Source organism: Dipodomys merriami, unplaced genomic scaffold (genome assembly GCF_024711535.1).
Source record: "Dipodomys merriami isolate MVZ:Mamm:240054 unplaced genomic scaffold, mDipMer1.0.p SCAF_75, whole genome shotgun sequence".
NCBI lineage: Eukaryota > Metazoa > Chordata > Mammalia > Rodentia > Heteromyidae > Dipodomys > Dipodomys merriami.
This window is the reverse complement of record NW_027206346.1, coordinates 717,399-783,738: the sequence shown is the minus strand read 5'-3', so window position 1 is coordinate 783,738 and position 66,340 is coordinate 717,399.

The window sequence follows — 66,340 nt, the reverse complement described above, 5'->3', positions numbered from 1 at the left end:
ATTGTTAGGCTGAGGGTGAGGTTGAGGGTGAGTGTTAGGTTTAGGGATATTGTTAGGTTTATGGTTAGGGTTTTGGTTGCGGTGAGGGTGAGGATGTAGGTTAGGGTTAGGGTTAGGATGAGGTTTAGGTTTAAGGTTAGGGTTAGAATTAGGGTTAGGGTGAGAATGAGGTTTAGTGTTAGAGTTAATGTTAGTGTTAGGGTTAGGGTTAGGGTGAGGGTTTGGTTTAGGCTTAGACTTAGGCTTCGGTCGTGCATGAGGGTGAGGTTTAGGGTTAGGGTTAGGGTGATGGTTCGGGTTAGGGTTAGTGTTATTGTTAGGGTTAGTTTTAGAGTTAGGGTGAGTGTGAGGTTGCGGTTGAGGGTTAGGGTTAGGGTTAGGGTTTGGGTGAGGGTGAAGTTTAGGTTTAGATTTAGGGTTAGTGTTAGTGTGAGGGTTAGTGTTAGGGTTAGTTTTTGTGTTAGGTTGAGGGTAAGTGTTAGGGTGAGGGTTTGGTTTAGGGTGAGGGTTATGGTTATGGTGAGGGTTAGGATTAGTGTTAGGGTTATTGTTAGGATTCGGTTTAAGTTTATGGCTACGGTTAGGGTGAGGGTGAGTGTTAGGGTTAGGGTTAGGTTGAGGTTTAGGGAGAGGGTGAGGTTTAGGGCTAGATTTAGGGTTAGGGTGAGGGTTAGGTTGAGGGTTTGGGTTAGGGTTAGTGTTAGGTTTAGGGTTAGGGTGAGAGTTAGGGGGAGGTTTTGGGTTAGGGTGAGGGTGAGGGTGAGTGTGTTTTAGGGTTAGTTTTCGGGTTAGTCTTAGTTTAGGCTGAGGGTGAGGTTCAGGGTGAGCGTTAGGGTGAGTGTTAGGTTTAGGGTTTGGGGAGGTTTAGGATGAGGGTTAGTGTTAGGATTTGGGTTAAGGTGAGGGCTAGGGTGAAGGTGAGGTTTAGGGTTAGCTTTAGGGTGAGGGTTAGGTTTAGGTTTAGGGTGAGAGTTAGGTTTCGGGATAAGTTTAGGGTTAGGTTTAGGGTTAGGGTAAGGTTGATGGTGAGGGTGAGGGTTAGGGTTAGGTTTAGAGTGAGGGTTAGGATGAGGGTTAGGGTTAGGATTAGGGTTAGGGTCAGGGATAGGGTGATGGTGAGGGTTAAGGTAAGTGTTAGGCTAAGGCTTAGGGTTAGGCCGAGCATGAGGTTTAGGGTGAGGTTTAGGGTTATCGTGATGGTTAGGTTTATGGTTAGGGTGAGGGTTAGGATGACGTTTAGGGTTAGGGGGAGGTTTAGGTTGAGGATGATAGTAAGGGTAGAGGTGAGGTTTATGCTGAGCAGATTGTTAAGTGTGAGGGTTAGATTTAGGGTAAGGGTAAGGGTTAGGGTTAGTGTTAGGGTGAGGGTTAGATTGAGGATTAGGTTTAGGGTTAGTATGAGGTTTAGGTTGAGGATAATTGTTAGGTTGAGGGTTAGGGTTACGTTGAGGGTTATGGTTAAGGTGAGGGTTAGCATTAATCTTAGGGTTATTGTTAGAGTTAGGGTTAGGTTTAGGGTTAGGGATAAGGTGAGGGTGAGTTTTAGGGTTAGAGTTACAGTTTTTGTTAGGTTTATAATTAGGGTGAGGGTTAGGGTTATGGTAAGTGTTAGGGTGGGGGTGATGGTAAGGGTAAACGTGAGGGTTAGGCTGAGGGTGAGGGTTACATTGGGGTGAGAGTTAGTGTTAGGGTGAGGGTTAGGGTAAGGGTGTGGATGAGGTTTAGATTGAGGATTAGTGTTAGGGTTTGTGTGAGGTTTAGGGTGAGGATGAGGGTTAGGGTTAGGGTGAGGGCTAGGGTGAGGGTGAGGTTTAGGCTTAGGTTTAGGGTGAGGTATATGGTTAGGGTTAGGGTTAGATTGAGGGTTAGGAGGAAGGTTAGGGTTAGTGTTAGGCTGAGGTAAGTGTTAGGCTGAGGGTTAAGTTTAGTGCGAGGGTTATGGTTAGGCAGAGGGTTAGGGTTAGTGTTAGGGTTATTGTTAGGGTTAGGGTTAGGGTTACGGTTTCGGTGAGGGTGAGGTTGAGGTTTAGCGTTAGGGTAAGGATGAGGTTTAGGTTTAGGGTTAGGGTTAAAGTTAGGGTTAGTGTGAGAGTCAGGTTTACGGTTAGAATTAGGGTTCCCGTTAGTTTTAGGTTTAGGTTTAGGGTTAGGGTGAGGTTCAGGTTTAGGGTTTGGGTGAGGGTGAAGTTTAAAGTGAGGGGTAGGTTTAGGGTTAGGGTAATGGTTAGGGTTAGGGTGAGGGTTATGTTTAGGTTTAGGGTGAGGGTGATGGTGAGGTTTAGGTTTAGGGTTACAGTTAGGGTGAGGGTTAGGGTTAGGTTTAGGGTGAGAGTTAGGTTTAGGATTAGGGTGAGGGTGAGGTTGAAAATGATTGTTAGGGTAAGGGATAGTATGAGGAAAAGTATTAGGGTGAGCATTAGGGTGAGGTTGAGGGTTAGGGTTAGCATTACGTTTAGGGTGAGGGTTAGGGTTAGGGTAACGGTTATGGTTAGGGTTAGGGTAAGTGTTAGGTTTAGGCTTAGAGTTAGGTTTAGGGATAGGGTTAGGGTGTGGATGATTCTTAGGGATAGGGTTAGGGTGAGGGTTAGGTTTATTGTTTGCGTAAGGGTTAGGGTTAGGGTGAGGGTTAGGTTTAGAGTTATTTTAAGGATGAAGGTGAGTGTTAGAGTGAGGGTGAGGTTGAGCGTGAGGTTTAGGGTGAGGGTGAGGGTGAGCGTGAGGGTTCGGGTGAGTTTGAGGTTTCGTATGTGGGTTAGGGTTAGGTTTAGGGTGAGGGTAAGCTTGAAGGTGAGGTTTAGCATGAGTGTGTGGGTTAGGATTAGGGTTAGGGTAAGGGTTAGTTTTAGGGTGAGGGTTAGGGTGATGGGTATGGTTAGGGTGAGGGAGAGGGTTAGGGTTAGGGTGTAGGTTAGGGTTAGTTTGAGGGTTAGGGTGAAGGTGAGTTTCAGTTTGAGGGTTAGGGTGAGGGTGATGGTGAGGGTTAGGGTTAGGATTCAGGTTAGGGTTAGGGTGAGGGTTAGGGTTAGGGTTAGGGTTAGGGTGAGAGTGAGGGTGAGGGTGAGGTTTAGGGTTAGGGTTAGATTTAGGATTAGGGTTAGGTTTAGGGTAAGGGTTAGTGTTAGGGGGATGGTTAGGTTCAGGGTTAGGGTGAGGGTTAGCTTTAGGATTAGGGTGAGGGTGAGGGTTTGCTTGAGTGGTAGGGTTAGGTATATGGTAAGGGTTAGGGTTAGGGTTAGGGTTAGGGTTAGGGATAGGGTGAGGGTGAGGGTGACGGTTAGGTTTATGGTTTAGTTTAGTGTGAGGGTTAGGTTTAAGGTTAGGGTGAGTGTTAGGTTTAGGTTGAGGGTTAATTTTAGGTTTAGGGTTAGGGTGAGGGTGATGCTGAGGGATAGGATTAGGTTTAGTGAGAGCATAAGGTTTAGGTTGAGGATTAGGGTGAGGGTTAGGGTTAGTATAAGGTTTAGGGTGAGTGTTTGGGTTACAGTTAGGGTTAGGGTAATGCTTATGGTTAGGGTAAGGGTTAAGGTTAGGGCTAGGCTTAGGCTTAGGGTTAGGTTTAGGGTGAGGGTTAGGCTTAGGTTTAGGTTTAGGGTGAGGATTCCGGTTAGGTTTAGGGTTAGGGTAAGGGTTACGTTCAGCGTGAGGGTTAGGGTTACGGTGATTTTTAGGGTGACATTGAGGGTTAGGGTGACGGTAAGATTGAGCTTGAGGGTTAGGGTGAGGGTGAGGGTGAGTGGGAAGGTGTCAGTGAGGGTTAGGTTTAGCGTTAGGTTTAGTTTGAGGGTAAGAATTAGGGTTAGTAATAGGATTAGTGTAAGGGTTAGGCTGAGTGTGAGGGAGAGCGTGAGGTTGAGGGTGAGGGTTTCTGTTAGGTAAGGGTTAGGGTAAGGTTTAGGGTGAGAATTAGGGTGAGGGTGAGGGTTAGGGTTAGGTTGAGGGTTAGGATTAGGTTTAGGGTTAGGGTGAGGGTTAGGGTGAGAGATAGGGTTAAGGTTAGGATGAGGGTTAGTCTTAGTGTGAGGGTTACAGTTAGGGTTAGGGTTAGCGTGATTATAAGGGATAGGGTGAGGGTTAGGTTGAAACTGAGGGTTACGGTTAGCGTAAGGGTTAGGGTGAAGACTAGGGTGGGGGTTAGGGTGAGGGTTAGGGTTTGGGTTAGGGTTGGGTGAGGGTTAGGGTGAGCGTAAGGGTTAGGGTGAGGGTTAGGTTGAGGGTGAAGGATAGGGTTATTGAGAGAGTAAGGGTTAGGTTTCGGGTGAGAGTGAGGGTGAGGGTAAGGATAAGGGTAAGGCTTAGGGTCAGGGTTAGGTTTAGGGTGAGGGTTAGGGTTAGCATTAGGGTTAGGTTTAGGGCTAGGTTGAGTGTTAGGGTTAGGGTTAGGGTGCAGGTTAGGTTAAGGACTAGAGTGAGGGTGAGGGTCAGGGTTAGGGTTAGGATTAGGTTTAGGGTTAGGGTGAGGCTGAGGGTGAGTCTGAGGGTGAGGGTGTAGGTTAAGGTTAGGGTTAGTTTAAGGGTGAGGGTTTGGGGTAGGGTTAGGGTTAGGGTGAGTGGAAGGGGTAGGGTGAGGGTTAGGGTTAGTTTGAGGGTTAGGGTTATGGTGAGGGTAACGGTTAGGATGAGGCTTAGGTTAAGAATGAGCATTTGTGTTAGCATCAGGGTTGGGTTGAGGGTGAGGGTTAGGGTTAACCTGAGGGGTAGTTTTTGGGTTAGGGTGAGGGTTAGGGTTAGGGTTAGGGTGAGGTTAAGGTTTAGCGTGATGATGAGGGTGAGGGTTAGGGTTCAGGTGAGTGTGAGTGTGAGGATTAGGTTTAGGATTAGGGATAGGGTTAGGGTTAGGCTGAGGTTGAGGGTATGAGTGAGGGTGAGGGCTAGTGTTAGGTGTAGAGGTAGGTTTAGGGTTAGGTTTAGGGTTAGTATTAGGTTTAGGGTTTGGATTAGGCTGAGGGTGAGTGTGAGGTTGAGGGTGAAGTTGAGGTTTAGGGTTAGGGTTAGGGTTAGGTTCAGCGCTTGTATGAGGGTGAGTGTTAGGGGTAGCGTTAGGTTTAGGGTGAGGCTTAGGGTGAGGGTTGAGTGTTAGTTTTGGGGTTAGGGTGAGGGTGAGTGTTAGGGTTAGGGTGGGGGTTAGAGTTACAGTGAGCATGAGGGTGTGGGTGAAGTTTAGGATTAGGGTTAGGGTTAGGGATAGGATGAGGGTGAGGGTGAGGGTTAGGGTGTTTTTGAGGGTTTTGGAAAGGGTTATGTTTAGTGTTAGGGTGAGGGTTAGGGTCAGGGTTAGGGTTAGGATGATATTTAGGGTAAGAGGTAGGGTTAGGTTTAGGCTGAATGATAGGATTAGGGTGAGGGTTAGGGTAAGTGTAAGGATTAGGTTTAGGGTGAGGTTAAGGATTAGGGTGAGGGTGAGGGTTAGGTTAGGGTTAGGGTGAGGGTTATGTTGAGGATGAGGGTTCGTGTGAGGTTGAGGGTTAGGGTGTGGGTTAGGGTTCGGTTTAGGGTGAGGTTTAGGTTGGCGGTGAGGGATAGTGTGAGGGTGAGGCTTAGGGTGAGGGTTCTGGTTAGGGTGAGGGAGCGGGTTAGGGTTTGTGTGAGGGTTACATTTAGGGTCAGAGTTAGGTTTAGTATGAGGATAAAGTTAGGGTGAGGGTTAGGGTGAGGGTTAGGGTTAGGGTTAAGTTTAGGTTTAGGGTTAGGGTTAGGTTTAGGGTAAGTATTAGGATTAGGGTGAGGGTTAGGTTTAGGGTTAGCATTAAGGATAGGGTCAGGGTTAGGTTTAGGGTGAGGGTCAGGTTTAGGTTTTTGTTGAGTGTGAGGTTTAGCATGAGGGGTAGGTATAGCGTTAGGGAAATGGTTAGGGTTAGGGTGAGGGTTAGGATGAGTTTGAGGGTTAATGTTAGGGTTAGGTTTAGGTGGAGTGTGAGGGTTAGGGTGAGGGTTAAGGTTAGGGTTAGGGATAGGGTTAGGATTAGGGATAGTGTGAGGGTGAGGGTATGAGTCACTGTTAGGTTTAGATTTAGGGTGAGGGTGAGGGTGAGGGTTAGAATTAGGATTAGGGTTAGGGTTAGAGTTAGGTGAGATTGAGGGTGAGGGTTAGGGTTTGGGTTAGTATTAGGGTGAGGCTGAGTGTGAAGGTTAGGGTTAGGGTTATGGTTAGGTTTAGGATGAGGGTGTGGGTGAGGCTTAGGATTAGGGGTGGGGTGAGGTTTAGGTTTAGGGTGAAGTCTACAGTGAGGGTGAGTTTTAGGGTGAGTGTGAGGGTGAGGTTGAGGGTTTAAGTTAGGTAAGGGTTAGGGTTAGGGTTAGGGTGAGGATTAGGTGAGGGTGAGGTTTAGGTTGAGGGTTAGGGTTAGGGTGTGGTTTTGGGTGAGGCTGAAGGTTAGGGTGAGGGTTAGGGTTACGGTGAGGGTTAGGGTTAAGTTTATGTTGAGGCTGAGGGTTAGGTATAGTGTAAGGGTTAGGGTTACGGTGAGGGTTAGGATTAGGGTTAGGTTTAGGATGAGGTTTAGGGTTAGGTTGAGGATGAGGTTTAGGGATAGGGTTAGGGTTAGTATAAGGGTTAGAGTTAGGGTGAAGGTTAGGGTTAGGGTTAGGATTAGGGTTAGGGTGAGGGTGAGGGTTAGGGTTAGGGTTAGGGTGAGGGTGAGCATTATGGTTAGGTTTAGGATGAGATTTAGGTTTAGTTTGAGAGCTACTGTGAGGGTTAGGGTTATGGTGAGTGTGAGGGTGAGGGTGATTGTTTCAGTGAGGTAAGGGTTAGGGTTAGGGTAAGGGTGAGGATTAGGGTGAGGGTGAGGTTTAGGTTGAGGGTTAGGTTTAGGGTGAGGGTTAGGGTGAGGCTGAGGGTTAGGGTGAGGTTGAGGGTTCGGGTTAAGATTCGGGTTCGGTTGAGGGTGAAGTTTAGCGTCTGAGTTAGGGTTAGCTTTAAGCTGAGGTTTAGGTTGATGTTGAGTGTTAGTGTGAGGGTTTGGATTAGGGTTAGGTTGAGGGTTAGGTTTAGGGTGAGGTTTAGGGTGTGGGATAGGGTTAGTGTTAGTTAGAGGGTTAGGGTTAGGGTGAGGGTTAGGGTTAGTTTGAGGGTTAGGCTGAAGGTGAGTATGAGGTTGAGGGTTAGGTGAGGGTGATGGTGAAGGTGAGGGTTAGGGTTAGGATTCGGGTTAGGGTTAGGGTGAGGGTTAGGTTTAGGGTTAGGGTTAGGGTGAGGGAGAGGGTGAGGGTTAGGGTTAGGTTTAGGATTAGGCTTAGATTTAGGGTAAGGGTTAAGGATTGGGTGAGGGTTAGGTGTAGGGTTAGGGTGAGGGTTAGTTTTAGGTTTAGGGTTAGGGTGAGAGTGATGCTGAGGGATAGAGTTAGGTTTAGTGTGAGGAGAAGGTTTAGGGTGAGGATTAGGGTGAGGGTAAGGGTTAGGGTTAGCATAAGGTTTAGGGTGAGGGTTAGGGAAAGGGTGAGGGTTAAGGTAATGGTTAGGGTTAGGTTTAGTATTAGGTTTAGGGATAGGGTTAGGTTGAGGTTTAGGCTTAGGATTAGCGTTCGGGTGAGGTTCAGGGTTAGGGTTAGGGTAAGGGTTAGGGTTAGTGTGAGGGTTAGGGTTAGGTTGATGTTTAGGGAGACGGTGAGGGTTAGGGTGAAAGTTAGGCTGAACGTGAGGGTGAGGGTGAGTGGGAGGGTGACGGTGAGGGTTAGGGTTAGGGTAAGTTTTAGGGTGAGAGTAAGAGTTAGGGTTAGGATTAGGGTTAGGGTAAGGTTTAGTCTGAGGGTCAGAGTGAGGGTGAGGTTGAGGGTGAGGTTTTCGTTTAGGTTAGGGTTAGAGTGAGGATTACGGTGAGGGTGAGGTTTAGGGTTAGGTTGAGTGTTAGGGTTAGGGTTAGGGTGAGGGTGAGGGTTAGGGTGAGAGGTAGGGTCAGGATTAGGATGAGGGTTAGGCTTAGTGTGAGGGTTACGGTTAGGGTTATGGTTAGTGTGACCATAAGTTTTAGGGTGAGGTTTAGTTTGAGACTGAGGTTTAGGGTTAGCGTTAGGATTAATGTGAAGGTTAGGGTGGGGGTTAGGTTGAGGGTTAGGGTTCGGGTTGGGGTTGGGTGAGGGTTAGGTTGAGGGTAAGGGTTAGGGTGAGTTTAAGATTGAGCTTAAGGGATAGGGTTATGGTGAGGATAAGGGTGAGGTTTAGGGTGAGAGTGAGGGTGAGGATAAGAGTAAGGTTTAGGTTCAGGATTAGGTTGAGGTTGAGGGTTAGGGTTAGCATTAGGGTTAGGGTTAGGGTTAGGTTGCGTGTTAGGGTTAGGGTTAGAGTTGGGGTGAGGGTCAGGGTTAGGGTTAGGATTAGGTTTAGTGTTAGGGTAAGGGTTAGGGTTAGGGTGGGGTAGGAGTTAAAGTGAGGGTGAGGTTGAGGGTGAAAGTTAGGATTAGGGTTAGGGATAGGATCAGAGTGAGGGTGAGGGTTAGGGTGTTTTTGAGGGTTAGGGATAGGGTTAGCGTTAGTGTAGGGTGAAGGGTAGGCTAGGGTTAGGGTTAGGATGAGGGTTAGGGTAAGGGATAGGGTTAGGTTTAGGCTGTATGTTAGGATTAGGGTGAGGGTTAGGGTAAGGGTAAGGTTTAGGGTTAGGGTGAGGTTAAGGATGAGGGTGAGGGTGAGTGTTAGGGTTAGGGTTAGGGTGAGGGTTAGGTTGAGGCTTAGGTTCATGGTTAGGGTTAGTGTGATGGTTAGGGTCAGGGTTATGGTTCGCTTTATGGCAATGGTTAGGGTGACGGTGAGGGTTAGGGTAAGGGTAAGGTTTAGGGTTAGGGTGAGGTTAAGGATTAGGGTGAGTGTGAGTGTTAGGTTTAGGGCGAGGGTTAGGATAAGGGTTAGGGTGAGGGTTAGGGTTAGGGTGAGGGTTAGGGTGAGGGGTAGCGTTAAGTTTAGGGAGAAAGATAGGGTTTGTGTGAGGTTTAGGGTTAGGGTTAAGTTTAGTTTGAGGATAAAAGTTAGGGTGAGGGTTAGGGTTAGGGTGAGGGTTAGGGTTAGGGTGATGTTTAGGGTGAGGGTGAGTGTGAGAGTGAGGGTTCGGGTGATGGTGTGGGATAGGGTGTTGGTGAGGGTTAGTGTGAGAGTGAGGGTTTGGGTGAGGTTTCGGGTTAGGGTGTTGGTGAGGTTTTGGGTTAGGGTGAGGTTTAGGGTTAGGGTGAGGTTTAGTGTGAGGGTGAGGGTTAGGGATAGGGTGAGGGTTAGGATTAGGGTTAAGGTGAGGGTGAGTTTTAGGTTTAGCATTAGGTTTAGGGTTAGGGTTAGGGTGAGGGTGAGGGTGAGGGTTAGGGTTAGGATTACGTTTAGGGTTAGGTTGAGGCTGAGGGTGAGGATGAGTTTGAGGGTGAGTTTTAGGTTTAGGGTTAGGTTTAGGGTGATGGCTAGCGTGAGGGTGAGGGTTAGGGTGAAGATTAGGGTGAGGTTGAGGTTTTCGGTTAGGAAAGTGTTAAGGTAAGGTTTAGGGTGAGGATTAGGCTGAGGGTGAGGTTGAAGGTGAGGGTTAGGGTTAGGGTTAGGCTGAGGGTTAGGGTTAGGGTGATGTTTAGGGTGAGGTTGAGGGTGAGGGTGAGGGTTAGGGTATAGGTTAGGGTTAGGATGAGAGTGTGGAAAAGGGTTAGGTTTAGTTTCAGGGTGAGGGTTAGGATTAGGGTTAGGGTTATGGTGAGAGTTTGGGTTAGTGTGAGGGTTAGGGTTAGTTTGAGGAAAAGCGTTAGGGTGAGGATTAGGATGAGAGTAACAGATAGGGTTAGGTTTAGCATTAGGGTTAGGGTGAGGTTTAGGGTTAGGGTTCTGTTTAGGTTTAGGTTGAGGGTGAGGGTTAGAGTTAGGGTTAGGGTGAGGGTTATGTTTGGGGTGAGTGTTAGGGTTACAGTTAGGTGAGGGTGAGGGTTCATGTGAGGGTTAGGGTGTTGGTGACGATTAGTGTTAGGGTGAGGTTAAAGGTGACGGTGAGGCTTAGGGTGAGGGTTATGGTTAGAGTTAGTGTGAGTATTAGGTTTAGGGTTATGGTTAAGGTTATGGTGAGGGTTAGGGTTAGAGTTAGGGTTATGGTGCGGGTGAGGGTTAGGGTTAGGGTTAGGGTGAGGCTGAGGGTTAGGTTTAGGGTTTGGATGAGGTTTAGGGTTAGGGTGAGAGTTAGGGATAGTGTTAGGTTTAGGGTTAAGGTTCGGGTTGGAGTTAGGGTGAGTATGAGGGCGAGGGTTAGGGTTGGGATTAGGGTTAGGGTTAGTGTTAGGCAGAGGGTGAGGGTGAGGGTGAGGGTTAGGTTTAGGGTTAGGGTTAGGGTGAGGGGTAGGGTTAGGGTTAGGGAGAGGTTTAGGGTTAGGGTTAGGGTTTTGGGTTAATTTGAGGGTTAGGGTGAAGGTGAGTTTGAGTTTGAGGGTTAGGGTGAGTGTGATGGTGACGGTGAGCGTTAGGGTTAGGATTCTGGTTAGGATTAGGGTGAGCGTGAGGTTTGGGGTTAGGGTTAGGTTGAGGGTGAGGGTGAGGGTTAGGGTTAGGGTTAGGATTAGGGTTAGGTTTAGGGTAAGGGTTAGTGTTAGGGTGAGGGTTAGGGTTAGGGTTAGGGTTAGGTTGTGGTTGAGGGTGAGGGTTAGGGTTAGGGTAGGGTTAGGTTTAGGCTGAGGGTGAGGGTGAGGTCGATGGTTAGTGTTAGGGTTAGGGTAAGGGTTAGGGCTAGGGTGAGGGTGATGGTTAGTGTGAGGGTGAGGGTGAGGGTTTCATTTATATCAGGTTTAGGGTGAGGAGTAGGGTGAGGGTGAGGGTTTCGTTTACATCAGCGTCAGGGTTAAGCTGAGGTTAGGGTTAGGGTGAGGGTTAGGGTTAGGGTTAGGCTGTGGGTTAAGTTTAGGGTGATGATTAGGGTGAGGGTGAGGGTTAGGGTGAGAGTTAGGGTGAGGTTTAGGGTTAGTGGTAGGATTAGGGTTAGGGTGAGGGTGAAGTTTAAGGTTAGAGTTAGGGTTATGGGGAGCGTTAAAATGAGGGTGAGGGTTAGCGTTAGTGTTAGGGTTAAGGTTAAGATGAGGGTTAGTTTGAGTTTTAGGGTTAGGGTTAGGATTAGGGTTAGGATGAGCTTTAGACTAAGGGTTAGGGTTAGGGTTAGTGTGAGGGTTAGGGTTAGTTAGGGTTACGGTTGGGTTTGGTTAGGGTGAAGGTTAGTTTTAGGTTTAGTGTTAGGATAAAGTTTAGGCAGAGGATTAGGGTTAGGGTTAGTGTGAGGGTTAGGTTTAGGGTTAGGGTTAGGGTGTGGACTATGGTGAGGGAGAGGGTTAAGGTGAGGTTGATGGTGAGGGTTAGGGTTCGAGTGAGGGTTAGTGTGAGGGTGAGGGGGAAGGGGAGAGTTTGGTTTAAGGTTAGAGTTAGGTTGAGGGTGAGGGTTAGGATTAGGGTTAGCAGTAGGTTTAGGCTGAGTGTGAGGGTGAGGTTGAGGGTGAGGTTTAGGGTTAGGATGAGGTTTAGGGTTAGGGTTAGGTTTAGGGTGAGGCTTAGGTTAGTGTATTGTTCATTCTCCGTGTGTTACAAGACATTCTTTCGTGGCTTTTATTGTTAAATTCTAATTTTATTCCCTTGTGGTCTGAGAGAATGCAAAGTATAAGTTCAATATTTTTGAATTTGGAAAAGTTCGCTTTGTGGCCTAAAATGTGGTCTATTTTGGAAAATGTTCCATGTGCTGCTGAGAAAAACATGTATTCTGATGCTATTGAGTGAAATATTGGGTAGATGTCTGTTAAATCTAGTTGATCTATGCAGTTGTTTAGATCTGTGGTTTCTCTGCGGAGGGTTAGAGTTAGTGTTAGGATGAGCGTTCGGCTGAGGTTTAGGGTTAGGGTTAGTGTGATGATTAGGGTTAGAGTTAGGGTTAGGGTTTGGTTAGGGTGAAGGTTAGTTTCAGGTTTAGGGTAGGATAAGGTTTAGGCTGAGGGTTAGGGTTAGGGTTAGTGTGAGGGTTATGTTTAGGGTTAGGGATCGAGTGTGGGATAGTGTGAGGGTGAGGGTTAGGGTGAGGGTGAGGGTGAGGGTTTAGTTTATGTAACATTAACCAATGTTAGGTTAGGGTGAGGATTAGGGTGAGGTTGAGGGTTAAGGTGAGGGTTAGGGTGAGGGTGAGAATAAGGGTAAGGGTGATGGTAAGGGTGAGAGTGAGGGTTAGGATTAGAGTTAGGGTTAGGATGAGGGTGAGGGTGAGGATGAGGGTTAGTGTTAGGGTGAGGGTTAGAGTTGGGCTGAGGGTTAGGGTTAGGGTTAGGCTGAGGGTGAGGGTGAAGGTTAGGGTTAGGTTTATGCTGAGGGTGAGAGTGACGTTGAGGGTTATGGTTATGATAAGGGTGATGAAGAGGGTTAGGGTGAGGGTAGGGTTAGTGTGAGTGTGAGGGTGAGTGTTTCATTTACGTCAGGGTTAGGGTTAAGTTGAGATGAGGGTTAGGTTGAGGGTTAGGGTTAGGGTTAGGGTGAGGTTTAGGGTTAGGGTAATGTTTAGGTTGACGGTGAGTTTTAGGGTGAGGGTGAGCGTTAGGGTAAGGGTGAGGTTGAGGGTTAGGAATGGGAATAGGGTTAGTGTTAGGGTTACGCTGAAGGTGAGGGTGAGGGTGAGGTTTTGGGTTAGGGTTAGGGTTAGGGTGAGGGTTACGGTTACTGTGAGGTTTATGTTTGTAGTTAGGGTGAGGAGAAGTGTTAGAGTGAGGTTTAGGGTGAGGGTTAGGATTAGGGTTAGGATTAGGGTGAAGGCTAGGGTGAGGGTGAGGGTTAGTGTGAGTGTTAGGGTGAGGGTTTCCTTCAGCCAAGGTTTAGTGTTATGTTTAGGATTAGGGTGAGAGTGAGGGTACGTTTGAGGCTTAGGGTTAGGATGAGGGTTAGCGTAAGGGTTAGGGTGAGGTTTAGGGTTTGGATGATGTTTAGGGTTCAGGAGAGAGTAAGGGTTTGAGTGATGGTGATAGTTAGGGTGTGGGTGAGGATTAGTGTTAGGTTGAGGGTTAGCGTTAGGTTTAGGGTTAGTGTGAGGGTGAGGGTTATGGCTAGGTTTATGGTTAGGATGTCTGTTAGGTATAGGTTTAGGGTTAGTGTGAGGGTTAGAGTGAAGGGTAGTGTTAGTGTGAGGGTTAAGGTGAGGGTTAGGGTTAGGGTGAGGGTGTGTGTGAGGGTTAGGGTTAGGTGTAGGGTTAGGGGAGTTTAAGGGTGATACTTAGGTTTACCAATAGGTTAGGGTTTGGGTTAGGGTGAGTGTTAGGGTGTGAGTGAGGGTTCCGGTGAGGGTCAGGGTTAGGGTGTGGGTGAGGGTTAGGTTTAGGGTGAGGATTAGGTTTAGAATTAGGTTTATGGTGAGCGTAAGGTTTAGGGTGAGGTTTAGGGTTAGGATTAGCATTAGGGTTAAGGTGAGAGTTAGGGTGAGGGTTTGGGTTAGGGTGAGGGTGAAGGTTGGAGTTAGGGTCATGTTTAGGTTTAGGGTGTCGGTTAGGAATAAGTTTGTGGTTAATGTGAGGGTTAGGTTTACATTTAGGGTTCGAGTTAGGGTGAGTGTGAGGGTACGTGTTAGGGTTATGATTAGGGTTAGCGCTAGTGTTAGGCTGAGGGTTAGGTTTAGGGTTAGGATGAGGGTTAGGGTGAGGATTATGGTTAATTTTAGTGTTAGGGTTTGGGTTAGGATGAGGGTAAAGTTTAGGGTGAGGGATAGGGTGAGGCTGAAGGTTAGGGTTAGGGTGAGGTTTTGGTTGAGGGTTGGGATTAGGCATAAGGTTAGGGTAAGGCTGAGGGGGAAGGGGAGTTTGAGGGTGAGGGTTGGGGTTTAGGTTAGTGATAGGGTGAGGATTTGGGTTATGGTTAGATTTAGGGTGAGGGTTATGCTGAGGGTAGTGTTAGGGTTAGGTTGAGGGTTAGCTTTAGTGTGAGTTTTAGGGTTAGGGTTAGGGTGAGGGTTAGATTTAGTGTGTTGGTTAGGTTTAGGGTTAGGGTGAGGGTAAGGGTTAGGGTGAGGGTTAGGGTGAGGGTGAGGTTTAGGGTTAGCATTAGGTTTAAGGTTAGAGTTAGGATGAGTGTTAGGGTTAGGGAGAGTGTGAGGGTGAGGGTTAGGGTTAGAGTTACAGTTAGGGTGAGGGTGAGCGTGAGTGTTAGGGTTAGGGTTAGTGTTATTTTTAGGGATAGGGTTAGGTTTAGTTTTAGGTTGAGAGTAAGGGTGAGGTTTAGCATGAGGGTTAGGGTTAGGCTTACGGTTATGGTGAGGGTGAGGGTGAGAGTTAGGTTTAGGTTTAGGGTTAGGGTTAGGGTTAGGATGAGGTTTAGGCTGAGGGTTAGAGTTACGGTTAGTGTGAGGGGTAGGGTTAGGGTTACGGTTAGGGTGAGGGCAAGGGTTAGGGTGAGGGTTAGGGTGAGTTTGACGATTAGGGTTAGGGTGAGGGTTAGGGTGAGTTTTAGGGTTAATGTTAGGTTTCGGGTTAGGGTGAGTGTAATGGTTATAGTGAGAGTTATTGTGAGGGTGAGGGTTTGGTTTAGGGTGAGGGTTAGTGTGAGGGTTTGAGTTAGGGTTAGCATTAGGGTTAGGTTGAGGGTGAGGTTTAGGGTGAGGTTTAGGGTTAGGGTTAGTTATAGGGTGAGCATTAGGCTTAGTGTGAGGGTGAGGGTCTGGGTTAAGGTTAGGGTTAGATTTAGGGTGAGGGTGAGGGTGAGGGTTAGAATTAGGATTAGGGTTAAGGTTAGAGTTAGCTGAGATTGAGGGTGAGGGTTAGGGATTGGGTGAGGGTGATCATGAGGGTTAGGGTTAGGGTTAGGATTAGGGTTATGGTTATGGTTAGGGTTAGGGTGAGGGTGAGTGTTAGGGTGAGTGTCAGTGTGAGGTTGAGGTTTTCGGTTAGGTAATGGTTAGGGTTAGGTTTAGGGTGAGGATTAAGATCAGGGTGAGGTTAAGGTTGAGGGTTAGGGTTAGGGTGAGGGTTAGGGTGAGGCTGAGGGTTAGGGTGCGGCTGAGGGTTAGGGTGAGGGTTAGTGTTACGGTGAGGGTTAGGGTTAGGGTTAGGTTGAGCGTGAGGGTTACGTAAAGGGTAAGGGTTAGGGTTACGGTGAGGGTTAAGGTTAGGGTTAGGGTTAGGGTGAGGGTGAGGGTTAGGTTTAGGGTTTGGGTTAGGTTTAGGTTTAGGGTTAGGGTTAGTGTAAGGGTTAGCGTTAGGGTGAAGGTTAGGATTACCATTAGGGTGAGGTTTAGGGTGAGGGTTAGAGTTAGGGTTAGGGTGAGGGTGAGGTTTAGGTTTAGGGTGAGTTTTAAGTTTAGGGTGAGGGCTACAGTGAGGGTGAGGGTTAGGTGAGTGTGAGGGTGAGGGTGAGGGTTTTGGTTAGGTAAGGTTAAGGGTTAAGGTTTGGGTGAGGATTTGGGTGCGGGCGAGGTTTAGGTTGAGGTTAGGGTTAGGGTGAGAGTTAGGGTGAGGCTGAGGGTTAGGGTGAGGTTGAGGGTGAGGGTGAGGGATCGGGTGACGGGGAAGGTTAGATTGTGGATTAGGTTTCGGTTTAGGGTGAGGGTTAGAGTGAGGTTCAGGATTAGGGTGAGGGTGAGGGTTAGCATTAGGGTTAGGGTGAGGGTTAGGTTTAGGGTGAGGTTTAGGGTGTGGGGTAGCTTAGGTTAAAGGTGAGTTTGAAGTTGAGGTGAGGGTGAGGGTGAAGGTTACGGTGAGTTTAGAGTTAGGATTCGGGTTAGGTTTAGGGTAAGGTTTAGGGTTAGGGTTTGGGTTAGGGTGAGGGTAGGGTGAGGGTGAGGGTTAGGGTTAGGGTTAAGTTTATGATTAGGGTTAGATTTAGGGTAAGGGTTAGGGTTCGGGTGAGGGTTAGGTTTAGGGTTAGGGTGAGGGTTAGGGTTTGGGTTAAGTTTAGGGTCAGGGTTAGGATAAGGGTTAGGGTGAGGGTGAGGGTTAGGGTGAGGGTAGGGTTAGGGATAGGTTAGGGGTTAGGGTAAGGGTGAGGGTTAGTTTTAGGTTTAGGGTTAGGGTGAGGGTGATGCTGAGGGATAGGGTTAGGGTTAGTTTGAGGATTAGGATTAGGGTGAGGATTAGATTGAAGGTGAGGGTTAGGGTTAGCATAAAGTTTAGGATGAAGGATAGGGTTAGGGTTAAGGTTAGGGTAAGGGTTAGGGTTAGGGTAAGGATTAGGGTTAGGCTTAGTGTTCGGGTTAGTTTTAGGGTTAGGGTGAGGGTTAGGCTTAGGGTTAGGGTTAGGGTGAGGCTTAGGTTTAGGGTGATGTTTAGGGTGACAGTGATGGTTAGGGTGAGGGTGAGGGTGAGTGTGAGGGTTAGGGTGATGGTGAGGGTGAGTGGGAGCTTGACAGTGAGGGTTAGGGCTAGAGTTAGGTTTAGGGAGAGGGTAAGAGTTAGGGTTAGGATTGGGGTTAGTGTAAGGGTTAGGCTGAGGCTGATGGTGAGTGTGTGGTTGAGGGTGAGGGTTTCTGTTAGGTAAGTTTAGGCTTAGGTTTAGGGTGAGGGTTAAGGTGAGAGGTTGGTTTAGGGTTAGGATGAGGGTTTGGCTTAGTGTGAGGGTTACAGTTACGGTTAGGGTTAGTGTGAGGATAAGGGTTAGAGAGAGGGTTAGGTTGAGACTGAGGGTTTGGGTTAGCGTAAGGGTTAGGGTGAAGGTTGTGGTGGGGGTTAGGGTGAGGGTTAGGGTTCGGGTCAGGGTAGGGTGAGGGTTCGGATTATTGTTAGGTTCAGGTTGCGGGTGAGGGTGAGGTTGAGGGTGAGAGTTATGGTTAGGGTAGTGTTAGGTTTAGTCTGAGTTTGAGGGTGTGGGTGAGGTTGATGGTTAGTGTTAGGGTGAGGGTGAGGGCTAGGGTGAGGGTGATGGTTAGTGTGAGGGTGAGGGTGAGGGTTTCATTTAAGTCTGGGTTAGGGTGAGGATTAGGGTGAGGTTGAGGGTGTGGGTTTCGTTTACATCAGGGTTAGGGTTAAGCTGAGGTTAGGGTTCGGGTGAGGGTTAGGGTTAGGGTTAGGCTGTGGGTTAAGGTTAGGGTGATGTTTAGGGTGAGGGTGAGGGTTAGGGTGAGAGTTAGGGTGAGGTTTAGGGTTAGAGTTAGGGTTATGGGGAGGGTTAAATTGAGGGTCAGTGTTATGGTTAGTGTTCGGGTTAGGGTTAGGATGAGGGTTAGGTTGAGTTTTAGGGTTAGGGTTAGGGTTAGGGTTAGGATGAGCTTTAGGCTGAGGGTTAGGGTTAGGGTTAGTGTGAGGGGTAGGGTTAGGTTAGGGTTAGGGTTAGGGTTTGGTTAGGGTGAAGGTTAGTTTTAGGTTTAGGGTTAGGATAAGGTTTAGGCAGAGGGATAGGGTTAGGGTTAGTGTGAGGGTTAGGTTTACGGTTAGGGTTAGGGTGTGGACTATGGTGAGGGAGAGAGTTAGGGTGTGGGTTAGGGTAGGGTTAGGTTTAGGGTCAGGGGTAGGGTGAGGGTTAGGATTATGGTTAGCAGTAGGTTTAGGCTGAGTGTGAGGGTGAGGTTGAGTGTGAGGTTTAGGGTTAGGATGAGGTTTAGGGTTAGGGTTAGCTTTAGGGTGAGTCTTAGGGTTAGATTAAGAGTTAGGATGAGCGTTAGGCTGAGGGTTAGGGTTAGGGTTAGTGTGAGGATTAGGGTTAGGGTTAGGGTTTGGTTAGGGTGAAGGTTAATTTTAGGTTTAGGGTTAGGATAAGGTTTAGGCTTAGGTTTAGGGTTAGGGTTAGTGTGAGGGTTGGCTTTAGGGTTAGGGTTAGAGTGTGGGCTACGGTGAGGGTTATGGATAGGTTGAGGGTGAGGGTGAGGGTTTAGTTTATGTAAGGGTTAATGTTAGGTTAGGGTGAGGATTAGGGTGAGGTTGAGGGTTAAGGTGAGGGTTAGGGTTAGGGTTAGGGTGAGGGTAAGGGTGAGGGTGAGGGTTAGGATTAGAGTTAGGGTTAGGATGAGGGTGAGGGTGAGGATGAGGGTTAGTGTTAGGGTGAGGGTTAGAATTCGGCTGAGGGTTAGCATTAGAGTTAGGGTTGGGGTTAGGGTGAGGGTGAGGGTGAGGGTGAGGGTTAGGGTTAGGTTTAGGTTTACGCTGAGGGTGAGGGTGAGGGTGACTTTGAGTGTTAGGGTTATATTAAGGGTGATGGGGAGGGTTAGGGTGAGGGTAGGGTTAGTGTGAGGGTGAGGGTGAGTGTTTCATTTACGTCACAGTTAGGGTTAATCTGAAATGAGGGTTAGGGTGAGGGTCATGGTTAGGTTTAGGGTGAGGGTTAGGGTTAGGGTGATGTTCAGGTTGAGGGTGAGTTTTAGGGTGAGGGTGAGCATTAGGGTAAGGGTGAGGGTGAGAGTTAGGAATGGGAATAGGGTTAGTGTTAGGGTTATGCTGAAGGTGAGGGTGAGGGTGAGGGTGAGGTTGAGGGTTTGGGTTAGGGTTAGGGTGAGGGTTACGGTTACTGTGTGGGTTATGGTTATGGTTAGGGTTAGGGTTAAGGTGAGGGGACGTGTTAGAGTGAGGTTTAGAGTGAGGGTGAGGATTAGGGTTATGGTTAGGATTACGGTGAGAGCTAGGGTGAGGGTGAGGGCTAGTGTGAGGGTTAGGGTGAGGGTTTCCTTTAGCCAAGGTTTAGTGTTATGTTTAGGATTAGGGTGAGAGTGAGGGTTCGGTTGAGGCTTAAGGGTAGGATGAGGGTTAGTGCAAGGGTTAGGGTGAGGTTTAGGGTTTGGATGATCTTTAGGGTTTGGGCAAGGGTAAGGGTTCCAGTGAGTGTGAGAGTTAGGGTGTGGGTGAGGATTAGTGTTAGGTTGAGTGTTCGCCTTAGGTTTAGGGTTAGTGTGAGGGTTCGGCTTAGGGCTAGGGTTATGGTTACGTTGACTGTTAGGATTAGGGTTAGGGTTAGTGTGAGGGTTAGAGTGAAGGGTAGGGTTAGGGTTAGGGTGAGGGTGTGTGTGAGTGTTAGGGTTAGGTGTAGGGTTAGGGTGAGTTTAAGGGTGATGCTTTGGTTTACCAATAGGGTTAGGGTTAAGTTTAGGGTGAGTGTTAGGGTGTGAGTGAGGGTTCCGGTGAGGGTCAGGGTTAGGGTGTGGGTGAGGGTTAGGTTTAGGGTGAGGATTAGGTTTAGAGTTAGGTTTACGGTGAGGGAATGGTTTAGGGTGAGGTTTAGTGTGAGGGTTAGGGTTAGGGTTAGCTTTAGGTTCAAGGTGAGGGTTAGGGTGAGGATTAGGGTTAGGGTGAGGGTGAAGGTTAGGGTTAGGGTGATGTTTAGGGTTAGGGTGTGGGTTAGGGTTAGGTTTGTGGTTAATGTGAGGGTTAGGTTTATATTTAGGGTTCGAGTTAGGGTGAGTGTGAGGGTGAGTGTTAGGATTAGGATTAGGGTTAGGGTTAGTGTTAATCTGAGGATTAGATTTAGGGTTAGGATTAGGGTTAGGGTGAGGATTATGGTTAGGTTTGGGGTTAGGGTTTGGGTTAGGTTGAGGGTAAAGGTTAGGGGGAGGGATAGGGTGAGGCTGAAGGTTAGCGTTCGGGTGAGGGTTAGGTTGGGGGTTGGGATTAGGCTTATGGTTAGGGTAAGTCTGAGGGGGAAGGGGAGGTTGAGGGTGAGGGTTAGGCTGAGTGGTAGGGTTAGGTTTAGGTTGAGGGTTAGGTTTAGTGTGAGGTTTAGTGTTAGGGTGAGGTTTAGGTTTAGTGTGTTGGTTAGGGTTAGGGTTAGGGTAAGGGTAAGGGTTAGGGTGATGTTTAGGGTGAGGGTGAGGTTTAGGGTTAGCATTAGGTTTAAGTTTAGGTTTAGGCTGAGGGTTAGGGTTAGGGAGAGGGTGAGGGTGAAGGTTAGGTTTAGGATGAGGGTTAGGGTTAGTGTGAGGGTGAGCGTTTGGTTTAGGGTGAGGGTTAGGGTTAGGGTAAGGGTTATGGTGAGGGTTAGGGTTAGGGTTTGATTGAGGGTCAGGGTGAGGGATAGGGTTAGTTTGAGGGTTAGCGTTACGGTGAGGTTTTCGGTTAGGGTTAGGGTGAGAGTTAGGGTTAGGGTGATGTTTATTGTGAGTGTGAGTGTTAGGGTGAGGGTGAGTGTTTGGGTGAGGGTGATGGTTCAGGTGAGGGTGAGGATTAGGGTGTGTTTGAGGATTAGAGTTAGGATGAGATTCAGGGTGAGGTGTAGGGATAGTGTTAGGGTGATGGTTAGGGTTAGTGTGAAGGTTAGGGTTAGAGTTAGGGTTAGGGTTAGTGTGAGGATAAGAGTTAGGGTGTGTGTTAGTGTGAGGGTGAGTGTTAGGTTTAGCATTAGGTTTATGATGAGGGTGAGGATGAGATTTAGGGTTAGGGTGAGGGTTAGGATTAGTGTTAGTGTGAGGGTTAGGGTTAGGGTAATGTTTAGGTTGAGGTTGAGGGTTAGTTTGAGGGTGAGGGTGAGGGTTAGGGTGAGGTGCAGGTGCGGGTGAGGTTGAGGGTGAGGGTGAGGGTTAGAATGAGGGTGAGGGTGAGGGTCAGTGTTAAGATTAGGTTAGGGTGGGTTTTAGGGTTAGGGTTAGGTTTAGGGTTATTGTTATGTTTAGGGTTAGGGTTAGGTGAGGTTGAGTGTGAGGGTTAGCGTTAGGGTTAGGGTTAGGGTTAGTGTGAGGGTGGGGTTGAGGGTTAGGTTTAGCATTAGGGTTAGGGTTAGGGTAAGGCTGAGGTGGAAGGGGAGGTTGAGGTTGAGGTTTAGGGTTAGAGTTAGGGTTATGGTGAGCGATAGGGTTAGTATAAGAGTTAGGCTGAGGGTAAGGTTTAGGGTTAGTGTGAGTGTTAGGTTTAGGGTTAGGGTTTGGTTTAGGTTGGGAGTAAAGGTTAGGGTGAGGGTTAGGGTGAGGGTGAGTTTTAGGGTTATGGTGAGGTTTCAGGTGAGGGTTAGGGTTAGGGTAATTGTTAGTGTTAGCGTGAGGGTTAGGGCGAAGGTTATGGTTAGGTTTAGGGTTAGGGTGAGGGCTACGGTGAGGGTATTTTTGGTTAGGAAAGGTTTAGGGTTAGGTTTAGGGTGAGGATTAGGGTGAGGGTGAGTTTTAAGGTGAGGGTTACAGTTATGGTGAGGGTTAGCGTTAGGTTTACGGTGAGGGTTAGGGTTATGGTGATGTTTAGGGTGAGGTTGAAAGTGAGAGTGAGGGTTCGGGTGAGGGTCAGGGTTAGGGTGAGGGTTAGGGTTAGGGTTAGGGTTACAGTGAGGGTGAGGGTAAGGGTTAGTATGACAGTTAGGTTGAGGGTGAGGGTTACGGTTAGGTTTAGGGTTATGGTGAGTGTTAGGGTGAGGGTTAGGGTTAGGGTTAGGGAGAAGTTTAGGGTTAGGGTTAGGGTTTGGGTTAGGTTGAGGGTTAGTGTGAGTGGAAGTTGTAGTGTGAGGGTTAGGGAGACGGTGAGGGATAGGGTTATGGTGAGGGTTAGGGATAGGCTGAGCCTTAGGTTGAGAGTGAGTATTTGTTTTAGCATCAGCATTGGTTTGAGGGTGAGGGTTTGGTTTAGGCTGATGGGTAGTTTTAGGGTTAGAGTGAGGGTTAGGGTTAGCGTTAGGGTGAGGTTAACGGTTTGGGTGTGGGTGAGGGTGAGAGTGATGGTTAGGGTTAGGGTTAGTGTGAGTGTGAGTGTGAGTGTGAGGGTTAGTTTTAGGATTAGGGTTAGGGTTAGTCTGAGGTTGAGGGTATGAGTGAGGCTCAACCTAGCCCTCACGGTAGGGTTAGGGTGAGGGTTAGGGTGAGGGGTATATTTAGGGTTATAGTTAGTGTTAGGGTTAGGTTTAGTGTGAGGTTTAGGGTTAGGGTTTGGATAATGGTAAGTGTTAGAGTTACTGTTAGGGTGAGAATGAGGGTTAGGGTGATGTTTAAGGTGAAGGTGAAAGTTAGGGAGAGTGAGAGGTTTTGGGTGAGGTTGAGGGTTAGGGTGTGGGTGAGGGTGAGTTTTAGGGTGAGGGTAAAGTTAGGGTGAAGTTTAGGGTGAGGGTGAGGTTTAGGGTAGGAGTTAGGGTTCAGGGAAGGGGAATTGTTAGGGTGTAGATGAGGGTTATGGTAAGGGTGAGGCTTAGGGTGACTGTGAGGGTTAGGGTTCAGGGAAGGATTAGGGTTAGGGTGAGGGTTCTGGTTCGGATTAGGGTTTGGATTAGGGTGAGTGTTAGGGTGAGAGGCAGGGTTAAGTTTAGGATGAGGGTTAGGCTTAGGGTGAGGGTTACGATTAGGTTTAGGGTTAGGGTTAGTGTGAGGTTAAGTGTTAGGGTGAGGGTTTGGATGATACTAAGGGTTAGAGTTAGCCTTAGGGATAGGGTGAAGCTTAGGGTGGGGGTTAAGGTGAGGGTTAGGGTTAGGGTTAGGGTTGGGTGAGGGTTAGGATGAGCGTAAGTGTTAGGTTGAGGGTTAGGTTGAGGTTGAGGGATAGGGTTATATTGAGGGTAAAGGTTAGGTTGAAGGTTAGGGTGAGGTTGAGGGTTAGGGTTAGCACTAGTTGTTAGGGTGAGGGTGAGGGTTAGAGTGAGGGTGAGGGGTAGGCTGAGGGGTAATGTTAGGGTTAGGGTGAGGGTGAGGGTTAGAGTTAGTGTTAGGGTGAGGGTAAGGTTTAGGGTAAGGGTTAGGGTCAGGGTTAGGCTTAGGGTGCAGGTTAGCGTTATGTTTAGAGTGAGGGTGAGCGTCAGGGTTAGGTTTAGGATTAGGTTTAGGGTTAGGGTGAGGCTGAGGGTGAGGGTGAGGGTGAGGGTGATTGTGAAGGTTAGTGTTAAGTTTAACGTTAGGATTAGGGTGAGGTCTAGGGTGAGGGTGAGGGCTAGCGTGAGGCTTAGGATGAAGGTCAGGTTTTTGGTTAGGAAAGGGTTAGGATTAGGTTTAGGTTGAGGATTACGGTGAGGGTGAGGTTTAAGGTGAAGGTTAGGGTTAGGGTGAGGGTTAGGGATAGGGTTAGGTTGAGGGTTAGGGTTATGCTGATGTTTAGGGTGAGGGTGAGTGGGAGAGTGAGGGTTCGGGTGAGGGTGTGGGTTAGGGTGTTGGTGAGGGTTAGGGTGAAACTGAGGGTTCAGGTGAGGGTGAGGGTTAGGGTGTTGGTCAGGTTTCAGATTAGGGTGAGGTTTAGGGTTAGGGTGAGGGTTAGCTTGAGGGTGAGGGTTAGGGTTAGGGTTAGGATTATGTTGAGGGTTAGGGTTAGGGTTAGAGTGAGGGTTAGAGTGAGGGTTATGGTTAGGATTAGGGTGAGGGTTAGGTGTAGTGTGAGGTTTAGGGTTAGGGTTCCTGTAAGGATAAGGGTTAGGTTGAGGATTAGGGTGAGAGTGAGGGTTTGGGTTAGATTAAGGGTTAGGGTGATGGTTAGGGTTAGGGTTAGCGTTAGGGTAAGGTTTAGGGTTAGGGTAAGGGTTAGGGTTCGGCTTAGTGTTAGGGTGACGTTTAGGCTTAGGGTTAGAGTTAGGGTGAGGGTTAGGGTTAAGTTTAGGGTTAGGGTAAGGGTTAGGTTTAGCGTGAGGGTTAGGGTTAGGGTGATGTTTAGTGTGAAGTTGAGGGTTAGGGTGAGGGTGAGGTTTAGCATGAGGGTTAGGGTGAGGGTGAGTGGGAGGGTTACGGCGAGGGTTAGGTTTAGGGTTAGGGTTAGGGTGAGTGTGAGGGTTAAAGTTAGGGTTAAGTTGAGGGTTAGGGTTGGGGTGAGGGTTAGGGTTAGGGTTAGGGTGAGGGTGAGGGTTCGTGTGAGTGTGAGTGTTAGGTTGTGTGTGACAGTTAGGGTTAGGGTGAGGGTTAAGGTGATGGTGAGGGTTAGGGTTAGCGTTAGGGTTAAGGTGAGAGTTAGAGTGAGTTTTAGCGTTAGGGTGAGCGTGAGGGTTAGGGTTAGGGTTACGTTGATGTTTAGGGTGAGGGTTAGGTTTACGGTTAGGTTTCGAGTTCTGGTGAGTGTAAGGGTGAACGTTAGGGTTAGGATTAGTGTTAGGTTTAGTGTTACGCTGAGGGTGAGGGTGAGGGTGAAGGTGAGGGTTAGGGTTAGGGTAATGTTTAGGGTTATAGTTAGGGTTAGGATAAGGGTTAGGGTGAGGATTATGGTTAGGGTTAGGGTGAGGGTTAGGTTTAGTGTGACGGTTAGGGTTAGTGTGAGGGTAAACTTTAGGGTGAAGGTTATGGTGAGGGTGAGGGATAGGCTTAGTGTTAGGGTTAGGATGAACGTTTGGCTGAGGCTTAGATTTAGGGTTAGGGTGAGGGTTAAGGTTAGGGTTGAGTTCAGGGTTAGGGTTGGGTGAGGTGTAGGGATAGGTTTAGGGTGAGGGTTAGGGTTAATGTGAAGTTTAGGTTTAGGGTAAGGTTTAGTGTGAGGATGAGGGTTAGGTTAGGGTTAGGGTGAGGGTGAGGCATAGGGTTCGTGTAAGGGTTAATGTGAATGGGTGAGGGTTAGGTTTAGGTTTAGGGTTAGGGTGAGAGTTAGGCTGAGGGTAAGTGTTAGGGTGAGGTTTAGGGTGAGATTGAGAATTAGTCTTAGGGTGAGGGTTAGGGTTAGTATCGCATTAGGTTTAGGGTTAGGGTTAGAGTAAGGGTGAGGGTGAGGGTTAAGGTTAGGATTAGATTTAGGGTTAGGGTGAGGCTGAGGTTGAGGATGAGGTTGAGGTTGATGTTTAGGGTTAGGGTTAGATTAAGGGTGAGGGTTAGGGTGAGGGTGAGGTTTTCGGTTAGGAAAGGGTTAGGGTTAGGTTTAGGTATAGGATTAGGCTTAGGGTGAAGTTGAAGGTGAGGATTAGGGTTAAGGTGAGGGTTAGGGTTAGGCTGAGGGATAGGGTTAGGGTGATGTTTAGGGTAAGGGTGAATGTGAGGGTGAGGTTTAGGGTATAGGTGAGGGTTAGGTTTAGCGTTAGGGTTAAGGCGAGGTTTATGGTTAGGGTTCGGGTTAGGGTTAGGTTGAAGGTGAGGGTTAGAGTTAGGGTTAGGGTGAGGATTAGGTTTGGGGTGAGTGTTAGGGTTACGGTTAGGGTGAGGGTGAGGGTGAGGGTGAGGGTGTTGGTTAGGGAGTGGGTGACGGTTAGTGTTAGGGTGAGGGTTACGTTGTGGGTGACAGTGTTAGGGTGAGGTTTATGGTTAGGGTGAGTGTGAGGTTGAGGGTGAGGGATAGGGTTAGGGTTAGGTTTAGGATTAGGGTTAGTTTTAGGGTAAGGGTTAGTGTTAGGATGACGGTTAGGTTTAGGATTAGGGTGAGGGTTAGGGTTTCAGTTCGGTAATGGTTAGGGTTAGATTTAGGGTGAGGATTAGGGAGAGGATGAGTGTTAAGGTTAGGTTGAGGGTTAGGTTTAGTGTGAGGTTTATGGTTAGGATTAGGGTTAGTGTGAGGGTAAGGGTTAGGCTGAGGTTTAGGTTGAGACTGAGGGTTAGGGTTAGCGTTAAGGTTAGGGTGAAGGTTAGGGTGGGGGTTAGGGTTCGGGTTAGGGTTCGGGTTAGTGTTGGGTGAGGGTTAGGGTGAGCGTAATGTTTAGGGTGAGGGTTAGGTTAAGGGTAAGGTATAGGGATATGGTAAGTGTAAGGGTTAGGGTTAGGGTGAGAGTGAGGATGAGGGTAAGGGTAACGGTTAGGGTCAGGGTTATGGTGAGGGTTAAGGTTAGCATTAGGGTTAGGGTAAGGTTTAGGTTGAGTGTTAGGGTTAGCGTTTGGGTTAGGGTTAGGGTGCAGGACAGGGTTAGGGTTAGAGTGAGGTTGAGGAACACGGTTAGGTTTAGGATTAGGTTTAGGGTTAGGGTGAGTCTGAGGGTGAGGCTGAGGGTGAGGGTGAGGGTGAGGTTTAAGTTTAGGGTTAGGTTTAGGGTGAGGGTTAGTGTGAGGGTGATGTATTTGTTTAGGAAAGGTTTAGGGTTAAGTTTAGGGTGAGCATTAGAATGAGGGTTAGGGTGAGGGTGAGGGTTCAGGTTCGGGTGAGGGTTAGGGTTTGGGTTAGGGTAAAGGTTATGGTGAGGGTAAGTGTTAGGGTGAGGATTAGGGTGAGTGTTAGGGTTAGGGTGAGAGTTAGCGTGACGTTGAGGGTTAGTGTGACAGTGAGGGTTAGGGTGAGGGTGAGGTTTAGGTTTAGCGTTAGCTTTAGGGTGAGGGTTAGTGTCAGGGTTAGGATTATGGTAAGGATTAAGGTGAGGGTTAGGGTTAGGGTTAGTTTTAAGTTTAGTGTGAGGATTAGGCTTAGTGTTAGGATTATAGTGAGGGTAACGATTAATGTGAGGGTTAGGCTGATGGGTAGGTTTATGGTAAGGGTGAGGGAGAGGGTGAGGGTAAGGGTTAGGGTGAGGTTTAGGGTGAGGGTTAGGTTTAGGGTATGGGTTAGTGTTAGGTTTAGGATAAGGGTGAGGTTTAGGGTGAGTGGTAGGGCCAGGGTTAGGGTGAGGTTTAGGGTTAGTGTGAGGTTTAGAGTAAGTGTGAGGATAAGGGTTAGGGTGAGGCATAGGGTTATTGTTAGGGTTAGGGTGAGGGTGAGGGTGAAGGTTGTGGTTAGAGTTAGGTTGAGGGTTAGGGTTAGTGTAAGGGTTAGGGTTGAGGTTAGGGTCAGGGTGAGTGTGAGGGTGATGGTTAGGGTTGGGTTTAGAGTGAAGGTGAGTGTTCAGTTTAGGATTAGGGTTAGGGTTAGGTTTACGGTGAGGGTGAGAGAGAGGGTTAGGTTGAGGTGAGGGTTCGCGTTTTTGTGAGGGTTATGGTGACGTTGAGGGTTAGGGTGAGGGTGAGGTTTAGGTTTAGTGTTAGCTTTAGGGTGAGGTTTAGGATCAAGGTTAGGATTAGGGTGAGGGTTAAGGTGAGGGTTAGGGTTAGGTTTAGGGTGAGGGTGAGGGGTAGGGTTAGGTTTAGGTTTAGGGTGAGGATGATGGTGAGGGTGAGGGTTAGGTTTATGATTAGGCTTAGGGTAAGGGTTAAAATTAGGTTAAGGGTTAGGGCTAGGGTGAGGGTGAGGGTTAGGGTTAGGGTTAGGGTGAGGGTTAGAGTTAGGGTGAGGGTTAGGGTGCGTGGTAGGGTTAGGGTTAGGGTGAGGGTGAGGGTAGGTTTAATGTGAGGGTTAAGGTTAGTGTTAGGGTTAGGGTAAGGTTAAGGGTTAGGGTGAGGTTTAGGGTAAGTTTGAGGGTTAGAGTTAGCGTGAGTTTGAGGGTGAGGGTTAGGGTTAGGGTTTGGGTTAGGGTGAATGTGAGGGTTATGTTTAGGGTTAGGGTGAGGGTTAGGGTTAGGGTGATGTTTTGGTTGAGGGTGAGGGTTAGGGTGAGGGTGATTTTTCGTGTTAGGATGATGGTTAGGGTGAGGGTGAGGTTTAGGGTTAGGGTTAGGTTTAGGGTGTGGTTTAGGGTTAGGGTGAGGTTTAGGGTGAGGTTTAATGTGAGGGTTAGGGTTAACCTTAGGGTTAGGGTGAGATTGATGGTGAGGGTTAGAGTGAGAGTTAGGGTTAGGCTGAGGTTTAGGTTTGGGGTTAAGGTAAGGGTGAGGGCAAGTGTGAGGGTTACGGTTAGGTTTAGGGTGAGTGTGAGGGTTAGGTTTAGGATTATTGTTAGTTTGATGGTGAGGGTGAGATTTATGGTTAGTGCTAGGTTTCTGGTGAGGGTGAGGTTTAGGTTTAGGATTAAGGTTAGGGTTAGGCTTAGGGTGAGGGTGAGGGTGAGGTTTAGGGTGTTGGTGAGGGTTAGGTTTAGAGTGAGGTTTAGGGTGACGGTGAGGGTTAGGTGAGAGTGAGGTTTAGGTTTAGTGTTAGAGTTAGTGTGAGGGTTATGGTCAGGTTTAGGATTTAGGTGAGGGTTAAGTTGAGGGTTAGGGTTAGGGTTAGGTTTAGGGTTAGTGTGAGGATTAGGTTTAGGGTGAGGCTAAGCATTAGGATGAGTGTTAGACTGAGGGTGAGGTATAGGTTTATTGTTAGGGTAAGGGTGAGCATGTGGGTGAGGGTTAGGTTTAGGGTTAAGGTTAGGGTGAGGGTTAGGGTGAGGGCAAGTGTTAGGGTTAGCTTTAGGTTGAGGGTGAGGAATAGGGTTATGGTGAGGTGAGGGTGAGGGTGAGGTTGAGGGTTAGGGTTAGGGGTAGGGTTAGGTTGAAGGTAAGGTATAGGGTGAGGGTTAGGACTAGGGTTAGGCTGAGAATGAGGGTGAGGTTGAGGGTGAGATTTAGGGTTAGGGTGAGGGTTAAGGTGAGGGTTAGGTTTAGGGTGAGGGTTAGGGTTAGGGTTAGAGTAAGGGTGAGGGTGAGTGTTAGGATTAGGGTTAGGACTAGGTTTAGGCTGAGGGTGAGGGTGAGGTTGAGGTTGAGGGTTAGGGTTAGGGCTAGGTTTAGGGTGAGGGTTAGGTTTAGGGTGAGGGTTAGTGTTAGTGTTAGGGTTAGGGTTAGTATGAGCGTTAGGCTGAGGGTTAGGTTTAGGGTTTGTGTGAGGGTTAGGGATAAGTTTAGGTTTAGAGTTAGTGTTTGGTTAGGGTGAAGGTTAGTTTTAGGTTTAGGGTTAGGATAAGTTTTAGGCTGAGGGTTAGGGTTAGGGTTAGTGTGAGGGTTATGTTCAGTGTTAGGGTTAGGGTGTGGGCTAGGGTGAGGGTGAGGTTTAGTTTGAGGGTGTAGTTTAGGTAAGGGTTAACGTTAGGTTAGGGTGAGGATTAGGGTCAGGTTGAGGGTTAAGGTGAGGGTTAGGGTTAGGGTGACCGTTAGGGTTATTATTAGGGTGAGGGTTAGTGTAAGTGTGATATTTAGGGTGAGGGTGAGGGTGAAGGTTCGGGTGAGGGGGAGGTTTAGGGTTAGGCTTAGCGTGAGGGTTAGGGTTAGCGTTGGGTTAGGGTTAGAGTTAGGGTGAGCGTGAATTTTAGGGTGAGGGTTAGGGTTAGTCTTAGAGTGAGGGTTCGGGTTAGTGTGAAGGTTAGGGTTAGGGTAAGGTGAAGTTGAGGGTAATGGTAAGGGTGAGGGTTAGGCTGAGGGTGAGGTTTAGTGTTAGTGTGAGGGTTAGGGTTAGGTTAGGGTTAGGTTTAGGCTGAGGGTGAGGGTGAGGGTGAGTTTGATGGTTAGTGTTAGGGTTAGGCTGAGTGTGAGGGCTAGGGTGAGGGTGAGGGTTAGTGTGAGCGTGAGGATGAGGGTTTCGTTTATGTCATGGTTAGGGTTAGGGTGAGGATTAAGGTGAGGTTGACGGTGAGTGTCGTTTACATCAGGGTTAGGGTTAAGCTGAGGTTAGGGTTAGGGTTAGGTTGTGGATTAAGTTTAGGGTGATGTTTAGGGTGAGGGTGAGTGTTAGGGTGACAGGGTGAGGTTTAGGGTTAGATTTAGGATTAGGGTTAGGGTGAGGGTGAGGTTTAGGGTTAGAGTTTGTTTTATGTGGAGGGTTAAATTGAGGGTCAGTTTTAGGGTTAGGGTTAGGATGAGGGTTAGGTTGAGTTTTAGAGTTAGGGTTAGGGTTAGGGTTAGGATGAGCTTTAGGCAGAGGGTTAGAGTTAAGGTTAGTGTGAGGGTTAGGGTTAGGTTAGGATTAGGGATAGGGTTTGGTTGGGTGAAGGTTACTTTTAGGTTTAGGGTTAGGATGAGGTTTAGGCTGAGGATTAGGGTTAGGGTTAGTGTGAGGGTTAGGCTTAGGGTTAGGGTTAGGGTGTGGACTATGATATGGGTGAGGGTTAGGGTGAAGTTTAGGGTTAGGTTTAGTGTTAGGGTCAGGGTAGGTTGAGGTTTAGGATCAGGGTTAGGACTAGGGTTAGGCTGACGGGGAGCGGGAGGTTGAGTGTGAGCGTTAGGGTTAGAGTGAGGGTTAGAGTGAGGGTGAGGGGGAGGGGGAGAATTTGTTTTAGGGTTAGAGTTAGGTTAAGGGTGAGGGTTAGGATTAGGGTTAGCACTAAGTTTAGGCTGAGGGTGACGGTGAAGTTGAGGGTGAGGTTTAAGGTTAGTGTGAGGGTTAGGTTAGGGTTAGGTTTAGGGTGAGGGTTAGTTTTAGGTTTAGGGTTAGGATAAGTTTTAGGCTGAGGTTTAGGGTTAGGGTTAGGGTGAGGGTTAGGATTAGGCTTAGGGTTAGGGTGTGGGTAGGGTGACAGTGAGGGTTAGGGAGAGGGTGAGTGTGAGGGTTAAGTTTATTTAAGGGTTAAGGTTAGGCTAGGGTGAGGATTAGGGTGAGGGTGAGGTTTAGGGTTAGGGTTAGGATTAGGGTGAAGGCTAGGGTGAGGGTGAGGGTTAGTGTGAGGTTTAGGTTGAGAGTTTCTCTTAGCCACGTTTTCGTGTTATGATGAGGATTATGGTGAGGGTAAGGGTTAGGTTGAGGGTTAGGGTTAGGGTAGGAGTTAGGGCAAGGGTTAGGGTGAGGGTTAGGGTTTGGGTGAAATTTACCGTTAGGGTGAGGGTTAGGGTGAGGATGAGGGTTCGGGTGAGGGTAAGGGTTCAAGTGAGGGTGAGAGTTAGGGTGTGGGTGAGGATTAATGTTAGGTTGAGTGTTAGCTTTAGGTTTAGGGTTAGTGTGTGGGTGAGGGTTGGGGCTAGGTTTAGGGTTAGGTTGACGGTTAGGATTAGGGTTAGGCTTAGTATGAGGGTGAGGCTAAGGGTTAGGGTAAGAGGGTAAGAGTAAGTTTAGGGTGAGGCTGAAGTTTAGGGTTAGGGTTAGGATTAGGGTTAGGGCTAGGGTGAGGGTGAGGGTTAGTGTGAGGGTGAGGGTTAAGTTTACATTTGGGTTAGGGTTAGGGTAAGGATTAGGTTGAGGGTGAGGTTTAAGCTGAGGTTAGGGTTAGGGTAAGGGTTTGTGTTCGGTGAGGGTGAGGTTGAGGGTGCAGGTGAGGGTTAGTGTGAGTTTAAGGTTGAGGATTTCTTTTAGCCAAGGGTTAGGCTTATTATGGTGAGGAATAGGGTGAGGTTGAGGGTTAGGTTTTGGGTTAGGTTTAGGGTGAGTGTTAGGGCCAGGGTTAGGGTGAGGGTTAGGGTTTGGGTGATTTTGAGAGTGAGGGTGAGGGTTAAGGTGATGGTGAGGGTTAGGGTGTGGGTGAGGATTAGGTTTAGGTTGAATGTTAGTGTTAGGTTTAGGGTTATTGTGAGGGTGAGGGTTAGGGGTAGCGTTAGGGTTAGGTTGAGGGTTTGGATTAGGGTTAGGGTTAGTGTGAGGGGTAGAGTGAACGGTAGGGTTAGGGTTAGGGTGAGGGTTAGGGTGAGGGTGATGGTTAGGGTGAGGGTGTGTGTGAGGGTTAGGGTTAGGTGTAGGGCTAGGGTGAGTTTAAGTGTGAGGCTTAGGTTTAAGAATAGGGTTAGGGTTAGGGTTAGTTTGAGTGTTAGGGTGTGGATGAGGGTTAGGTTTAGGGTTAGGATTAGGGTTAGTGTTAGGTTTATGTTGAGGGTAAGGATTAGGGTGAGGTTTAGTGTGAGGGTTAGGGTTAGGGTTAGGGTGAGGGTGAGGGTGAGGTATAGGGTTTGGGTTAGGATTAGGGTGAGGGTTAGGGATTGGTTTAGGGTTAAGGTGAGGGTGAGGGTGAGGGTTAGGATTAGGTTTAGGGTTAGAGTTAGGGTGAGGGTGAGAGTTAGGTTTAGTATTAGAGTTAGCCTGAGGGTGAGGGTGAGGGTTAGGGTTAGGGTGAGTTTTATGGGTAGGGTTACGGTTAGGGTGAGCTTTAGGGTTACGGTTAGGGTTAGGATGAGCGTTAGGCTGAGGGTTAGGGTTAGGGTCAGTGTGAGGGTTAGTTTTAGGGTTAGGGTGAGGGTCAGGGTTAGGTTTAGGGATAGGATAAGGGTTAGGTTGAGGGTTAGGTTTAGGTTTAGGTTTCGGGTAAGGGTAAAGGTTAGGGTGAGGGTTAGGGTGAGGGTGAGGGTAAAGGTTAGGGTGAGGGTCAGGGCGAGGCTGAGGGTCAGGTTGAGTGTTAGGTTGAGGGTTAGGGTGAGGATTAGTGTGAGGGTAAGGGTTAGGGTGATGGTAAATTTGTGGGTGAGGGATAGGATTATGTTGTGGGTAAGGGTTAGGGTGAGTGTTAGTGTTAGGGTGGGGGTTAGGTTAGGGTTAGGTTGAGGGTTAGGGTTAGGGTGATGTTTATTGTGAGAGTATGGTTTAGGTTGAGGGTGAGTATTCGGCTGAGCGTTTGGGTTAGAATGAGGTTGAAGGTTAGGGTTACAGTTAGGGTTGGGCGAGAGGTAGTTTGAGCATTAGGGTTAGGATTAGGGTTAGGATTAGGGATAGAGTGAGGATGAGGTTAAGGGTTAAGGTGTGGGTAAGTGTTATGGTTAGGGTTGGGGTTAATGCTAGGGTGAGGGTGAGGGTTAGTGTGAGGGTGAGGATTACATTTACCTTTGGGTTAGGGTTAGAGTGAGGATTAGGATGAGGGTGAGGGTTAATCTGAGGTTAAGGTTAGGGTGAGGGTTTGTGTTCAGTGAGGGTGAGGATGAGGGTGAGGGTTAGTGTTACTGTTAGGTTTAGGTTGAGGGTGATTGTGAGGGTTAGGATTAGGAATAGGGTTAGGGTTACGGTGGGGTGAGGGTCAGTGTGAGGGTGAAGTTTAGGGTTAGGCTTAGGGTTATGCTTAGGGTGAGGGTTACGATTAGTGTGAGGGTTATGATTAGGGTTAGGGTTATGGTTAGGGTGAGGGTAAGGGTTAGGGTGAGGGTTAGGGTGAAGGTGAGGGTTAGGGTTCGGGTTAGGGTTAGGTTTTGGGTGAGAGCTAGGGTCAGGGTGAGGGTTACTGTGAAGGTTAGTGTATGAGTTTCTTTAATGTCAGGGTTAGGGTTACGGTGAGGATTAGCATGAGGGTGACTGTTAGGGTTAGGGTGAGGTTTAGAGTGCGGACGAGGTTGAGGGTGAGGGTGAAGGTTCAGGTGAGGGTGAAGGTTAGGTGTGGTTGACGATTAGGGTTAGGGTTAGGGTTATGGTGAGGGTAAGGTATAGGGTGAGGTTTATTGTGAGGATGAGGTTTATGGTTAGTGTTAGGGTTAAGGTTAGCGATAGGGTGAGGATTAGGGTTAGGGTTAGGTTTAGGGTGAGGGTTAGGCTGAGGGGTAGGTTTAGGGATATAATGACTCTTAGGTTTAGTGTGAGAATTAGGGTTAGGGTAAGGTTTAGGTTTAGTGTGAAGTTTAGTTTTAGGGTTAGGTTTAGAATTAGTGTGAGGGTTAGGTTGAGGGTTAGGGTTAGGGTTATTGTGAGGGTTAGTGTTACGGTGAGTGTTAGGTTTAGGGTTAGATTTAGGGTGACGGTCAGGGTGAGGGTTAGGTTTAGGTTGAGGGTTAGGTTTAGGGTGAGCATTAGGGTTAGGGTGAGCGTTAGCGTGATGGTGAGCGGTAGGGTGAGGGTGAGGGTGAGGTTTAGAGTTAGGGTTAGGGAGACTTTTAGGGTTAGGGTGAGATTTAGGTTGAGGTGTAGGGATATGGTTAGATGAGGGTTAGGATTAGTGTGAAGGTTAGGGTTAGGGTTAGGGTTAGTGTGAGGATACTGTTTAGGGTGAGGGTTAGTTTGAGGGTGAGGGTAAGGGTGAGCGTTAGGGTTAGGTTCAGTATGAGGGTTAGGGTTAAGGTGATGCTTAGGGTGAGGTTGAGGGTTAGTGTGAGGGGAGGGGGAGTTTGAGGGTGAGGGCTAGGGTGAGGGTGCGGAATAGGTTAGTATAGGATTAGGGTTAGAGTTAGGGTTAGGCTGAGGGTGAGGGGGGAATTGAGGGTGAGGTTTAGTGTTAAGAATAGGGTGAGGGTTAGGGTTCGTGTGAGGGTTAGTGTGATGGTGAGGTTCCGTGTGAGGGTGAGGGTTAGAATGAGGGTGAGGGTGAGGTTGAGGGTTAGGGTTAGGATTAGGGTTATGGTTAGGGTAAGGCTGAGAGAGAAGGGGAGGTTGAGGGTGAGGGTTAGGTTTAAAGTTAGGGTTAGGGTGAGGGCTTGGGTGAGGGTGAGGGTTAGGCTGAGGGTGAGGGTGAGATTTTCTGTTAGGTAAAGGTTAAGGTTAGGGTGAGGATTAGGGTTAGATTGAGGATTAAGCTGAGGTTAGGTTCAGGGTGCGGGTGAGGGTTAGGGTTAGGGTAATGTATTCGGTGAGGGTGAGGGTTAGGGTGATGTAGAAGGTGATGGTGATGGTTAGGGTTAGGGTTAGGTTTAGGGTTTGGGTGAGTGTTAGGATTAAGAATAGGATTAGGGTTAGGTTTAAGCTGAAAGTGAGGGTCAGGGTGAGAGTGAAGGTTAGGCTCAGGGTTAGGGTTAGGGTTAGAGTGAGGGTTATGATTAGTGTGAGGGTTATGGTTAGGGTTAGGGTAAGGGTAAGGGTTAGGGTGAGGGTTAGGGTTTGTGTGAGGGTTTGGATTAGGGTTTGTGTTAGGGTTAGGGTGAAGGTTAGGGTTTGGGTGATGTTTAGAGTGAGGGTGAGGATGAGGGTTCGGGTGAGGGTTCGGGTTCGGTTGAGGGTGAGTGTGAGTGTGTGGGTGAGGATTAGTGTTAGGGTGAGTTTTAGCGTTAGGGGTATGTTTAGGGTTAGGTTGAGGGTTAGGGTTAGGATTAGGATTAGGATTAGGTTGAGGGGTAGGGAGAGTGGTAGGGTTAGGTTTAGGGTAAGGTTTAGGGTGAGGGTGAGGGTTAGATTGAGGATTAGTGTTAGGGTTAGTGTGAAGTTTAGGGTGAGGATGAGGGTTAAGCTTAGGGTTAGGGTTAGGGTTTGGTTTAGGGTGAGGGTGAGGGTGAGGATTAGGGTTAGGGTTAGGGTTAGGTTTAGGGTTAGGATTACAGTGAGGATTAGGATTAGGTTTAGAGTGATGGTTAGGGTTATGTTTTCGATCAGGTTTAGGATGAGAGTTAGGGTTAGGATTAGATTTATGTTGACAGCTAAGGTGAGGGTGATGGTTAGGATTTGGGTTAGGCTTAGGAGTAGGTTTAGGCTGAGGCGGAGGGTTAGGGTGAGGGTTAGGGTTAGGGTGATGTTTAGGGTTACGGTTAGGGTGAGGGTTAGGATGAGGGTTAGGGTTAGGGTAAGGGTTAGGTTGAGGGTGACGGTAAGGGTAAAGGTGAGGGTTAGGGTAAGGGTGAGGGTGAGGGTTAGGATAGGGAGAAGGTGAGGCTTAGATTAAGGGTTAAGGTTATGTTGAGGGTTATGGTTAGGGTGAGGCTTAAGTTTAGGTTTAGGGTTATTGTTAGGGTTAGGGTTAGGGTTAGGGTTAAGGTTACGGTGAGTGTGAGGGTTAGTGTTAGGGTTAGGGTGAGGTAAAGGTTTAGGGTTAGGGTTAGAGATAGGCTTAGGTTGAGGGTTAGGTTTAGGGTTAGACAGTGTTAGTTTTAGGTTTAGGGTTAGGGTTAAAGTTATGGTTAGGGTTACGGTTAGTGTTATTGTTAGTGTTATGGGTAGGGTTAAGTATGCGGTGAGGGTGAGGTTTATGGTTAGGGTTCGGGTTCGGGTTAGTATTATTGTTAGTGTTAGGGTTAGAGTTAAGTTGAGGGTGAGGGTGAGGGTTAGGGTTAGGGTGAGGTTTAGGATTAGGGTGAGGTTGAGGATGAGGTTTATGTTTAGAGTTAGTTTTAGGGGGAGGGTTAGGGTGAGGGTTAGGGTTAGGTTGAGGTTTAGGGATAGGCTTAGGGTTAGGATTAGGGTTAGGGTAAGGGTGAGGGTTAGTGTTAGGGTTAGGGTTAGTGTTAGGGTGAGGGTAAGTGTTAGGGTGATGGTTAGCGTTAGGGTGAGGATTATTGTTAGGGTGAGGATTCGGATGAGGGCTCTGGTTAGGATTAGGGTTAGGGTGAGGTCTAGGGTGAGGGTGAGGGTTAGGCTTAGGCTTAGGCTTAGGCTTAGGGTTAGGCTGAGCATGAGGGTGAGGGTGAGGGTTAGGGTTATGGTAAGGGTAATTGTTGGGGTTACCGTTAGGGTGAGGGTTAGGATGAGGATTAGGGTTATGGTGAGGGTTAGGGTGTGGGTGACGGTAAGGTTAAAGTTGAGTTTTAGGCTGAGGGTGAGGATTACGGTAAGGGTGAGGGTTAGGGTTAGGGTTATGGTGAGATTTAGTGTTAGTTTGATGGATAGGGTTAGTGTGAGGGTTAGTGTTATGGTTAGGGTTATTGTTAGTGTTAGGGTTAGGGTTACATTTACGGTGAGGTTGAGGGTGAGGATGAGGGTTAGGGTTAGGATGACGTTTAGGTTTAGTGTAAGGGTTAGAGTTAGGGTTAGGGTGAGGGTGAGGTTTAGGATTAGAGTTAGGGTTAGCGTTCGTGTTAGGGATAGGGTTAGGGTTAGGCTGAAGCTTAGGCTTAGGCCAAGCATGAGTGTGAGGGTTAGAGTTAGGGTTACGGTGGGGTTTAGGGTTAGGGTTAACGTGAAGGTGAGGGTGAGGTTGAGGGTTAGATATAGGGTTAGGGGGAGGGTTAGGGTGAGGCTTAGGATTAGTGTTATGGTTAGGGTGAAGGTGAGGGTTAGGTTGAGGTTTAAGGTTAGGGTTAGAGTTTGGGTTAGTGTGATGTTTAGTGTTAGGGTTAGTGTTAGTGTTAGGGTGAGGGTAAGTGTTAGGTTAGGGTTTGGGTTAGGGTGAGGGTTATGCTTAGGGTGAGGTTTAGGAATAGGGTTAGGGTTATTGTTAGGGTTAGGTTTAAGGTTACAGTTACTGTGAGGGTGAGGATGAGGGTTAGGGTGAGGGTGAGGTATAGGGTTACTGTTAGTGTTAGGGTGAGTGTTAGTTTGAGGGTTAGGGTTAGGGTTACGGTTAGCGTTAGGGTGAGAATTAGGGGGAGGGTTAGGGTTAGGTTTAGATTTAGGATTAGGGTTAGCGTGAGGGTGAGTGTGTGTGTAAGTGTTAGGTTTAGGGTTAGGCTTAGGGTTAGGCTGAGGGTGAGGTTGATGTTGAGGGTTAGTGTTAGGGTTAGTGATAGGGTTAGTGTTCGGGTGAGGGTTAGGGTGAGGGTGAGGGATAGGTTTAGGGTTAGGATTAGGATTAGGGTTAGGGATAGGGTGAGTGTGAGGGTTAGGGTTAGGTTTAGGGTTAGGCTTAGGGTTAGGCTGAGGGTGAGGGTGAGGATTAGGGTGAGGGTTAGGTTTAGGGTTAGGTTTAGGATTACGGTTAGGATGAGTGGGAGGGTTAGGGGTAGGGTTAGGTTAGCCTTAGGTTTAGGCTGAGGGTGAGGGTGAGTGTGAGGATTAGTGAAAGGGTGAGGGTTATTGTTAGGGTTAGGGTGAGGTTTAGTGTTAGGGTTAGAGTAAGGGTTAGGGTGAGGGTGAGGATTAGGGGTACAGTTAGGGTCAAGGTGAGGGTTAGGGTTAGGGTTAGGGTTAGGGTGAGGGTTAGGGTGGGGGGGGGGCGGTAAGGGTAAACCTGAGGGTTAGACAGAGGGTGAGAGTTAAGGTAAGGGTGAGGGTTAGGTTTAGGGGTAGGGTGAGGGTGAGCGTTAGATTGAGGATTAGTGTTCGCTTAGGGTGAAGTTTGGGTGAGGATGAGGATTAGGGTTTGGGTGAGGGCTAGGGTGAAGTTGAGGTTTAGGGTTAGGGTGAGGTTTAGGGTTAGGGTGTTGATTAGGGTTGGTGTGATGTTTAGTGTTAGTATTAGGGTTAGTGTTAGGGTGAGGGTAAATATTAGGGTGAGTGTTGGGTTTAGGGTGAGGGTTATGTTTAGGATGAGGTTTAGGGTTAGGGTTAGGGTTATGGTTATGGTTAGGGTTAGGGTTATGGTTACGGTGAGGGTGAATGTGAGGGTTTAGGGTTAGGGTTAGGCTTAGGGATAGGCTGAGTGTGAGGGTGAAATTGAGGGTTAGGGTTAGGGTGAGGGTAAGGTTTAGAATTACAGTTAGTGTTAAGGTGAGGGTTTGTGTAAGGGTTAGTGTTAGGGTTAGTGTTAGGGTTAGGGTTAGGGTGAGTGTAAGGGTGAGGGTTAGGTTTAGGGATAGGGTTAGGTTTAGGATTAGGGTTAGGGTGAGTGTGAGTGTAAGGGTTAGGGTTAGGGTTAGGGTGAGGTTTAGGGTTAGGGATAGGTTTAGGGAAAGGGTGAGTTTTAGGGTTAGGGTTATGGTGAGGGTGAGGTTTAGGGTTAGGTTGAGGGTTTGGATTAGGTCTAGGGTTAGGGTGAGGTTGAGGGTGAGGGTTAGGATGAGGGTTAGGTTTAGGTTTAGGGTTAGCGTGAGGGCTAGCTTGAGGGTGAGGGTGAGAGTTGGGGTTAGGGTGAGAGTTAGTGTGAGGGTTTGGATGAGGGTTAAGGTTATGGTCAGGTTGAGGGTTACGGTTATATTTAGGATTAGGCTTAGGGTGAGGGTGTGTGTTAGGATTAGGGTTATGGTTAGGTTTAGGGTTAAGTTTAGGTTTAGGATTAGTGTTATTGTTAGGGTTAGAGTTAGAGTTAAAATGAGAGTGAGGGTGATGGTTAGGGTTAGGGTTAGTGTGAGGTTTAGGGATGGGGTAGGATTAGGGTTAGGGTGAGGTTTATGTTTAGATTTAGAGTTAGGGGGAGGGTTAGTTCGTGGGTTAGTGTTAGGGTTAGTGTTAGGGTTAAGGTTAGGGTTAGGGTTAGGTTGAGGTTAAGGGTTAGGGGTAGGGTTAGGATTATTGTTAGGGTGAGGGTGAGTGTGAGGGTTAGGGCTATCTTTAGGCTTAGGCTTAGGTTTAGGCTCAGGGTGAGAATGGGAGTGAGGAATAAGGTTAGGGTGATGGGTAGGGTTAGGGTTAGGGTGAGGGTTAGGGTTTGGGTTAGGGTTAGAGTTAAGTTTAGGGGGAGAGTGAGGTTTAGGGTTTTAGTTAGGGTGAGGGTGAGGGTTTGTTTGAGGGTTAGGTTAGGAATAGTGTTAGGGTTAGGGTTATGGAGAGAGTTTGGGGGAGGGTTAGGGTTAGTGATAGGGTTAGGATTAGGGTTAGTGTGAGTGTGAGTGTTACAGTTTAGGTTTAGGGTTAGGTTTAGGGTTAGGCTGAGGTTGAGGTTGAGGGTGAGGGTTAGGCTTAGGGTTAAGATTAGGATTAGAGTTAAGGTGAAGGTTAGTGTGAGTGTGAGGGTTTGGCTTAGGGTTAGGATTAGGATTAGGAAATAGCTTAGGGTGAGTGTGAGGGTTAGGGTTACGGTTAGGATTAGGCTTAGGCTTAGGCTTAGGGTGAGGGTGAGTTTGAGGGTTAGGTTTAGGGTGAGGGTTAACGTTAGGGTTAGGGTAAGAGTTAGGGTTCGGGTTAAATTTAGGATTAAGGTGAGGGTTAGGGTAAGGATTAAGGTGAGGGTGAAGGTTAGGTTTAGGTTGAGCGTTAGGGTTAGGTTTAGGCTTAGGGTGATGGTGAGTGTGAGGGTTAAGGTTAGTGTTAGGGTGAGGGTTAGGATGAGGTTTAGGGTTAGGATTAGGGTTAGGGTGAGGGCTAGGGTGAGGGTGAGGTTTCGGGTTAGGGTTGTGGTGAAGTTTAGGGTTAGCGTTATGGTTAGGTTTAGGGTCAGGGTGAGCTTTAGGGTTTGAGTTAGTGTTAGGTTGAGGCTGATTGTGAGGGTTACGGTTAGGGTTCGTGTTAGAATTAGGGTTAGGTTGAGGGTTAGGGTGAGGGTGAGGGTTAGGGTTAGGGTGAGTGTTGTGGTTAGGGTTAGCGTGAGAGTTAGGGTGAGGGTTAGGCTTAGGCTTAGGTTTAGGGTGTGTGCTAGGGTGAGGTTGATGTTTAAGGTGAGGGTTAGGGTTAGGGTTAGGGTTAGGATTAGTGTAAGGGTTAGGGTTGGAGTTAAGGTTAGGCTTAGTTTTAGGCAGAGGTTGAGGGTGAGGGTGAGGATTAGGGTTAGGTGAAGGGGAGGTTTAGTGTTAGATTTAGCATTAGGTGGAGGACTAGTGTGAGGGTTAGTGTTTTAGTGTTAGGGTGAGATTTAGGATGAAGTTTAGTATTAGGATTAGGGTTAGGGTGAGGGTGAGGCTTATGTTTAGCCTTAGGGTGAGGTTTATTGTTAGGGTTAGGGTTAGAGCTACTGTGAGTGTGAGGGTTAGTGTTATTGTTAGGGTTAGGGTTAGAGTTCAGTTCAGGGTAAGGGTGAGGGTGACGATTAGGTTGAGGGTTAGGGTGAGGTTTAGGTTTAGGGTTAGAATTAGTGTGAGGGTTAAGGTTAGGGTTAGGCTGAGATTTAAGATGAGGTTTAGGGTTAGGATTAGGGTTTGTTTTAGGGCTAGGATGAGGGTTGGGGTGAGGGTTAGGGTTAGGGATAGGGTTAGGTTTAGGATTAGGATTAGGGTGAGGTTTAGGGTTTGAGTTAGGTTTAGAGTTAGGGGTAGGCTGAGGGTGAGGTTTAGGGTTAGAGTCAGGGTTAGGGTGAGGTTTAGGTTGAGGTTTAGGGTTAGCTTTAGTGTTAGGGTTAGGGTAAGGGTTATGGTGAGGGTGAGGTTTAGGGTTAGGTTGAGGGTTTGGATTAGGGCTAGGGTTAGGGTGAGGTTGAGGGTTAGGGTTACGGTGAGGGTTAGCATGAGGTTTTTGGTTAGGATTAGGGTTAGGATGAGGTCTAGGGTGAGGGATAGGGTTACTGTTAGGTTTAGGGTGAGGTTTAGGGTTCAGGTTAGTTTTAGGGTTAGGGTCAGGGTTAAGGTTAGGGTTACGGTGAGGGTCAGGGTTAGGTTTAGGTTGAGGGTTAGAATTAGGTTTATGGTTAGGGTTTGGGTTAGGGTTTGGGTTAGGGTGAGGGTTAGGATGAGGGTTAGGGTTACAATTAGGGTTAGGGTGAGGGCTAGTGTGAGGGTGAGGTTTAGTGTTAGTGTTAGGGTGAGGTTTAGGATTAGGTTTAGGGGTAGGGTTAGGGTCAGGGTTAGGTTTAGGGTTACGGTGAGGGTGAGGGTTAGGTTTGGGGTGAGGGTGAGGGTGAGGAGGAAGGTGAGGGTGAGGGTTAGGGTTAGGGTTAGGGTTAGGGTGAGGGTCAGGTTGAGGTTTAGGTTTAGGGGTTAGGCTTAGGGTTAGAATTAGGTTTACCATGAGGGTGAGTGTCAGGCTTAGGGTTAGGTTAGGCTTAGGCTTAGGGTTAGACTGAGGGTGAATATGGGGATGAGAATTAGGTTTAAAGTGATGGTTATGGTTATGGTTAGGTTGCAGGTTAGGATGAGGGTTAGGGTTAGGATTAGGTTTAGGGTGAGGGCAAGGCTGAGTGTGAGGTTTAGGGTTAGGTTTAGGCTTAGGCTTGGGGTTAGGCTGAGCCTTAAGGTGAGGTTGAGGTTTAGGGTTAGGGTGATGTTTAGGGTTACAGTTAGGGTGAGGGTTAGGATGAGGCTTAGGTTTAGGGTGAATGTTAGGATGAGGGTGACAGTAAGAGTAAAGGTGAGGGATAGGCTGAGGGTGAGGGTTATGGTAAGGGTGAGGGTTTGGGTTATTGTTAGGGTGAGGGTGAGGCTTAGATTGAGGTTTAGTGTTAGGGTTGGTGTGAGGTTTAGGGTGAGGATGAGGATTAGGGTTAGGGTGAGGGCTAGGGTGAAGTTGATGGTGGGGGTTAGATTTAGGGTCAGGTTTAAGGTTAGGGTGAGGGTTAGGGTTAGGGTTAGGGTTAGGGTTACAGTGAGGGTGAGGCTTAGTGTTAGGGTGAGTGTTAGGGTTAGGGTGAGGGTGAGGGTGAGGTTTAGATTAGGGTTAGGGATAGGGTTATTGTTAGTGTTATGGGTAGGGTTAAGTTTACGATGACGGTGAGGGTGAGGCTGAGGGTAAGGGTTAGGGTTAGGGTGAGGTTTAGGGTTAGGGTTAGGGTGAGGGTTTGTTTTAGGGTTAGGTTTATGTTGAGGGTGAATGTTAGGGTTAGCGTTATGGTTAGGGTTAGTGCTATTGTTAGGGTTAGGATTAGAGTTATGGTGAGGGTGAGGGTGAGGGTGAGCATTAGGGTCAAGGTGAGGGCTAGGGTGAGGTTGAGGGTTAAGGTTAGTGTTAGGGTGAGTTTTAGGGTTAGGGTAAGGGTTTGGATGAGGGTTAGGGTGAGGATGAGGGTTAGGATTAGGTTTAGGGTTAGGATTATAGTTAGTGTTATCGTTATGGTTACATTTGCATTGAGGGTGAGGCTGGGGGTGGGGGTTTGATATAGGATTAGGGTTAGGGTTAGGTTTAAGGTTAGGATTAGTGTTATTGTTAGGGTTAGGGTTAGAGTTACGGTGAGGGTGAGGGTGAGTTTAAGGGTGAGGGTTAGTGTTAGGGTCAAGGTGAGGTTTAGGGTTAGGGTTAGGATTAGGGTTAGGGTGAGTGGGAGGTTTAGGGTTAGAGTTAGGGTTAAGGGGAGGGTTAGGGTGAGTGGGAGGTTTAGGCTTAGAGTTAGGGTTAGGGGGAGGGTTAATTGAGGTTTAGGTTTAGTGTGAGTGTTAGGGTTAGGGTTAGGGTGAGTTTTAGTGTTAGGGTTAGAGTTACGGTTAGGGTGAGGATGAGTGGAGGTTTAGGGTTCGAGTTAGGTTTAGGGGGAGGGTTACGATTTGGGTTAGTGTAAGGGTTAGGGTTAGGGTGAGGGTTAGGTTGAGGATTAATGTTAGGGTTAGGGTTAGGTTTAAGATTAAGTTTACTGTAAGGGTGAGTATGAGGGTTAGGTTAGGGTTCGGCTTAGGCTAAGGGTTAGGCTGAGGGTATGGTTGGTGATGAGGATTAGGTTTAGAATGAGGGTTAGGGTTATGGTTAGGTTAAGGGTTAAGATGAGGGTTAGGTTTAGGATTAGGATTAGGTTGAGTGCTAGGGTGAGGGTGAGGGTTAAGGTTAGGGTTAGGCTTAGGCTTAGGGTTAGGCTGAGGCTGAGGATGAGGGTGAGGGTTAAGGTTAGGGTGATGTTTGGGGTTACCCTTAGTGTGAGGATTAGGGTGAGGATTAGTGTTAGGGTGAGGGTTAGGATTAGGGTTAGGGTGAGGGCTAGGGTGAGGGTGAGGTTTAGGGTTAGGATGAGGTTTAGGTTTAGGGTGAGGATTAGGATGAGGGTGAAGTTTAAGGTTACAGTTAGAGTTAGGATGAGACTGAGGTTAGGGATATGGTTAGGGTTAGTGTTAGGGTTAGGGTTAAGGTGAGGGTTAGGGTGAGGGTGTGGGTTAAGGTTAGGGTTAGGATTAGGATTAAGGTTAGGGTTAGGTTGAGGTTTATTGTTAGGATTAGGCATAGAGTTATGGTGATGGTTAGGGTGAGGATAATGTTTAGGGTTAGGTTTAGGCTTAGGCTTAGGGTTAGGCTGAGGGTGAGGGTGAGGGTGAGGGTGAGGGTGAGGGTTAGGGTTAGGGTTATGGTGAGAGTTAGTGTTTGGGTTAAATTTAGGGTTATAGTGATGGTTAGGGTAAGATTTTTGGTGATGTTGACGGTTAGGGTTAGGTTGAGGCTTAGGGTGAGGGTTAGGATAAAGGTTAGGGTTAGGATTAGGGTTAGGGTGAGGGCTAGGGTGAGGGTGAGGTCTAGGGTTAGGGTTAGGGTGAGGTTTAGGGTTAGGGTTAGGGTTAAGGTTAAGGGCAGGGGAGGTTTAGGGTTAGAGTTAGGGTTAGGGGTTGGCTGAGGCTGAGGGTTAGGGGGAGGTTTAGTGTTAGTGTTAGGGTTAGGGTAAGGGTTAGGGTGAGGTTTAGTGTTAGGTTGAGGATTAGGGTGAGGATGATGCTAAAGGTAAAGGAGAGGTTTAGGCTGAGGGTGAGTGTTTCCTTTAGGGTGAGGGTTAGAGTTAGGTTTAGGGTTAGGATAAGTGTTAGGGTTAGGTTTAGGGTAAGGGTTAGATTGAGGATTAGGTTTAGGGTTAGGGTTTGGGTTAGGGTTAGTGTTAGTTTTAGGCTGAGGGTGAGGTTTAATGTAAGAGTTAGGGTTAGAATGAGGGTTAGGTTGAGGGTTAGGCTTAGGGATAGTGTTAGGGTTAGGTTTAGGGTGAGATTTAGGGGGAGCGTTAGGGTTAGGGATAGGGTTAGGATTAGGGTTAGGGTGAGGGTGAGTGTGTGTGTTAGGGTTAAGTTTAAGGTTAGGTTTAGGGTTAGGCTGAGGGTGAGGTTGAGGGTGATGGTTAGAGTTAGGATGAGGGTTAAGGTTAGGGTTAGTTGGAGGGTTAGGATGAGGTTTAGGATAAGGATTAGGGTTAGGGTGAGGGCTAGGATGAGGGTGAGGTTTAGGGTTAGGTTTAGGTTGAGGTTTAGGAATCGGGTTAGGGATAGAGTTAGGGTTAGGGTGAGATTTAGGGTTAGAATTAGGGTTAGAATGAGGCTGAGGGTGAGGGTTAGGGTTAGGGTTAGGGTTAAGGTTAGGGTTAGGATTAAGGTGAGGTTTCGAGTGGGGTGAGTGTTAGGGTTAGGTTCAGGGTTAGGCTTGAGTTTAAGGTTAGGCTGAGTGTAAGGGTTAGGGTGACAGTTAGGGTTAGGCTTAGGCTTAGGCTGAGGCTGAGGGTGAGGTTGAGGGTTAGGGTTAGGGTGAGGGTTAGGGTTCGGGTTATGGTGAGAGTTAGGTTTCAGGTTAAGTTTAGGGTTAGTTTGAGTGTTAGGGTAAGGTTTATTGTGAGGCTGAGGTTTAGGCTTAGGTTTAGTGTTAAGGTTTGGGTTAGGATGAGTGTTAGGGTTAGGATTAGGTTTAGGTTGAGGGCTAGGGTGAGGGTGAGGTTTAGGTTTAGGGTTCGTGTTCGGGTGAAGTTTAGGGTTAGAGTTAGGTTTACGGTGAGGCGGAATGTGAGGGTTAGGGTTAGGGTTAGTGTTAGAGTTAGGGTTAGGCTGAGGGTTAAGGTGAGATTGAGGGTTAGGCTTAGGGTTAGGATTAGGATTAGGGTAAGGTTTAGTGTTAGTGTGAGTGTTAGGGTTATGTTTAGGCTTAGGGTTATGCTGAAGGTGAGGGTGACGGTTAGGCTTAGGGTGAGTGTTAGGGTTAGCTTTAGTTTGAGTGTTAGGGTTAAGGTGAAGTTTAGGCTTAGTGTGACGGTTAGGGTTAGATTTACGGTGAGCATGAGGGTTAGGGTTAGGTTGAGGGTTACAGTTTGGTTTAGGGTTAGGGTGAGGGTTAAGTTTAGGGTTAGGGTGAGTGTTAGGATGAGGATTAGGGTTAGGATTAGGGTTATGGTGAGGGCTAGGGTGAGGGTGAGGGTTAGGGTTAGTGTTAGGGTGAGGTTTAGGGTTTGGGTTAGGGTTCGGGTGAGGGTTAGCGTTAGGATTAGGTTTAGGGTTAGGGTTAGGTTTAGGTTTAGGGTTAGGATTAGTGTTATTGTTAGGTTATGGTTAGAGTCATGCTGAGGGTAAGGGTGAGGGTGAGAGTTAGGGTTAGGGTTAGGGTGAGGATTTGGGTTAGGGTAAGGATTAGGGATAGGTTGAGGGTGAGGTTTAGGGTTAGATTTAGGGTTAGGGGGAGGTTTACTTCGTGTTTTAGGGTTAGGGTTAGTGTTAGGGTTAAGGTTAGGGTGAGGGTTAGGTTGAGGTTAAGGGTTAGCGTTAGGGTTAGGATTAGGCTTAGGGTGAGGGTGAGTGTGAGGGTTAGAGTTAGGGTTAGCTTGAGGCTGATTGTGAGGGTTAGGTTTAGCGTTCTTGTTAGAGTTAGGGTTAGGATGAGGGTTAGGGTGAGTGTGAGGGTTAGGCTTAGGGTTAGGATTAGGATTAGGATAAGGGTTAGGGTGATTGTGAGGGTTAGGTTTAGGGTTAGGGTTAGGCTTAGGGTTAGGCTGAGGGTGAAGGTGAGGGTGAGGGTTAGGGTGTGGGTTAGGATTAGGGTTAGGTTGAGAGTTAGGGTTCGGTTTAAGTTTAGGGTTAGCGTGAGGGTTAGGGTTAGAGTTACGGTGAGAATGAGGGTTAGGGTTAGGTTGAGGGTTACAGTTAGTTTTAGGGTTAGGGTTAGGGTTAGGGTTAGGGTGAGGGTGAGGGTTAGGATTAGGATTAGGGTTAGGATTAGGGTTAGGGTGAGGGCTATGTTGAGGGTGAGGGTAAGGGCAAGGCTTAGGCTTAGCCTAGGGTTAGGCTGAGTGTGAGGTTGAGGGTGAGGTTTATTGTTAGGGTGATGTTTAGTTTTAGGTTTAGGGTAAGGGTTAGGATGAGGTTTAGTGTTAGGTTGAGGGTTAGGGTGAATGTGATGGTAAAGGTAATAGTGAGGTTTATGCTGAGGGTGAGGGTTTTGTTAAGGGTGAGGGTTAGGGTTAGGTTTAGGGTTAGGATAAGGGTAGGGTTAGGGCTAGGGTAAGGGTTAGATTGAGGAGTAGGTTTAGTGTTAGGGTTTGGGTAAGGGTTAGTGTTAAGTTTAGGCTGAGAGTGAGGTTTCGGGTTAGAGTTAGGGGTAGAATGAGGGTTAGGTTTAGGGTTAGGTTTAGGGATAGTGTTAGGTTTAGGTTTAGGGTGAGATTTAAGGGGACCGTTAGGGTTAGGGATAGGGTTAGGATTAGGGTTAGTTTGAGGGTGAGTGTGTGTGTTAGGGTTAGGTTTAGGGTTAGGCTTAGGGTTAGGCTGAGGGTGAGGTTGAGTTTGAGGGTTAGGGTTAGGATGAGGTTTAAGGTTAGGGCTATGGGGAGGGTAAGGATTAGGGTTAGGGTGAGGGCTAGGGTGAGAGTGAGTTTTAGGGTTATGGTTAGGGTGAGGTTTAGGGTTAGGGTTAGGGTTAGGGTGAGGGTGAGATTTAGGGTTAGAGTTAGGTTTCGGATGAGGCTGAGGGTGAGGGTTAGGGTTAGGGTTAGGGTTAGGGTTAAGGTGAGGGTTAGCATGAGGGTGAGGGTTAGGGTTAGGTTTGGGATTAGGAGTAAGGTTAAGGTTAGGCTGAGTGTAAGGGTTAGGGTTACAGTTAGGGTTAGGCTTAGGTTTAGGCTGAGGGTGAGGTTGAGGTTGAGGGTTAGGGTTAGGGTGAGGGTTAGGGTTAGGGTTAAGGTGAGTGTTAGGGTTCAGGTTAAGTTTAAGATTAGGGTGAGGGTTAGGGTAAGTTTTATGGTGAGGGTGAAGGTTAGGCTTAGGTTTAGTGTTACGGTTTGTGTTAGGATGAGGGTTAGGGTTACGATTAGGTTTAGGGTGAGTGCTAGGGTGAGGGTGAGGTTTAGATTTAGGGATTGGGTGAGGATGAGGTTTACAGTTAGATTTTTACGGTGAGGCTGAATGTGAGGGTTAGGGTTAGGTTTAGTGTTAGAGTTAGGGTTAGGTTGAGGGTTAGTGTGAGGGTGAGGGTTAGGCTTAGGGTTAGGATTAGGATTAGGGTAAGGTTTAAGGTGAGTGTGAGGGTTAGGGTTATGGTTAGGTTTAGGGTTATGCTGAGGGTGAGGGTAAGGGTTAGGGTTAGGGTGAATGTTAGGTTTAGGTTTCGTTTGAGAGTTAGGGTTCAGGTTAAGTTTAGGGTTAGCGTGAGCGTTAGGGTTAGGTTGAGGGTTACAGTTAGGTTTAGGTTTAGGGTGAGGGTTAGGGTTAGGTTTAGGGTGAGGGTTAGGATGAGGATTAGGGTTAGGATTAGGGTTATGGTGAGGGCTAGCTTGAGGGTGAGGGTTAAGGTTAGTGTTAGGGTGAGGTTTAGGTTTAGGGTTAGGTTAAGGGTGAGGGTTTGGATGAGGGTTAGTGTGAAGGTGAGGGTTCGGGTTAGGGTTGGGGTGAGGGTTAGTGTTAGGATTAGGTTTAGGATGAGGGTGAGTGTTAGGATTAGGTTTAGTGTTAGGGTTAGGTTTAGGTTTAGGGATAGGATTAGTGTTATTGTTTGGGTCATGGTTAGGTCATGCTGAGGGTAAGGGTGAGTGTGAAGGTTAGGGTTAGGGTTAGGGTTAGGATTAGGGTTAGGGTTAGGATTAGGGTTAGGGTGAGGCTGAGATTTAGGGTTAGATTTAGGGTTAGGGAGAGGGTTTGTCTTGGGTTAGGTTTAGGGTTAGTGTTAGGGTTAAGGTTAGGGTGAGGGTTAGGTTGAGGTTAAGGGTTAGGATTAGGGTTAGGATTAGGGTTAGGGTGAGGGTGAGGGTGAGTGTGAGGTTTAGATTTAGGGTTAGATTGAGGCTGATTGTGAGGGTTAGGGTTAGGGTTCGTGTTAGAGTTTTTGTTTGGATGAGGGTTAGGGTGAGTGTGAGGGTGAGGCTTAGGGTAAGGATTAGGATTAGGATAAGGGTTAGGGTGATTGTGAGGTTTAGGGTTAGGGTTAGGATTAGACTTAGAGTGAGGATGAGGTTTATGGTTAGATTTAGGGTTAGGGGGAAGGTTGTTCATGGGTTAGGGTTAGGGTTAGTGTTAGGGTTAAGGTTAGGGTGAGGGTTAGGTTGAGGTTAAGGGTTAGGGATAGGGTTAGGATTAAGGTTTGTGTGAGGGTGAGTGTGTGTGTTAGGGTTAGGTTTAGGGTTAGGCTGAGGTTGTGGTTGAGGATGAGGGTTAGGGTTAGGGTGAGGGCAAGGGTTAGGTTTAGGGGGAGGGGGAGGTTTAGGGTTAGAGTTAGGGTTAGGGTCAGGCTGAGGGTGAGGGTTAGGTTTAGGGTTAAAGTGAGGGTTAGTGTGAGGGTGAGGGTTTGGCTTAGGGTTAGGATTAGGATTAGGGTTAGGCTTAGGGTGAGTGTGAGGGTTAGGGTTAGGGTTAGGGTCAGGTTTAGGTTTAGGGTTAGGGTTAGGGGTAGGGTGAGGGTTAGGTTTAGGGTTAGGGTTAGGGTTAGGGTTATTGTTAGTGTTATGGTTTGGGTTAAGTTTGCGATGAGGTTGAGGCTGAGGGTGAGGGTTCGGCTTAGGTGAGGGGGAGGTTTAGGGTTAGGGTTAGGGTGAGGTTTAGGGTGAGGGTGAGGGTTAGGGTTAAGGTTAGGGTTAGGTCTAGGGTTAAGGTGAGGGTGAGTGTGAGGGTAAGGGTTATGGTTAGGGTTAGGATTAGAGTTAGGGTGAGAGTGAAGGTGAGGGTTAGGGTTAGGGTGAGGGTTGGGGTTAGGGTTAGGTTTAGGGTGGGGGCTAGGTTGAGGTTGAGGGTCAGGTTGAGGGTTAGGGTGAGGGTTAGGTTTAGGGTTAGTGTTATGTTTAGGGTTGGAGTTAGGGTTAGGCTTAATGTTAGGCAGAGGGTGAGGGTGAGGGTTAGGGATAAGGTTAGGATTAGGTCTAGGGTTAAGGTGAGGGTGAGTGTGAGGGTTAGGTTTAGGGTTAGGGTTAGGATTAGAGTTAGGGTGAGGGTGAGGGTGAGGGTTAGGGTGAGTGTGAGGGTTGGGGTTAGAGTTAGAGTGAGAGTTAGGGTGAGGGTTAGGCTTAGGCTTAGGTTTAGGGTGTGAGCTAGGGTGAGGTTGAGGGTTAGCGTGAGGGTTAGGGTGAGGGTTAGGGTTAGGGTTAGTGTTAGGGTTAGGGTTGGAGTTAGGGTTAGGCTTAATGTTAGGCAGAGGGTGAGGGTGAGTGTGAGGGTTAGTGTTAGGTGAGGGGGAGGTTTAGGGTTAGATTTAGCGTTAGGTGGAGGGCTAGTTTGAGGGTTAGGGTTTTAGGGTTAGGGTGAGTGTTAGAATGAAGTTTAGGGTTAGGATTAGGGTTAGGGTGATGGCTAGAGTGAGGGAGAGGCTTATGGTTAGCGTTAGGGTGAGGTTTAGTGTTAGGGTTAGGGTTAGAGTTACTGTGAGAGTGAGGGTTAGGGTTAGGTTTAGGGTTAGGGTTATTGTTAGGGTTAGGGTTAGAATTAAGTTGAGGGTAAGGGTGAGGGTCAGGATTAGGTTTCGGTTAGGGTGAGGTTTAGGTTTAGGTTTAGGGTTAGTGTGAGGGTTAAGGTTAGGGTTAGGGTGAGGTTTAGGAGGAGGTTTAGGGTTAGGATTATGGTTTCTTTGAGGGCTAGGGTGAGGGTTAGGGTGAGGGTTAGCGTTAGGGATAGGGTTAGGTTTAGGATTAGGGTTAGGTTGAGGTTTATGGTTTGGGTTAGGGTTAGGGTGAGGGTGAGGTTTAGAGTTAGAGTCAGGGGTAGCCTGAGGGTTAGGTTGAGGTTTAGGGTTAGGGTTAGTGTTAGGGTTAGGGTTAGGGTGAGATTTAGGGGGAGGGATAGTGTTAGGGTTTGGTTTAGGATTAGGGTTAGGGTGAGTGTTAGTGTGTGGGTTAACGTTAGTTTTAGGTATAGGCTTAGGGTTAGGCTAATGGTCAGTGTGTGTGTTAGGGTTAGTTTTAATGTTAGGTTTAGGGTTAGGCTGAGGGTGAGGTTGAGGTTGAGAAAGTTAGTGTTAGGGTGAGTCTTAGTCATAGGGTTTGGGGGAGGGTTAGGATGAGGTTTAGGGTTAAGATTGGTGTTTGGGTGAGGGCTAGGGTGAGGGTGAGTGTTAGGGTTAGGGTGAGGGTGAGGTTCACGGTTAGAGTTAGGGTTAGATTGAGGCTGAGGGTGTGGGTTAGGGTTAGGGTTAATGTTAGGGTTAGGGTTAAGGTGAGGGTTAGGGTGAGGGTTAGGGTTAGGTTTAGGCTTAGGATGAGGGTAAACGTGAGAGTGAGTATATGTGTTAGGGTTAGGTTTAGGGTTACGCTTAGGGTTAGGCTGAGGGTGAAGTTGAGTGTGAGTGTTAGCGTTAGGGTGAGGGATAGGTTTAGGATTAGGGGGAGGGTTAGGATGAGGGTTAGGGTTAGGATTAGGGTTAGGTGAGGTTGAGGGTGAGGGTTAGGGTTAAGGTGAGGGTTAGGGTTAGGGTTAGGGGGCTGGTGAGGTTTAGGATTAGAGTTAGGGTTAGGGTGAGGCTGAGGGTGAGGATTAGGGTTAGGGATACTGTTAGGATTAGAGTTAAGACGAGGGTTAGTGTGAGGGTAAGGGTTCCGCTTAGGGTTATGATTAGGATTAGTGTTAAGCTTAGAGTGAGTGTGAGGGTTAGTGTTAGGGTTAGGATTAGGCTTAGGCTTGGGCTTATGGTGAGGGTGATTTTGAGGGTTAGGGTTACGGTTAGGGTGAGGGTTAAGGTTAGGGTTAGGGTGAGAGTTAGGGTTCAGGTTAAATTTACGGTTAGGGTGAGAACTAGGATAAGGTTTACGGTGAGGGTGAGGGTTAGGGTTAGGTTGAGCGTTAGGGTTAGGTTTAGGGTTAGGTTGATGGTGAGTGTGAGGGTTAGGGTTAGTCTTAGGGTGAGGGTTAGGATGAGGGTTAGGGTTAGGATTAGGGTTAGGGTGAGGGCTAGGGTGAGGGTGAGGTTTCGGTTTAGAGTTGTGGTGAGGTTAAGGTTAGTGTTATGGTTAGGTTTAGGGTCAGGGTGAGCTTTAGGGTTAGAGTTAGTGTTAGGTTGAGGCTGATTGTGAGGGTTAGGGTTAGGGTTCGTATTAGAGTTAGGGTTAGGGTGAGGGTTGGGGTGAGGGTGAGGGTTAGGCTAAGGGTTTGGGTTAAGGTTAGAGTAAGGTTTAGGGTGAGGGTGAGGTTTAGGGTTAGAGTTAGGGTTAGGGTGAGGGTTAGGTTCAGGGTTAGGGTTAGGATTAGTGTTCGGGTTAGGGTTAGGGAGAGAGTTTGGGGGAGGGTTAGGGTTAGTGATAAGGTTAGGATTAGGGTTAGTATGAGGGTGAGTGTGTGTGTTACAGGTTAGGTTTAGGGTTAGGTTTAGGGTTAGGCTGAGGTTGAGGTTGAGGGTGAGGGTTAGGTTTAGGGTTAGGATTAGGATTAGGGTAAGGATTAGGGTGAGTGTGAGGGTTAGGGTTAGTGTTAGGGTGAGGGTAAGTTTTAGGGTGAGGGTGTGGGTGAGGGTTATAGTTAGGGTGAGGGTTGGTGTAGGGTTATAGTGAGAGTTAGGGTGAGGGTTAGGCTTAGGCTTAGGTTTAGGGTGTGGGCTAGTGTGAGGTTGAGGTTTAGGGTGAGGGTTAGGGTGAGGTTTAGGGTTAACGTTAGTGTTAGGGTTAGGGTTGGAGTTAGGTTTAGGCTTAGTGTTATCCAGAGTGTGAGGGTGAGGGTGAGGGTTAGGGTTAGGTGAGGGTGAGGTTTAGGGTTAGATTTAGCATTAGATATAGGGCTAGGGTGCGTGTTAGGATTTTAGGTTTAGGGTGAGGTTTAGGTTGAAGTTTAGGGTTAGGATTAGGGTTAGGATGATGGCTAGAGTGAGGGTGAGGCTTATGGTTAGCGTTAGGGTGAGGTTTAGTGTTAGGTTAGAGTTACTTTGAGAGTGAGTGTTAGGGTTAGGTTTTGGGTTAGGGTTATTGTTAGGGTTAGGGTTAGAGTTAAGTTGAGGGTAAGGGTGAGGGTGAGGATTAGGTTTAGGTTAAGGGTGAGGTTTAGGTTTAGGGTTAGAGTGAGTGTTAAGGTTAGGGTTAGGGTGAGGTTTAGGATGAAGTTTAGGGTTAGGATTACGGTTTGTTTGAGGGCTAGGGTGAGGGTTAGGGTGAGGTTTAGGGTTAGGGATAGGGTTAGGTTTAAGATTAGGGTTAGGGTGAGGTTTAGGGCTAGGGTTAGTGTTAGGGTTAGGGTGAGGGAAAGGGTTAGGTTGAGGTTTAGGGATAGGGTTAGATTTAGGATTAGGCTTAGGGTGAGGGTGAGTGTGTCGGTTAGGGTGAGGGTTAGGCTTAGGCTTAGGGTTAGGCTGAAGGTGAGGGTGGGGGTTAGGATTAGGGTTAGGGTGAGGGCAAGGGTGAGGTTGAGGGTTAGGGTTAGGTTTAGGCTTAGGCTTAGTGTTAGTCGGAGGGTGAGGTTGAGGGTGAGGTATAGGGGTAGGGTGATGGTTAGGGTTACGTTTAGGGTGAGGGTAAGTATGAGGGTTAGGCTTAGGGTGAGGGTTAGGGTGAGAGTGATGGTAAGCGTAAAGGTGAGAATTAGTCTGAGGCTGAGGTTTAAGATAAGGGTGAGGGTTAGTGTTAGGGTTAGCGTTAGGGTTAGGGTGAGTGTTATGGTTAGGGTGAGGGTTAGAGTTAGAGTTACGGTTTTTGTTAGGTTTAGGATTAGGGTTACACTTACAGTGAGGGTGAGGGTAAGGGTTAGGTTGAGGGCGAGGTTTAGGGTTAAGGTTATGGTTAGAGTTTGGGTTAGGGTTAGGATTAGGTTTAGGGTGAAGTCTAGGTTTGGGGTGAGGGTTAGGTTTAGGGTTAGGTTTAGGGTTAGGATTAGGGTTAGGGTGAGGGTGAGTGTGTGGGATATGCTTAGGTTTAGGGTTAGGCTTAGGGTTAGGCTAAGTGTGAGGTTGAGGGTGAGGGTTAGGGTTAGGGTGAGGGTTAGGGTTAGGGTTAGGTTGAGGGTGAGTGTGTAGGTTAGGGTTAGGTTTAGGATTAGGCTTAGGTTTAGACTAAGTGTGAGCTTAGGGGTGAGGGTGAGAGTTAGGGTGATGGTTAGGTTTAGGGTTATTGTGAGGGTTAGAATGAGGGTTAAGTTTAGGATTAAGGTTAGGGTGAAGGCTAGGGTGAAGGTGAGGTTTAGGGTTAGGGTTAGGGTTAGGGTGGGGGTGAGGGTCAGGTTTAGGGTTAGTGTTAGGGTTAGGGTGAGGAATAGGGTGAGGTTTAGGGTTAGGATTAGTGTTAGGGTTAGGGTGAGGGTGAGGGTTAGGGTTAGGATGAGGATTAGGTTTAGCGTGAGGGTTAGGGTTAGGGTTACGGTGGGGTCAGGTTTAGGGTTAGGTTGAGGTTTAGAATTAGGTTTAGGGTTAGGTTGAAGGTTAGGTTTTGGGTTAGGGTGTGGATTTGGATGAGGTTTAAGGTTACAATTAGGTTTAGGGTGAGTGCTATGGTGAGGGTGAGATTTATTGTTAAGGTTAGTGTGAGGTTTAGGTTTAGGGTTAGGGTAAGGATAAGGGTGAGGATGAGGGTTAGTGTAAGGGTGAGGGTTAGGGTTAGGTTTATGGTGATGGTGAGGGTTAGGTTTAGGGTTAGGGTTAGATTTACGGTGAAGTTGAGGGTGAGGGTAAGGATCAGGTTTAGGTTGAGGTTTAGGTTTAGGATTATGGTTAGGGGAAGGGTTAGGGTGACCGTTAGGGTTAGGATTAATGTTAGCGTTAGGGTTTGGGTGAGTATTAGATTGAGGTTTAATGTTAGGGTTACGTTTAGGATTAGGTTTACGGTGAGGTTGAGTGTGAGGGTTATGGTTAGGGTTCGGCGTAGGCTTAGGGTTAGGCTGAGGGTATGGGGGGGATGAGGATTATTTTTAGACAGATGGTTAGCTTTATGGTTAGGTTAAGGGTTAGGATGAGGGTTAGTGTTAATTAGTGTTAGGGTGAGGGCTATGGTGAGAGTTAGGGTTAGGGTTAGGTTTAGTCTTAGGCTTAAGTTTAGGCTGAGGCTGAGGGTGAGGCTGAGGGTTAGGGTTAGGGTGACGGTTGGGGTTACCCTTAGGGTGAGGTTTAGGATGAGGATTAGGGTTAAGGTGAGGGTTAGGTTGAGGGTGATTGTAAGGGTAAAGGTGAGGGTTAGGCTGAGGCTGAGGGTTACGGTAAGGGTGAGGTTTAGGGTTAGGGTGAGGGTGAGGATTAGATTGAGGATTAGTGTTAGGGTTAGTGTGAGGTTTATGGTGAGGATGAGGGTTAGGGTTAGGTTGAGGGCTAGGGTGTGGGAGGGTTAGGGTTAGGGTGAGGTTTAGGGTTAGGGTGAAGGGTAGGATTAGTGTGAGGGTTAGTGTTAGGGTGAGTGTTATTGTTAGGTTGAAGGTTATGGTTAGGATGAGGTTTAGGGTTAGGGTTAGGGTTATTGTTAGTGTTAGTGTTAGTGTTACTCTTATGATGAGGGTGAAGTTGAGGGTGAGGGTTAGGGTTAGGATGAGGTTTAGGGTTCGAGTTAGTTTTAGTGTTATTTTTGGGTTTAGGGTGATGTTTAGGGTTAGTGTTAGGCTTAGGCTTCGGCTTAGGCTTAGGCCAAGCATGAGGGTGAGGGTTAGGGTTAGGGTTAGGGTGGGGTTTAGGGTTAGGGTTAGCATTAGTGTTAGGTTGAGGGTTAGATATAGGGTTAGGGGGAGGTTTAATGTGAGGGTTAGGTTTAGTGTTAGGGTGAGGGTAAGTGATAGGATGAGTGTTAGGAATAGGGTTAAGTTTATTCTTATTGTTAGGTTTAGGGTTATGGTTACGGTGAGGGTGAGAATGAGGTTTAGGGTTAGGGTTAGGGTGAGGTTAAGGGTTGCGGTTAGTGTTAGAGTTAGGTTTAGGGTGAGGGTGAGGTTTAGGGTAGAGTTAGGGTTAGGGTGAGGGTTAGGTTGAGGGTTAGGGTTAGTGTTCTTTTTAAGGTTAGGGTTAGGGTGAGATTTAAGGGGAGGGTTAGGTTAGGGTTAGGGTTGGGATTAGAGTTAGGGTGAGGGTGAGGTTTATGGTTAATGTGAGGGTGGGGTAAGGGTTAGGGTGAGGGTTAGGGTGAGGATTAGACTTAGTGTTAGGGTTAGGGATGGGGTTAGTTTTAGGTTTAATATTAGCAGAGGGTGAGGGTGAGGGTTAAGGTTAGTTTAAGGGTGAGGTTTAGGGTTAGATTTAGCGTTAGCTTGAGGGTTAGTGTGAGGTTTAGGGTTAGGGTTAGTGTTACAGTTAGGGTTAGGGTGAGGTTGAGTGTGAGGGTCAGGGTTAGTCTTCGGCTTAGGCTTAGGCCAAGCGTGAGGGTGAGGGTGAGGTTTATGGTTAGCATTAGGGTTAGGGTGAGGGTTAGAGTGAGGGTGAGGGTTAGGGTTAGCCTTAGGGTGAGGTTTAGTGTTAGGGTTAGGGTTAGTGTTATGGTGATGCTGAGAGTTTGGATTAGGGTTAGGGTTAGGGTGAGGGTGAGGGTTAGGATAAGGGACAGGGTTAGAGTTACAGTGAGGTTGAGGGTGAGGGTGAGGGTTAGGATCAGGGTTAGGGTGAGGTTTAGGGTTAGGGTTATGGTTAGGGTGAGTGTTAGGGTTAGGCTTAGTGTTAGGGTGAGGGTTAGGGTGAGGGTTAGGTTGAGGTATAATGCTAGGAATAGGGTTAGGTTTAGGATTAGGTTTAAGGTGAGGGTGAGTGTGAGGGTTAGGGTTAGGGTTCCGCTTAAGCTTAGGGTTAGGCTGAGGGTTTGGGTGGGGATTAGTGTTATAGTGATGGTTAGGTTTAGGGTTAGTGTTATTGTTAGGGTTAGGGTTAGAGCTATGTTGAGGTTGAGGGTGCGGGTGAGGTTTAGGGTTAGGGTTATGTTTAGGGTTAATGTTAGGGTAAGGGTGAGGGTTAAGGTTAGGGTGAGGGTTAGGTTTAGGTTTAGGATTAGTGTTATTGTTAGGGTTCGAGTTAGAGTTAAAGTGAGGGTGAGGGAGACGGTGAGGGTTAGGGATAGGGTTAGGGTGAGGGTTAGGATAAGGTTTAGGGTTAGGATTAGGGTTAGGGTGAGTGTTAGGCTGAGGGTAAATGTGAAGTTTAGGCTTAGGGATAGGTTTAGGTTTAGGATTATGGTTAGGGTGAGGGTGAGTTGGAGGGTTAGGGAAAGGGTTAGGAATAGGGTTTGTGTTAGGGTTAGGATGAGGGTGAGTGTTAGGCTGAGGTTTAGGGCTAGGGTTAGGGTTAGGGTTAGTGTGAGGGTTAGTGTTAGGGTTAGGGTTAGTGTTAGGGTGAGGGTAAGTGTTAGGGTGAGGGTTTGGTTTAGGGTGAGGGTTATGGTTAGGGTGAGGGTTAGGATTAGCTTTGGGGTATTGTTAGGGTTATGTTTAGGATTAGGGTTACTGTGAGGGTGAGTGTGAGGGTTAGAGTTAGGGTTAGAGTGAGGTTTAGTGTTTGGGTTAGGGTTAGAATGAGGGTTAGGGTGAGGGTGAGGTATAGGGATAGAGTTAAGGATAGTGTGAGGAATAGGTTGAGGTTTAGGGTTAGGGTTAGTGCTAGTGTTAGGGTAAGGGTGAGATTTAGGGGCGGTTAGCGTTATGGTTAGCATTAGGGTTTGGGTGTGGGTGAGGTTTAGTTTTAGAATTAGGGTAAGGGTGAGGCTGAGTGTGAGGGTTAGTCTTATGGTTAGTGTTAGGGTTAGGGTGAGGGTTAGGATGAGGGTGAGGGTTAGGGCTAGGGTTAGGATTAGGATTAGAGTTAGGGTTAGGGTGAGTGTGTGTGTTACGGTTAGGGTTAGGGTTAGCCTTAGGTTTAGGCTGAGGTTGAGGGTGAGGGTGAGGGTTAGGTTTAGGGTGAGGGTTAGGGTGAGGTTTAGTGTTAGGTTTAGGGTTAGGTTGATGGTGAGGTTTAGGGGTAGAGTTAGGTTTAGGGTTAGGGTGAGTGTGAGGGTTAGGGTTAGGGTTAATCTTAGGCTTAGGTTTAGGCTGAGGGTGAGGGTGAGTGTTAGGTTTAGGGTTAGGATAAATTTAGGTTTCGGGTTAGGGTTAGAATTAGTTTTAGGGTGAGAGTGAGTTTTAGGGTTAGAGTTAGGGTTAGTGTTAGTGTTAGGGTTAGGGTGAGGGTTAGGGTTAGAGTTAGGCTTAGGCTTTGGCTTAGTTCGAGCATGAGGGGAGGGTTAAGGTTAGGGTTAGGTTGATTGTTTGGGTTAGGGTTAGAGTTATTGATAGGTTTATGGTTACAGTTACGGTGAGGTTGAGGGTGCGGGTGAGGTTTAGGGTTAGGGTTAGGTTGGGGTTTACGGGTAGGGTTAGGGTTAGGGTTAGGGTGAGGGTTAGGGTGAGTGTGATGGTAAGCGTAAAGTTGAGCATTAGTCTGAGGCTGAAGGTTAAGATAAGGGTGAGGGTAAGTTTTACGGCGAGTGTTAGGGTTAGGGTGAGTGTTACATTGAGGTTTAAATTTAGGGTTAGGGTTATGTTTAGGATTAGGTTTACGGTGAGAATGAGTGTGAGGGTTAGGGTGAGGGTGAGGGTTAGATTGAGGATTAGTTTTAGGGTTAGTGTGAGGTTTAGATTGAGGATGAGTGTTAAGGTTAGGTTGAGGGCTAGGTTGAGGGTTAGGGTGAGGTTTAGGGTTAGGGTGATGGTTAGGGTTAGTGTGAGGGTTAGTGTTAGGGGGAGGGTTAGTGTTAGTGTGAGGGTAAGTGTTAGGATGAGGGTTAGGGTTAGGGTGAAGGTTATGGTTAGGATGAGGGTAAGGGTTAGGGTTAAGGTTATTGTTAGGGTTAGTGTTAGGGTTACGGTGAGGGTGAGGGTTAGGGTTAGGATGAGGTTTAGGTTTAGGATTAGGGTTAGGGTGAGGATGAGGTTTAGGTTTGGAGTTAGGTTTAGGGTTAGGGTTAGGGTGAGGTTTAGGTTTAGTTTTAGGCTTAGGCTTAGGCTTAGGCTTAGGCCGATCATGAGGGTGAGGGTTAGGGTCAGGATTAGCGTGGGGTTTAGGGTTAGGGTTTGGGTGAGTGTGAGGTTGAGGGTTAGATATAGGGTTAGGGGGAGGGTTAGGGTGAGGGTTAGGGTTAGTGTTAGGGTGAAGGTAAGTGTTAGGTTGAGGGTTAGGAATAGGGTTAAGGTTATTCTTAGGGTTAGGTTTAGGGTAAGGTTACGGTGAGGGTGAGGATGAGGGTTAGGGTTAGGGTTAGGGTGAGGTTTAAGGTTTGGGTTAGTGTTAGAGTTAGGTTTAGCGTGAGGGTGAGGTTTAGGTTAGAGTTAGGGTTAGGGTGAGAGTTAAGGGGAGGGTTAGGGTTAGGGTTAGGGTTAGGATTAGAGTTAGGGTGAGGGTTATGGTTAATGTGAGGGTTGGGGTTAGGGTTAAAGTGAGGTTTAGGGTGAGGTTTAGGCTTAGGCTTAGGGTTTGGTTATGAGCTATGGTGAGGTTGAGGGTTAGGGTTAGGGTTAAGGTGAGGGTTAGGGTGAGGGTTAGTGTTAGTGTTAGTGTTAGGGTTGGGCTTAGGGTTAAGTTTAATATTAGGCAGAGGGTGAAGGTGAGGGTGAGGGTTAGGGTTAGGTTGAGGGTGAGTTTTAGGGTTAGAGTTAGTGTTAGGGTGAGGGTTAGTGTGAGAGTTAGGTTTAGGGTTAAGGTGAGGGTTAGGGTGAGGGTTAGTCTTAGTGTTAGTGTTAGGGTTGGACTTAGGGTTAAGTTTAATATTAGGCAGAGGGTGAAGGTGAGGGTGAGGGTTAGGGTTAGGTTGAGGGTGAGTTTTAGGGTTAGAGTTAGTGTTAGGGTGAGGGTTAGTGTGAGGGTTAGGGTTAGGGTTAGTGTTACGGTTAGGGTTAGGGTGAGGGTGAGTGTGAGGGTCAGGGTTAGTATTAGGCTTAGGCTTAGGCTTATGCCGAGTGTGAGGGTGAGGGTTAGGGTTAGAGTTTTAGGATTAGGGTGAGGGTTAGGATGAGGTTTAGGATTAGCATTAGGGGTAGGGTGAGGGTTAGAGTGAGGGTGAGGTTTAGGGTGAGGGTTAGGGTTAGGGTTATGGTGAGGGTGAGTGTTAGGGTAAGGGTTAGGGTTAGGGTGAAGGTGAGGGTTAGGATTAGGGATAGGGTTAGAGTTACAGTGAGTTTGAAGGTGAGGGTTAGGGTGAGGTATAATGTTAGGATTAGGTTTAGGTTTAGGAATAGGTTTACAGTGAGGGTGAGTGTAAGGCTTAGTTTTAGGGTTCGGCTTAGGCTTAGGTTTAGGCTGAGGGTATGGGTGGGGATGAAGATTAGGTTTAGAAAGATGGTTAGGGTTATGGTTAGGTTAAGGGTTAGGATGAATGTTAGGGTTAGGATTAGGGTTAGGGTGAGTGTGAGGGTTAGGGTTAGTGTTAGGCTTGGGCTTAGGGTTAGGTTGAGTCTGAGGATGAGTGTGAGGGTTAGGGTTAGGGTGATTTTTGGGGTTACCGTTAGGGTGAGGGTTAGGATGAGGATTAGGTTTAGGGTGAGGGTTAGGGTGAGGGTGATGGTAAGGGTAAAGGTGAGGGTTAGGCTGAGGGTGAGGGTTAGGGTAAGCCTGAGGGTTAGGGTTAGGGTGAGTGTGAGGGTTAGATTGAGGAATAGTGTTAGGGTTAGTGTGAGGTTTAGGGTGAGGATGAGGGTTAGGGTTAGGTTGAGGGCTAGGTTGAGGGTTAGGGTTAGGGTTGAGGTTTAGGGTTAGGGTGATGATTAGGGTTAGTTTTAGGGTTAGTGTTAGGGTGAGGGTTAGTGTTAGGGTGAGGGTTAGGGTTATGGTGAAGTTTATGTTTAGGATGAGGGTTAAGGTTAGGGTTAGGGTTATTGTTAGGGTTAGGGTTACGGTTATGGTGAGGGTGAGGTTGCGGGTGAGGGTTATTGTTAGGATGAGGCTTAGGTTTAGGGTTAGGGTTAGAGTTAGGGTTAAGGTGAGGGTGAGATTTGGGGTTAGAGTTAGGGTTAGTGTTAGTGTTGGGGTATGGTGAGGGTCAGGGTTAAGTTTAACCTTAGGCTTAGGCTAAGTCTTAGGCTGAGCATGAGGGTGAAGGCTATGAAGGCTAGGGTTAGTGTTAGCGTGGGGTTTAGGGTTAGGGTTAGGGTGAGGGTGAGGGTGAGTTTGAGGGTTAGATTTAGGGTTAGGGGGAGGCTTAGGATGAGGGTTAGGTAAGCGTTAGTGTTAAGGTGAGGGTGAGGGTTAGGTTGAGGTTTAGGGTTTAGGTTATGGTATGGGATACTGTGAGGGTTAGTGTTAGGGTTAGGGTTAGTGTTAGGGTGCCGGTAAGTGTTAGGGTGATGGTTTGGGTTAGGGTGAGGGTTATGGTTAGGATGAGGGTTAGGAATAGGGTTAGGGTTATTGTTAGGGTTAGGTTTAGTGTTACGGTTAAGGTGAGGGTGAGGATGAACGTTAGGGTTAGGGTAAGAGTGAGGTTTAGGGTTTGGTTTAGGGTTAGAGTTAGGGTTAGGGTGAGGGTTTGGTTGAGGGTTAGGGTTAGTGTTCGTGTTAAGGTTAGTGTTAGGGTGAGAGGTAGGGGGAGATTTAGGGGGAGGGTTAGGATGAGGGTGAGTGTGTGTTAGGGATAGGTTTAGGGTTAGGATTAGGGTTAGACTGAGGGTGAGGGTGAGGGTGAGGGTTAGAGTTAGGATGAGGGTTAGGGTTAGGGTTAGGGTGAGATTTAGTGTTAGGGTTAGGGTTGGTGTTAGGGTTGGGGTGAAGTTGAGGTTTATGGGTAGAGTTAGGGTTAGGGTGAGGTTTGGGTTTAGGATTAGGGTTAGGGTGAGGCCTAGGGTGAGGGTTACGTCGAGGGTTAGGTTTAGGGATACTGTTTGGTTTAGGATTAGGGTTAGGGTAGAGTGAGTGTGAAGGTTAGGGTTAGGGTTAGGGTTAGGCTTAGGGTGAGGTTTCGGGTTAGGGTTAGGGTTTGGGTTAGGGTGAGGGTGAAGCTGAGGATTAGGGTTAGGTTTAGGGTTACGGTTAGGGTTAGGGTTAGGGTTTCGGTGAGGGTTAGTCTGAGGGTTAGGGTTAGGCCTAGGTTTAGGCTGAGGATGAGGGTGAGGGTGAGGATTAGGGTTAGGGTTAGTATTAGGGTTATTGTTAGTGTTATGGTTAGTGTTATGTTTGCAGTGAGGTTGAGGCTGAGGGTGGGGTTGAGAATTATGGTTAGGGTCAATGTTAGGGTTAGGGTTAGTGTTATTGTTAGGGTTAGGGTTAGAATTACAGTGAAGTAGAGGGTGAGGGTGAGGTTTAGGTTTAGGGTTAGGGTGGAGTTTAGGGTTAGGGTTAGGGTTAGGGTTAGGGTGAGGGTGAGGTTGAGGGTTAGATATAGGCTTTGGTTTAGGGTGAGGTTTAGGGTTAGGTTTTGCGTTAGGGTGAGGGTGAGGCTGAGGATTAGGTTTAGGTTAAGGGTTAGGGTTAGGGATAGGGTTACGGTGAGGTTTAGGGTTAGGGTTAGTGTTTCGGTTAGGGTTAGGGTTACGGTTAAGTTTTGGGTTAGGGTAAGGGCTAGGGTTAGTGTTAGGGTTAGGTTGGGGTGAGGATTAGGTAAGGGTTACGGTTAGGGTTAGTGTTAGAGTTATGGTTAAGGTTATTTTTAGTGTTATTGTTAGGGTTAAGTTTGCGGTGAGGTGAGGCTGAGGGTGAGCGTGAGGGTAGGGTGAGGTTTATGGTGAGATTTAGGGTTAGGGTTAGGTTAGGGTGAGTGTAAGTTTTAGGGTTAGAGTTAGGGTTAGGTGGTGGGTTAGGGCGAGGGTTAGGGTTAGGTTTAGTGTTAGGGTTAGGGTGAGGGTGAGGGTTAGGTTGACGTGTAGGGATAGGGTTAGGGTTAGGGCGAACATTAGGGTTAGGGTTAGTGTTATTGTTAGGGTTAGGGTTAGAGTTACGGTGAGGGTGAGGTTGAGGGTAAAGTTTGGTGTTAGGTTTAGGGTTAGGTTTAGGATTAGGGTTAGGGTGAGGGTGAAGATTAGGGTTAGATTTAGGGTTAGTGGGAGGGTTAGTTCATGGGTTAGGGTTAGGGTTATTGTTAGGATTAAGGTTAAGGTGAGGGTTAGGTTGAGGTTAAGGGATAGGGTTAGGGTTAGTGTTAGGATTAGGGTTAGGGTGAGGTTGAGATTGAGGTTTAGGGTTAGCGTTAGGCTTAGGCTTAGGGTTAGGCTGAGGCTGAGGGTGGGGGTGAGGATTAGGGTTAGGATGATGGTTATTGTTAGGGTTAGGGTAAGGGTTAGGATGAGGGTTAGGGTTAGGATTAGGGTTAGGGTGAGGGCTAGGGAGAGGGTGAGGTTTAGGGTAAGGGTCAGGCTTAGGCTTAGGTTTAGACTGAGCGTGAGGTTGAGGGTGAGGGTTAGGGTTAGGGTGATGTTTTGGTTTACAATTAGGTGAGGGTTGTGATGAGGTTTAGGTTTGGGGGAGGGTTAGGGTGAGGATGATGGTAAGGGTAATAGTGAGGTTTAGGCTGAGGCTGAGGTTTAAAATAAGGGTGAGTGTTAGGGTTAGACTTAGGGTTAGGGGAAGGGTTAGGGTTAAGGTTAGGGTGAGGGTTAGATTGAGGATTAGGGTTACGGTTAGTGTGAGGTTTAGGGTGAGGATGAGGGTTAGGGTTAGGTTGAGCATGAGGGTTAGAATTAGGGTTAGGGTGAGGGCTAGGGTGAGGGTGAGGGTTAGTGTTCGTGATATGGTTATTGTGAGGCTTAGGATGAGGGTGAGGGTTAGGGTTAGTGTTAGGGTGAAGGGAAATGTTATGGTGAGGGTTAGGGTTATGGTGAGTGTTATGGTTAGGGTGAGGTTTAGGGTCAGGGTTAGGGTGAGTGTGAGGGTGAGGTTTAGGTTTAGATTTAGGGTTAGGGGGAGGGTTAGGATGAGGTTTAGTGTTAGGGTTAGTGTTAGGGTTAGGGTGAGGGTGAGGTTGAGGTTTAGGTTTAGGGTTAGGGTTATTGTTTGTGTGAGGTTTAGTGTTCGTGTTAGGGTTAGTGTTAGGGTGAGGGTAAATGTTAGGGTGAGGGTAAATGTTAGGGTGAGGGTTTGGGTTAGGGTGAGGGTTATGTTTAGGGTGAGGTTTAGGATTAGGGTTAGAATTATTGTTAGGGTAAGGATTAGGGTTTCGGTTATGGTGAGGGTGTGGGTGAGCGTTAAGTTTATGGTTAGGCTGCGGTTTAGTGGTTGGGTTAGGGTTAGTGTTAGGTTTAGGCTGAGGGTGAGGTTTAGGGTTAGAATTAGGGTTAGAGTGAGGGTTAGGTTGAAGGTTAGGGTTAGGATTAGTGTTAGCGTTAGATTAGGGTGAGATTTAGGGGGAGTGTTTGGGTTAGGGATAGGGTTAGTATTAGGGTGAGGGTGAGGGTGAGTGTGTGTATTAGGGTTAGGTTTAGGGTTAAGCTTAGGGTAAGGCTGAGGGTGAAGTTGAGGGTGAGGTTTAGGGTTAGGGTGAGGGTTAAGTTTAGGGATAGGGAGAGAGTTAGGATGAGGGTTAGGGTTTGGTTTAGGGTGAGGGTGAGGGCTAGGGTGAGGGTGAGATTTAGCATTAGTGTTAGGGTGAGGTTTAGTTTTAGGGTGAGGTTAAATGTGAGGGTTTGGATGAGGGTTAGTGTTACAGTGAGTGTGAGGGTTAGGGTTCGGGTGAGGGTTCGGGTTAGGATAATGGTTAGGGTGAGGGTGAGTGTTAGGATTAGGGTTAGGGTTAGGTTTAGGGTTAGGTTTAGGGTTAGGATTAGTGTTATTGTTAGGGTTATGTTTAGAGTTATGCTGAGGGTAAGCGTGAGGGTGAGGATTAGGGTTAGGGTTAGGGTGAGGAATAGGGTTAGGGTTAGAATTAGGGTTAGGGTGAGGGTGAGGTTTGGGGTTCGATTTAGGGGTAGGGGTAGGGTTAGTTCCTGGGTTAGAGTTAGGGTTAGTGTTAGGGTTAAGGTTAGGGTGAGGGTTAGGTTGAGGTTAAGCGTTAGGGTTAGGGTGAGGATTAGGGTTAGGGTGAGAGTTTGGGGGAGGGTTAGGTTTAGGGATAGGGTTAGGATTAGTGTTAGGTTGAGGATGAGTTTTTGTGTTAGGGTTAGATTTAGGGTTAGGCTTAGGATTAGGCTGAGGTTGAGGTTAAGGGTGAGGGTGAGATTAAGGGTTAGAGTAAGTTTTAGGGTGATACTGAGGGTGAGGGTTAGTGTTAGGGTTAATGTTAGGGTTAGGGTTAAGGTGAGGGTTAGGGTGAGTGTGAGGTTTAGGCTTAGGGTTAGGTTTAGGATTAGGCTTAGGCTGAGGGTGAGGTTGAGGGTTAGAGTTAGGGTGAGGGTTAGAGTTAGGGTTATGGTGAGAGTTAGGGTTCGGCTTAAATTTAGGGTTAGGATGAGGGTTAGGGTAAGGGTTATGCTGAGGGTTAGGTTTAGAGTTAGGTTGAGCATTAGGGTTAATGTTAGGGTTGGGCTGATGATGAAGGTGAGGGTTAGGGTTTGTATTAGGGTGAGGGTTAGGATGAGGGTTAGGGTTAGGATTAGGGTTAGGGTGAGGGCTAGGTGAGGGTGAGGTTTAGTGTTAGAATTGTGGTGAGTTTTAGGCTTAGGATTATGGTTAGCTTTAGGGTGAGGGTGAGGTTTAGGGTTAGAGTTATGTTTAGGTTGAGGCTGATTGTGAGGGTTAGGGTTAGGGTTAGTGTTAGAGTTAGGGTTTGGTTGAGGTTTAGGGTGAGGGTGAGGGTTAGTCTTAGGGTTAGAATTAGGATTAGGGTAAGGGTTAGGGTGAGTGTGAGGGTTAGGGTTAGGGTTAGGCTTAGGGTTAGGCTGAGGGTTATGTTGAGGGTGAGGGTTAGGGTTAGGGTGAGGGTTAGGGTTAGGGTTAGGGAGAGGTTTAGTGTTAGGGTTAGGGTTAGAATTAGGGTTAGTGTTAGTGTTAGGGTTAGGGTTAGGGTTAGGGTGAGGGTTAAGGTGAGTGTGAGGGTTTGTGTTAAGTTTAATTTTAGCCTTAGGTTTAGGTTGAGATTGAGGGTGAGGGTGAGGTTTAGCGTTAGTGTTAGGATTAGGGTTAGGTTGAGGGTGAGTGTGAGGGTTAGGGTTAGTTTTAGGTTGAGGGTTAGTGTGAGGGTTAAGGTTAGGCTTAGGGTTATAATTAGGGTTAGGGTAAGGGTGAGGGTGAGGTTTAGGATTAGAGTTAGGGTTAGGGTGAGGCTGAGGGTGAGGGTTAGGGTTAGGGTTAATGTTGGAGTTATGGTTAGGGTGAGTGTTAGGGTGAGGGTGAGGGTTAGGCTTAGGGTTAGGATTAGGATTAGGGTAAGTTTTAGGGTGAGTGTGAGGGTTATGGTTAGGGTTGGGGTTAGGGTGATGGATATGGTTAGGATGAGGTTTAGGGTTAGGGTTAGGGTTATTTTTATGGTTAGGGTTAGGTTATTTTTAGGGTAAGGTTTATATTTACGGTTAAGGTGAGGGTGAGGGTGAGGGTTAGGGTTAGGTTTAGGGTGAGGTTTAGGGTTTGGGTTAGGGTTAGAGTTAGGGTTAGGGTGAGGGTGAGGTTTAGGGTTAGAGTCAGGGTTAGGGTGAGGGTTAGGTTGAAGGTTAGGGTTAGGTTTAGTGTTAGGGTTAGGGTTAGTGTGAGAATTAGGGGCAGGCATAGTGTTAGGGTTAGAGTTAGGCTTAGGGTTAGGCTGAGGGTGAGTGTGTGTGTTAGGGTTAGCTTTAGGGTTAGGCTTAGGTTTAGGCTGAGGGTGAGGTTGAGGGTGAGAACCTTAGGGTTAAGGTGAGGGTTATGCTTACGTTTAGGGGGAGGTTTAGGATGAGGATTAGGGTAAGGATTAGGGTTAGGGTGAGGGCCAGGGTGAGGGTGAGGTTTAGGTTTAGGGTTAGGTTGAGGTTTAGTTTTAGGGTTAGGATTAGGATCAGGGTGTCGTTTAGGGTTAGATTTAGGGTTATGGTGAGGGTGAGGGTGTGGGTTAGGTTTAGGTTTAATGTTAGGGTTAGGGTTAAGGTGAGGGTCAGTGTGAGGGTCAGGGTTAGGGTTAGGGTCAGCATTAGGATTAGGGTTAGGTTTAGAGTGAGTGTGAGGGTTAGGGTTACTGTTAGGCTTAGGCTTATTCTGGGGGTGAGGTTGAGGGTGAGGGTTAGGGTTAGGGTGTGTGTTAAGGTTAGGGTTAGGGGGAGGGTTAGAATGAGGGATAGGGTTAGGATTAGGTTTAGAGGGACGGCTAGGGTGAGGGTGAGGTTTATGGATAGGGTTAGGGTGAGGGTTAGGGTTAGGCTGAGGGTGAGGGTGAGGGTGAGTGTTACGGTTAAGGTGAGGCTTAGGGTTAGGTATAGGGTGAGAGTTAGGGTTCGGGTTTAGGGTTAGGGTTCATATTATGTTTAGGGTTAGGTTTAGTGTTAGGGTTAGGGTTAAGGTGAGGGTTAGGCTTAGAGTGAGGGTTAGGGTTATTTTTAGTGTTATGGTTAGGGTTAAGTTTGTGGTAAGGGTGAGGCGGAGGGTGAGGCTGAGGGTTAGGATTAGGGTTAGGGTTAGGTTTAGGGTAAGGATTAGTGTTAATATTAAGGTTAGGGTTAGAGTTATGGTGAGGGTGATGGTTAGGATTAGGGTTAGGGTGAGGTTTAGGGTTAGGGTTAGGGTGAAGGTTACGGTTAGTGTGAGGATTATTGTTTGGGTTAGGGTTAGTGTTAGGGTAAGGTAAGTTTTAGAGTGAGGGTTAGGGTTAGGGTGAGGGTTAGGGTTAGAATGAGGGTTAGAGTTAGGGTTAGGG